The sequence below is a fragment of the Lytechinus pictus genome, chromosome 9 (assembly GCF_037042905.1).
Source record: "Lytechinus pictus isolate F3 Inbred chromosome 9, Lp3.0, whole genome shotgun sequence".
Lineage (NCBI taxonomy): Eukaryota > Metazoa > Echinodermata > Echinoidea > Temnopleuroida > Toxopneustidae > Lytechinus > Lytechinus pictus.
The window spans coordinates 20,219,209-20,291,297 of NC_087253.1; the positions used below are offsets into that span (position 1 = coordinate 20,219,209).

The following is a 72,089-nucleotide window of genomic DNA, read 5'->3' on the forward strand; positions in this document are numbered from 1 at the left end:
TGATGAAGATGATGATGAAGATGATGATGATGACGATGATGATGGTGATGATGATGATGAAGATGATGATGATGACGATGGTAGTGGTGGTGGGGATGATGATGATGATGGTGATGATGATTAAGATTAGAGTGATGGTGGCGATGATGATGATGAGGATGATTACGATGAGGGTGATTGTGATGATGAGGAGGAGGAGAAGAATGGTGATAATAAGGATGATGGTGGGGATGATGGTGATAATGCAGGGTGGTTAAAAAAGCTACACAAAGTTTGTTTTCCATCGGAATGATTATGTTACCGATGTAACTGTTAAAACCGGAAACGCTTCCCTCAAGGATCGGATCAGTATCAGATTTGCTTTTGATATGTGGGATACCTGAAAGGTTGGAAAGTGATTGCGATTCCTGATGTAGCAATGATATTGTGAGACCGTGGCCCAGTAACACATTTTGTTTTGATATGTATATATATATTTTGTTTCGTCATCTCCGTTAAATGCTTACTTATTGAAATTCAGTCACGGAGACTGCCATTCACCTATCCTAGCCATAGCCGCTATTGTTCGCCACAGTTCCTGTTTAACCTTCCTTATAATATTATCATGATTTACATTGACTGTAATATTACTCTGATTATATTTTGGGAACGGAAGTGAATAAATATCGAATTTCAAGGTTTGCGATCAATCGGAAGCTGGCAACCGCTAATGAAATGAATGAACACTAACAAATCAGAATATTCTTCCAACTTTGCAATGGCTCTCAAAATATACAGTGCTGGTGCCCCTAATTTCTTTTTTCTTCAAAAAGAATTCTCCCTTCCTCCTTTACTTCTCTCTCCCTCTCTTTCTCTCGGCCCCTTTATGTGGTGTTTTTTTTTCCAAAGCCCTCCTACCATCTCCACTCTCATCATGCTCATTATCTTCCCTGGTTTCTTTATCTCTTTAAGGACACCAAAACCCAAGGAGAGAAGCAATCTTATTGGAAAGAGTAAAATGAGAGGAACAATTTAAAACAAGTTTCATCAAAATCGGTTATAGAATAAGCGGATTATGGAGGTTTGAAAAGTCCTGTTGTACTTTCTATGGGGATCCTCAATTTGGAAAACATGCTTCAAAATGGCTGATTTTGTGGACAACCCTCCATTTGTTTTATACACATATTTTCAGATTTCCCCCTTTATTTTACATATGTCACATCATCTCCTCCTGACCTTGACATAGTTTATGTGGTGTGAAGTATATTTTCCCGTGATATATATTATGCTCAGAATGAGGCAATATGCAATTTTAAAGATAACAGGGAAATCTGAAAATTTGTGTAGAAAAGAAATGGAGATTTGTCCACAAAATCAGCCATTTCAAAGCATGTTTGCCAAATTGAGGATCCCATAGAAAGTACAACGAGACTTTTAACGTCCATAACTTGCTTATTTCACAACCGATTTTGATGAAACTTGTTTTAAATTGTTCCTCATATTTTACACTTTCCAATAAGATTGCTTCTCATCTTGGGTTTTGGTTTCCTTTAACTACCTATCCCTTCCCATTCCATCCTACCCCCCCCCCCCTCTCTCTCTCTCTCTCTCTCTCACACACACACACACACACACATCTACACATTCATTCTCCATCTCCGCTCCTCTCTAACTCCCCATCTTTTTGGCATTTAATTAAGACCAGTCCCCTTCTTCTAAGTATCATGTTATCACGATAGGCCTGGGAGTATATCAGTGTCTTCCATGCTCACGAAGTCTCGCCAAAAGCTCATTCGATCCTCCCAATGTACCAAGGAATTAATATTTCAGACGCCACCAGACTCGCATTCTCAGAACTAACATTGGTCGATGTTATTGCTCTGGATTTGAATTGTTTGATATATGTTTGCCACAGGAAACTGGCTATCAGACTATTTTCCATCTATAATGTCACGTTCATTATCATATATATATATATTTCTAAAAAAATCAAATATAAAACATATTCACTTTTTCTCAAATATTTGATATTCTATTTTCCCCATTCATGTTTTCCTTCTTTGTCCGTTCTGTTTTAATACTTGAAAATCAAAGAGGGTTTGTCGCCCGTGCCCGTTCCACTGCGTGACGTCGGTGATCTATTGAGAGTCTAAGCTATTAACCATTGTGATTCAGTCTTGTACAGTCTTGTACAGAGAAGTATTGAAACAACACCAGTTTGGAATCAAACCGATGCTGTTTTAATACTAATTGGTGTAATATAAACACCTATCTGGTGTTAGACCGAAACGATACTGGTGTTGTTTAATACTTCTCTGGTGTGGACATATATAGATCCCGGGCTGGTGTTAAATCAACACCAGAGTTTTTGCAGTGTGTGTCTTTTGAACATTTGTTGTTAGATCCCGTTTAGTTTCCGACTGGCAGCATAATCGGCAGTCGACTTGCACTGACTTGGAAAAAAACAAACCGACATGGATTGTTTGATTGTTGTTGCCTGGGAGCGCGAAGTCTCACGATTTTTTTTAAATTTCATTTTTATTCAATAGTGTCAATATGAGAATAATTTGAAAACAACCCGTAAATGTCCCTGCTAATATTATTGTCACGGTCTCTCCCCTTTGTAATAGTAATCGTCTGTATACACACTGTGTAGCACGCTTGTATTGTGGGTTTTAATGAAGTAATTATGTCAACAAGAAAACAAAAAGTGTATTTTTCGAATTAATAAAATCGAGATCAACTGTAATGATAACACTATTCTAATTACATTTATATAGTGCTTAATACAACGTTCGTAAACGCTGCCTACTATTACCCTGGCTTTAGCACGGCTATCCTTATCGGATGCTCGAGTATTCAAGAAATTCCTTCCTACTAGGTACCCATTTACTACACCTGGGTGGAGAGTGGCAAATGTAGATTGATGCATTGCCAAAGGACGCGAGTGTCATGATTGGATTCGAACCACGGACCTTGTGGTTCAAAGTCCGGAGGCTATCCTCTGAGCCACAACACCTCTCATCGCTGATGTTGATTATCATGATTGTGGAATTCATTCGGATCAATCTACATGATTTCGCATCAAAGAATTATCAGAATACATCGTATTGCAATCATACCCAGCTTTCTAAAGTAATTTATCACGAAGAAAACAGCACTAAGTTTTTCTACGACCCGTACTTTGGAGATATACTCCGATAAATCACTCCAAAAAATATGATGGACTCTGTGATTGTGTGCCGGAGGACCATATTCTGTGTCATTCGTCATCGTAAATGGAAATTGTGACAGATTCCATAAGCCCGGATTAATTTGTCATATCCTTTGCACCTTTCTGAATACAAATTGATAAACTTTCCTCCCACTTTACAGGGAATTAATGGATAATACTTGACAATATACTGATAATTAATTCGTTAGAAGTGCATTAATTTCATCTCGAATCTCTGTGCTACGGGCATTTTTTACGTTCCATATTACACGCACTTGAAGGGTTTGCTTTGCATGAAAAATGGTATCTTATGAATATATATTTAATAATAATAATAATAATGATAATAATAATATAATAATACTCCCAGTATGCTTATATACCCCATATAATCATTGCCAAATGCGTACCTATGCGCTAAATTTGGTATTTTTACCCTGGCTTTTGCCCCCGTAGCCTTATATAGCGCCATGGCATTTTTAAGGAATAATTTCTTGCCAGGTCCCCATTTACCTCACCCGGGTCAGGTGCAGCACTATGTGGAAAAAATTCTTGCCGAAGGAAATGACACCAAGGCTGGGATGCGAACTAACGAACCTCTGGACCCTGGAACACAACGATAACAAGGAAATTGTTATTTGTATATTCATCTCTATATTATTGTTATCTCCATAACAGGTTTGTTTGCATACACCCTATACCACCGGTTGGTAACATCAGCCCTGTACACTTTTTATACCCTAGATAAAACATTAGTGTCACCTTTTGGGGCGTAATGTCGCAGCCTAAATGAAAAAAGGGTGCAACAAAAATCCACATTTTATTTTGCACCAAGAAATGCTCGTTTGCATCCTGAAGGGTTCAACTTTATCCCTTACAAGGTTAATAATACTTGACGTTAAAAACGTTTCATGTTTGCACCTTTATTACTTGTTTATCCCTGATGATGATAATAATTCAGATATGCATGTGCTTCGATATGCTTGACTGATTGAGCCTCTATGATTATTACATGATTAATCCCCTTTGAAAGTTTTCGAGAAATATGTTTTTCCTATTTTTAAATCAAATCGACAAGAATTCTTAGTTCTTTTAATGTGCTGGTCATCTTCGTTACTTAAAGCGTTTTGAAACAACTTCTATATTGCGAGCATGGAGCTACTAACGGAGTAGCATCATGTTGTTAGAGAGCCATCTTAATGAATATACACACTAAAATTAACTGGTTAAAATGACTCTTACTATAGTAAAATTAGGTCAACTATGTCCAGCCATCAAAGAGGAAATCACAATTTCTAGGCAGAGATGAGTTCTTCATCTACTAGATTATTAATTTCTATTTATAGTAGGCCTATATTATTGATGAATTTTGTTATCTTGCATGTTTTTATTATATCTTTTCATGAGATATTGAAATAATTCAGTTTTCTCAAACAAAGTGGAGAACATTGTAAACGAAAAATCAAACAAAAGGCCTACTTGTATAAGAAATTATGTAAGTGTACTGAACACTTTTCGACACTTTTAAATTAATTCTTTTGACGCTTAACCCCCCCCCCCCCCTCCCACAAGAAATAAATACTCCCCATCCCGTGAAATATAGGTTTGCTGTAAATAGCAAATATGAAATGACGACAGTGATTTGTTATAGATCAGGGATGGAGAAATACACATGCAACCATGATCGTTATTGCTCGTTGATATCGTGGTCATGGAGGTGCCGTGACCGTGCCTGGCTATACATGGAAAGTCCGGGGTTCGATCCCGGCCGCAACACTTATGCCCGTGGCACTTATGCCCGTGAGCAATGCATTTATTCTACAATGCTATTTTATCCTGCTTTCAAATAAATGGAAATGGTATATGCATTATTGGTAACTAGGTGTGCAGAAAAGAAAAAGAAAAGGAAAAAAAAATAGTGAACGATATCAAACCTTGTGCTACCGAACCCTGGATATGGTGACATTGATGAATCTGTGACGACCAGTTTAATCGAAACAGGTGGGGAATGAATCAATCATACATCACCTTTTCCTTCCCATAAAAGCAAATGAAGCGGTCCTCGGCCCCAGGTAAATAAAGAAACAAGGTTGAAGGTGATGCAAAGAACGAAAAAATTGTGTGTCATTGTGTTTAGGATTTTAGCACTTGATTTTTCATAATTTTCCAATAGATGTTATTGTGAATATATAAAGTTATATTCCGAGCAATTGATGAGCATTGGTATAAGGGAGCGAGAAAAGGAAGAAATGGGGCGTTTGCACCAAGATAATTATCATTCTTATCATTAGTATTGTTGGATTATTTGTTATATTATATTATCATTATTATTATCATTATCATTGAAGTTGTTTCTGTTGTCATTATAATTATAAGTATTAGTTTATCTATATTGATCCCATGGAAATAATTAAAATATGTGAAATCGCCGTGTAGTCTAGTACAGTTTGGAGTACGACAGTGTTCCTTGTTTGGACCTACATTATTCATTCATTAAAACTTTATTTTGTTAAAGATCTTAAGCTCAAAAACAAAAATATTTTATTCCATAGTTGTTCAGATGTATGGTTCTAGTTTAAATTTTTATCTGGCAGATAAAAGTATTATCTACCAGTTATTTAAGCCGTTGTCAGTCAAAGCACTGGTTATTTTGTGATCATGTAATCCAGATGTTTGTGTGATTGCGTAATCAATTATCCCAAGATGGTTTCCATGTATATACTCATATTAATGTGTCAAATTTTTTTAAATTAATTTGAAAAGATTCATAAAAACTGGGATACCAATCTTGCACATCAACACAATTCTCAAATTTGCAGACACAATTAACATTTGACCAATACAATAGCTTTCATAATTTTAATATCTTAGCATCGGTCATGACTTATTGCTATCGCGCTTCTGGTCTCACGTAATTCGAGCATTGAAACAATGAAACCAAGTTGTCCTCATTTATTTCAAAGACACGTGGATCTATATCCACAACAATTGCGGGCAAGCTATCAAATCTCTCATCAACCTGCTCGCAAGAAAATGCTATATACAATGCAAAATCCAATTAACACTAAAACCGATAAGCTCTCGGTAAAATCCCTAATAATGCACTGTGAAAGGTAGTATATAATTATTTCACTTGAATTCCAATTTGAATGAATAATGCAGGCACACGCTTCTTAAGCTAGAACTAAGGATAAAATGCAGAAGTATAATCCCATTGGATAGGTACAAAGCTATCTCCTTGCGAGCTGAGATGGGTACAGTTACAAGGCTTCCTTGTCATTCCTCCTATCGCGTTAAATCACAGCCGGGATTATAAAGCACACACACAGACACGAATTTGTTTAAGAACTTTAGACAGTCATGTTGAACCTGAACTCATACCTACCTTATATCTGCTCAACGCAAGGCACCCTTTTTACGACACTTTTTTACAATTATGTCAGGGATTTTCTTAACTTTCATCTAATTTGGCACGCCTAAACAAACACCAATGATTTTTTTCTTTTTCAGGAGTTCGATTGAGAGATAAAGAAAATAATGGGATATCTTTAAACTATGTTTGATAAATTAAACTAAGTGGAAGGGGGGCATGCAAGCACACGAGAAACAATTCTGGATTGGGAGAGAACGGGAGCAAATATACAGGGGGCTTTGCACTGTTTTGTCGGGAGGGGCTCATGCCACACATTTTGGCCAGCACTTAGCGCTTTACGCACATTTTGGCCGGCACTTAGTTCTTTACGCAAGTTTTGGCCGGCACTTAGCGCTTTACGCAGATTTCTTTCTAGGGGGTCAGACAAGTGATATTAAAAAAAAAAGAACTTAGGGAGCGAGGTGATGCACTTTCACCTTTTAATTTAAAGGTTTGGTGCACAGTTTTTTTTTAAATAAAATGCCCGCAAAAATGTGTAATCCTGCTTCCAAAACCCGCATGAAAATATATTCTTTTTCTGGGACAACTGCCTTTTACTTCCGGGTGCTGTGCTGCGAAGTTATTAGCTTAATTATAACTTTGACCATTTTACATATGTGTTTTTATAACCTTCAGAAAGCAACAAAACTATTCAAGCTTGTGTGGGAAATCCAATTGACGAAATATATTCGCGCGAAGCGCGTGGCTGCAGGGAGCGACAACCTAAGATCCATCCATTAATATAATATGTTTCTTATCCATCCAACAATTGAACGTTTTTTGTAACCATTTTTTTTTCTCGTGATGAGCAAACAGACTTAGGGGAAGGATATTTCAATTAACTAAGAAGTGAAAAGAATTGAAAACTGAACTGATTTACAACTCTTAATAACCTGAGATTTATTTACATTATTACATTCATTTTAGGCCAACGATGAAACATTTATTATGACAATAAATTAAAAGGGAATCATGAACAAAAAATCTTAAGCATCCTGCAAGAGGAAAATAATGCTCATGTTTTGATTAATATTGCTTTATCACTCAAATCTATCAATACGTGATGGTGTGTTGCTTCATTCATCAACCTTTGCCCATCTCTCAGATCACTTTATTTACTAATAAATTACAACCATCAGAGCTAGGAATTGTACTGTAGACTTCGAAAAAGCTGGCGTGAACCAATCATTGGGCAATCACTCTGTTCAAGCATCGTTGCTAAGATGTAGACGCTTCCGTATTCTTAGTCACTTTCGTGACGTGTTTGTTTTTTCTCGGATTTTGGACGGAAAGAATTAATCTTGTTTTCTACTCCCGAAACTGACTTCGCCAAGTTAAAAAAGTTAAGTAAAAGGGTACTAACGTAATAAATTAGTGTAGCCGTCAGAGGTTACAGGGGTGATAAATATGCGTGTATTGGACCGGATGCATGAAGACTAACCACTGTTTGTTTTTGCCACTGGCGTTCAGATAGGGGGCGGGGGGAGGGGGCAAAAAAGTCATAACTAAGAAAAACAAAGGGGGAAAGAAAAGGAAAGGAAACAAGTTTGAAATATACCATTTTCTGAATATTATATATATCAAAATTTTTCACCAAACATTTATTTAATATTAGAAAAGGTCGATTTGTTGGCTCACTCGCTTCGCTCGCTCGCAGCTTTTTAGAAATCTTGCCCGTTACGCCATGTCTGCCCCCCCCCTCAAAATTGTTTTCGCATTACGCTCCTTGTCTTTACTAGTGTTATACAGCCTTATTGTAATCGGAATGTAAAAGCAAATTGATCAATTGAACGTCCATCGTTATACACTTAGCATCGATCGGAACCAAAACTTTTTTCCTTCAATTTGATGTTCAATTTTTCAGCGATATGGACAATCATTTAAATTTTTCTTGTTCACCTAGCGTCCTTTGGCAAGGCGTCAATCCACAATTTGCCACTCTCCACCCAGGTGTTAAATGGGTACCCGGTAGGATGCGAAAGCCTATGTAGTATGCCGAGCAATTGAGTCTTGGAACTCTTGTTGGAATGCTCCCAAGGGAGTGGAGAAGGTGCATACATTGTATGCGGGCGTGCAAGGATCCGATGACCGGGGTAATAATATATATGTAAAGCGCTTAGAGACGTCGTTCCGTTATGTTAAGCGCTATATAAATGCGGAATATTATTATTATTATTATCTTATATTTTCATTTTTGTCACTTACTTTTAATGGGCATGATGGAATACAAAAAAACAGAGATAAGCATTCCATTTCACTATTCGTGAGAAAAGTTCTGATTAAATCCTTACTGTAAGATTACAGTAAGGATTTGCATAACGTCACATGTCGCAACGCATCATTATGTCACAGCGGTATTTTCGTCAGGACTCGAGTTACAGATAAGATATAAAATATGCTTTCACTAAGTATTTTGAGACACGAGTTATTACACTATTTCTTCTTTAAGCGCATAGGAACATGCTATGCTATGTGTGATGCGCTATACAAGAATTGAGTATTATTATTATTACGAGGATTTCGTCTTAATTGTATCTTCATTTGATAGTCAAAACATTATAATTAAAGCACATTTCCCCAATTCACAACGATTATGATATTTGACTTATACCTTGGTCACATTTGCTCTACGGCGGCCGTACGGCGAGTCGAAAAACAGCCGTTTTAATCATTTTTATTCAAACCACCTATATGTAGCTGATACAAACAAATGTTAAAACGGCTCTTTTCGACTCGCCGTACGGCCGCTGTAGAGCAAATGTGACCGATGTTGTAGTTTTAATCAGGGGGAGTCCCCTCGTTCGTTTTATGAGTTGTTTTTAACCTCAAAATCAAGTCCAGGCACAGAGTCAATTTTGAATTAGTATCTTTCTTGTAATAAAAAAGCGTTCTCGACTGCATTAATGCCTTGCTTAGATTTGCTACGATCATCTTACCATATATTAGTCGACGATTTGTTATGTCATTTACCATGCTTACTTTTATCGTTCACTTTCTTGTGTTTTGCATCGTAGTGGGCTGAAAGCAAAACCATGTAGATAACCTACGAAGATCGATGTCCCTAAGCTAATCGTAAAATAACCCTGAGCTGATCTAGGGTGTCCTTACAATATAAAATGCCCTTTCCATGACCGTACGGTGACTCTGCGATCATCATACGATGCATTATTTTATTACGGTCCTACGATTTTGAAAAATTTGTATAACTCCGCGCTGTACGATATTGCAGACACTACGATGATCGTGAATCCATACAAATTTTTACGATCGTTGAAAGACCATTGTACGCCGCCCTACGAAGATCGTATACGATTATCAGGATACAATCACAATACGATGACCGTAGACCAAATGTTAAAGGGCGATAACTAATCAGGCGACACACAAGAACAAAACTGTAGGCCTACTCTTAATGCCACAGGATAGCTATATTGATATAGTTTCAATATCCGGCCTCAAATTGCCAAACAATTAGGGCTTTGCGATATCCTGCCTTTACTCCTATTTTCTTTTTGCTTGTCTAAGTTATCGCCCAGTTTTTTTGCATCGTTTCCATGAACTCATCATTCGTGACAATTTTTATCAGTGCTACTATTTATTATCAAATTAAGGAAACCTAGATTTCAGAAATAAAGGCAATGCTCCTCCTATTCTTTTTCTAAATTTTACAGTTTATCTTCACATACTTTAATTTGTATCTTTTAGGATTGTACTAAATAATTGCTGTGGGTTATAAAATATTGAGCGCTATGTGTTAACATGTCAATACTGTCATTATACAAAATAAATAACCGTCCTTTTACAATTGAAATATATATATATATATATAAATAAATACTAACTATTATCATCATAGTTATTCATTTCCATCAATATATTTTTTTACTATTGTTGTTATTATTATCATCATCAAAATTATCACTGGAGGATCAAGGGGGGGGGGGGCACATCCGGTCCGTTCCCGCTCTCCTTCTGAGAGTCATAATCACAAGTTTAATGTAAATATGCCGTTCTTACGCAAGTGTGCCCCCCCCCTTTGAAAGTATATATTTGTAATAAGAATATGTCGTCCATAAAAAAAGTGATAACCTTTTTTTTTTTATCATTGTTACCATCGTAATCCAGGTTTTATATCCATTCTTATCATTTATAGTTATCGTTGTCACCATTCTTGTGTTTATTATCAAACAAACATAGATACGTATATAAAATATCGATTGTTTCTTATGTTTATAATTCATTCATTTAAATTGTAATATAAATGGATAACCGATATATAACTTTCCATCTATTGTCTCATAAAAAATGTGAATGACGAATCGTGGTACTTAAGCAACTGTTTAGGATAATTATAATTATAATTAAGGAAAATAATGGAAATAAAGGAATAGGCCTGCAATCGAATGGTTCTAGACTTCCACAAAGTTTTATCGACAATTGACCACTTCAAAACTGGTATTCTGTAATATTGGTATTACCATAAAGTACAGTTGGATAATTTTCATTGTAGGAAAACAGCATCTTTTATAGCTATGAGATGTGAAGAATCGCATTGCAAATACACGTCAGATCTCGTGGTCTTTCTCAGTTACTGAACTTCTTGCGCATGCGCGTTTACGACAAAACGCACTTTTGGCGACATCACGAATCGGAGCAGACGATACACTTTTTTTCTGATATAAAAAGCGAATAGCTCCGGTCTGTCGTCCATTTCTATCGCAATACGTTTTGATGCACTTAATCGCACTGGCAAGAAGGCACAAAATACACCAAGATTGTTTTCCCCGCTAAGCGTTCTTCATAGTCCGCGGTATTATTTTTTGCTGTCTTTCCGACTTTTATTTCTGAAGAAGTGACGTGCATTCACACTGCCATAGCCGGCTCCATTCCAGCCAATCACTCTCTTGTGCCACCGGAGCACCTTCCGAATTCAGGTAATGTGAAAGGGTCTTATTTCGAAAAGATAGTTTAGATATATTCTCCGTAGTAAATGTTATTGTTATACCTCTTTATCTCAGCAATGAATAATTTATGTACATACCTCTGTTATCACATTATTTTCCAGTGGAAATCATTCGATAGGGGCTTAACTGAAATATCAATTGATATGCGTTATATGATTCTTTGTTTTCGGTAGGGAATTACTAAAACGATTTAAATGTTTTATGGGCTTCTTTGTTGTCCGTGTAGAATTTTACGAACTTGATGTTTTTGTGTTCCTTAAATCGATTTAGAGGTGACTTTTCGTTAGTTTAGCAAAGACTTGCGTAGTGTTTTGGGCATTATGACAATATGACTGAGCTATGCCAATAAGAAACAATGTTTATATTGCAGTTAACCTATTTTTGTTCATTTATTGCAAAAGTATTTTAATATTCTGACTTTAATTAGGAAACAAGCCATATTGATTTTCTTATACATGTACCTGTTGTTCATAAACTTGTACGTATGACCATGCTTATGAAATACTCAAATTTTTTGTAATAATTTATTGGGAGTTTTCTCTAAAACGAAAAAGACAATTTTTACTTTTCCATCTAAACACATAGATAATACGATTATCCACACTATTTCAGGACTAAAGATTAAATTTACCTCATGAATATCAACTGAATATATGTCAAAAAGTTTGTCGGTATTCACTTATATTTGTTTTATTTAGTAAAATTATGCATCGCTTAAATGGTATATCTTACACATTTTTCTGTCTCAGGTTAAATCAATCTAATGTTTCTATAACACCTTCCCTTTCCTGTATTTATTGTAATAACATGGAATGGTATTTCTTTATGAAAACTAAACCGACACTAAAAGGCATCAACACCATTTTAATTTGGTCTTAATTAGTCATATTAGTCGGACAGTCATTTATATAAAATCTTTGAAAAAAAACTATTACGTAAGATCTTTCATGCTTGTCTTTCAAAGACTGCATTTTTTTAAATCTCTGCCTCATGAAGTTCATTCCCTGTTTCCACAATTTCAACTGAAACAAGTTTATCGCCCTGAGGTACTCCTTCATAAAGTAGCATCTTAACTACAAAGGCTACATCCTTCATCCACATAGACAGATTTAGGGTAGTGAATATTAAGTATTTATTTAATGAACGGTTAGCTAATGTGCCCATCGCTTTAGACTATATTGGAAAATCTCATTAAGTTTCGTAATGGCAACTTATGTGGTGATTGGAGAAACTTTCCGCTATCTAATAACACATCTTCATATCAGTGTGCTTCCGTGATTGAAATCGACAGGGATGTTATTACTTTATCGCATGAACCTACTACTCTGGCGGAGTAGTAGCTCCATGCTTATACCGACGTCTTGCGTTTAATATCTTTAAAATGAATTCGTTGCCTCCAATACCTTCTCTATGAATACAAAAACAGCTAATCTTATCCCTAATTAAACTTATCTCGGAGTGAAACTGTGCATCAATCCATTTGGAGTGAACTGCATATCCTTATTGAGTGCGTTTAGCTCCTTCTGCAGGGAAAGTATACTCAAAAGATGCAAGTCTCACTCGGAAGGGATTGATCCCGCATCCCACTCATAGGAGAGTGGTTTTAGGGACCAGACAAGCTCTTTTCGTATTCAGAAAGACATGGACCTATCCACGGAGGATTATTCTTTTGTTACTGGGGGTGCTGAGCATTGTTACGGCACCCCCAGTAACAATAGATAATCCTCCGTGGATAGGTACATGCAGAAAGATACAGACCACCATTTACCTACCTTATACGATCATGATGGTAGATGACTTTTTACATGATGTTGAATACTGAATAATTTTCATATGGATCAGCTGGTTTCTGAAGTTAATTGTTTAATGAATACCAGGGCCCCGTCTTGCAACGAGTTACAATTGACCCAAATTGAACTTAGATTGCGATCGAGCTAGAATTGCGTATTTAAGAGATGGGAATATTGGGTCAATTACAATTTGATATTGATTCCAATCTTTCGCACCTCTTGCATACATGTGCCTCGCCTGGGTCCCGTTGCATAAGAGTTACTCTTATGCTAATTTTGCCATCCAGTGGTAACTGCCATGGTAACGATGATCAACAGCCACTCAGAATCAAGGATTCCATGCAAGTAACCATTGCATGACAAAGATACCACAATGGTAACTTTTATGCAAGGGCTGATTGTTTATGATACACAATAATCATTGCAATCAATCGTATAATTGAGCCATATGATCAATCGTAAAGCTTTATGTTATGTGGCCAAGGTCAAGAGTCAACATGTTCATATCAGCAGTAGATAAGGGAGATAAAGTAGGCAAACGTTCTCTGTGTGTCTTCTTCTCTTTCTATGGCACTTCTAGTTACCATCACGTTCATGTAGCTTGACAAAAGTGTAATAACTTCTGTGCACTCTAGCGCACACACACATATTCACCCTCACGCACACACACCCGTCAATATCCTCAACCTCTCGTGCTGATTTCTCCCACATTTCGTTACTTAGTCGAATGGGATTTGCCCAAAGTCACACACGCTTAAACCATCGTCACGCACCAATATGTTCAGATGCACACTCTCATACCTCACATATGCACCCACACCCTCAACCTTCCGTGCTGATATCCCACACATATCTCAACTTAATCCAATATCGTTTCCCCCAAAACACTCGCGTCAGAACAATCCCTCATGCACACACACGTGCACCCCACTCCCACACCTACGCCTTATACCCTTCGCCCTTTCACCGCTCACATTTTCATCCAATAATCGCATCGCACATACACACACGCCTTCATTTATTGAGAGGGCATCCCCATTGCCCATTCTTATTCTGTCCTCTTTTTGGTTCTAGGAAAGTGACGTAATAAATTTATAAAATGGACACAATGATGAAGAATTATTGCCAGTTTGTACCCTAAATATTACTAGATTAATATAAGTTTATTGTTAATCACATATTAAAAGTATTATACAGAATAGGTATCCATGCAAGCCTGCATAGTTAAGGGGGAAGGTATTGACCAACTCTTTGTGTTGATTAGAACAAATCTTCTCTATCATGCCTATCTGCTGTACTCGGTTTCATACTCATGATGCCAATTATCCGTCTGTGCTTCTAACTTAAACGATTAGATATTGATTATTCCACTCTTTCTCTTCAAGTTTTTATTGATTAAATCATTAAATATCCTAACAATTCAAAATATTTACCGGAATAGACAGAGTAGCATCTCCATCCATGATGCTCAATTACCATGATCACATAATTATGAAGCAGAAGTATTTCATCGAGCAGCAAAGGCATTTGTACATGTAAATATAAATATCATAGAATTCTCCACTTTTAGAAGTGGAGCTTGGGGGTTTATCTCTTTTCTTTAAAATCAAATTATGTTGTGTTTTTCAGAACATTCCAACGCCTTTCAACTTAAGTTGGCACAGCATGTACAGTGCATATTGAAACCATGGTGGTGTGAGTTTACTCCTTGTTGAGAGTTGTTTCGTTGACATTCTTTACTTATGCTAATCAAGAGGTCTCGTTTAAATCGTTTTTTTTTCCAGTAATGCTCATTGACATGGGGATTGATTATAAATCGTGGCGGGCCGAAGACAAGATAGATGCTACATGAAATAACCTCACACTCGTGAGTTCAAAATACACATAATGCCCTTTCCTATCTCCTCAATTTTCTCTGAAAAAAGGAAACATCGATATTTAAAAATGCTATGTTGGATTGAATAGCGATATCAATCATTCAAATTATTCAAGATATGACCCTGTTATTTAACAATTATGTACATCATTTATATAGAACCATCCGAAATCGAATAGTTCAGCAAATCAATGTATCGCTAGCATCAGTTTTAACCGATATTCTTAAAAGTTACTTTGCAGCAGTATAAGTTATTCATTTATTAGAATTTAAATCACATAAGCCTTTTCCCCTGTTTCCTACAAAACTGATGAAAGCATTTGTTTTTCAAATGAAATATAGTCGTAGATACGACCCTGATAGAATGGATAATTACGTGAGTATCTTGTTTTTAATAAAGATTTATTCTCCAGCCATCTGAGATGGAATTAAATAAATCCCTACAAATGGCAAGAATATTCAATAAATTTCAATTACAAGCAGTTCAAGTACGATATAAGTAAAATATAATCAAAGACATATCTCTGTGTTTCTCACATAGCTTATGTACGTTTTTATGTACACTGCAAAAACTCCGGTGTTGATTTAACACCAGCCCGGAATCTATATATGTCCACACCAGAGAAGTGTTAAACAACACCGGTTTTGGTATTAGTCTAACACCAGATAGGTGTTTATACAACACCGATTAGTTTTAAAACAGCAGCGGTTTGATTCCAAACTGGTGTTGTTTCAATACTCTTCTGATGTGGACATATATAGATTCCGAGCTGGTGTTGACACCGGAGTTTTTGCAGTGTACAACAAAAATGTAAATTGATCAAAAGGCAAAATTATGGTATGTTTATTCATGCCTCTTGGATGAGTTATCTGATCCTGATTGATGTATTGCTAAGGGTAATTGATTACACCCCTTAAAAGCCTACAGACTTTGTATCAATAGTGCTCAACGCCAACATGAAATTGAAGAAACGCGTACTTATAATTGGAACAGAACATTTCGATGTAGAAATGTAGTGACAGAGATGATCTTTCGATCAAAGACGTAATGACTTGCCAATTTCTTTATATGTTAATTCTTGACGAAATATCCAAAATAAAAGACCAGCACTTAGGACCCCATGGCAATCATGACTACTCTAATCGAAGTATCATAATTATTCCAACAAAGACACACTATGTCATCTGTCCAGAAATATATGTAGAGAACGTTATACAGTCATTTATGAAACAACTTTTGATGAAACAATAATCAAAATTTAAAGTTTCAAGAGCCACTGGATTTTCAATATAAGAACAATGACCTATTAGTATGTTATTATCATTCAACCCACCCTCCTCCCAGAAAAAAAATGTGTAAATTTGAACTTTTCAAATGAAACAATGTGAGCGCCTTTGGATGGCAACTTTGCACCCCCAAGAAGCTTTTTATCTACACCTATGAAAGTCCAGTAAGCAAAATTTTGCACCCTTTTAGGATGTGCAGCTATATCCTTCAGAAAGGGTGCAAATTTACATCTTTTGAACGAAAAAAAATGCCTACATTGTATTCATTCCACAACCACGAATCCACAAGGAAAGCCCCGTCGCCAGCAGACATCTCCAATTGTATTTAATGAGAGCAAAAGCGAGAAGTTGTGATTGTTGTATATTTGAAAGTACAAGTCGAAACGTCTTGCTCGCTTCGACGTTTCCTGTCAAGAACTATCCCGATAGACATTAACGGAATTTTTCCGCAGAGGTATTTCCAGGTTGGGGACTCGTGGGTATACTGGCAACACCTAAACCTAAACCTAGCTCATCTGTTGGCAACGTTCTCGGAGGACGCAGTAATTCGGGCAGGTCAGTTCTGTTCAATTCTTTACAAAGCTCTCCGTTAGTAACGAGTGACTTTACAAACGACCGGTGAGCCTTTCTTAGGAGCTTTTTGTACAAGTAAGTGTAACTTTTCGTTCGTAAGGTCACTCATAACCTAGGACCCGCTTTATGAAATACACACCTGTCATGCCTGTTGTATGATCATGGTTCTATGATAGATCTTATAGGATTCCTTGTCGACTCACGGCATGCCTAGGGCAAGTTCACCAGGGTGCTGTTCGTCGCATGTCTAGATCAGACTCTCTCCACCTGTCCACTGGCCACGTTAATGGGTAAAGAATTGGTGCAGCTCTCAGCTATTCTCCAGGGCTGAAAAGTGTCAATGATAAGGACATGTCCTTTGGCCCCAAATAGAGTCTAACAACTTCCGTAACTATCTAATTATCAGATATCAATCTAAATATACTAATGGTAGGAGAATCAATTGCCAAGGTGTAAAAGTTACAGGTCTGAGTCCTTATGAAACGGGCCCTAGATTTCCGTAACGCAAAAGTTTATAATCAATCACTAGATTGCAATGGCCAATCAAAGCCATTGTTGACTAATGATGTTGTTCAAAACACTGAAAATGGACCATTTAGAATTGTTCATTCATATTTGCAGTCCATGATAACAAGCAATAGTTCAAACAAATAGACAAACAAAATGATTGAAGCAATCTTGCATGCGTTATGTGTTGCAACGGCACCCTCTGCAAATACTCTTTGGACCATCTGTCACAAGATACATTAATGCACGTAGATTATGAGTGTGGATTTTGTTCAATACAGTACGATATATAGGGTAAGATTTGAATCTTAAAATCTTGAGTTTACGGCTCACAAAGAATGCACAGTTCACCAACTTCCAATCAACATACAAGCAACGAACCTTATTTTCGCTCTGTGCCTTCTCTCTTAATTTACAGATTATTTCTCCCCTTCTGTTTGCTGCTTCTCTTGAAGAGAGAAGGTTTATTTTTTATAAAGATGTGACATTCAAAATATTGAAAGGCGATACGATTTTTTCTTGTGAGAAAGCAACAAAATACTGAAGTTTCGCTGAAATGGAATTGGATATGACTATTTTTTTACGAGGAGTATTTCATGAAACATATAATAAGCGATGTTTACCAACAAATATGATTTCAACCAATCAGATGCAAGGATATCGGTAGCTTATAAGAGTAATAAGTGAAAATCACAGGTTGTTTGTTTCATGAAATGCTCTGTAGGAATGCAACCTGAAAATTACTTTCTTCTTGCGAAGACAAACTTAAGCACGTAGTAGTGACAGTGTTGTGTGCAAAAAGAAACCGAATGCAACTTGCATGATATGATTCTATAGTAGACATTGCAGAGGGTTATTTGTAAATTTTGTTTCACTAGCAACTGTTATAAATACTGAAATACGTGCATATGATTGGATGAACAGTCTAAAAAAAGGTTTATCCAATATTGGGTAAAATGGAAACATAGATGTTGGTTGGGTAATAAGATACCAAATGTTTTGTAAATTTTACCCAATGTTGCGTTGAAATCTACCTTTAAAACATGCATTTTGCCCAATATGGGTTTAAAAAATACCCAACCAGCATGCACATTCCCTTCTACCTAATATTGGGTGAAATTTTACTGAGTGTTCTTAGAGCGAAGGCAAATCCTAAAGCGAAAATCACTGACAATACGTTTAGACATGACGTCCATGAAAAGCCCCCTTAAGCTCTCGCGGATAGGTCCGTTTCATTCGATGAATAGATGAAGACGAGAAAATGGTGTCAAGAATGATAAATAAAACATTGAGTCGGTCCTTTGTGCATTCCAACGACACGGTCAACAGTCCATCATGTCCATTCGGGAAGTTCCTTCATGATCTTTTCGTTTACTTGAAACGAACCATGCGTGTTTCAGGGAATTTCCCCTGTACAACAGGTCATTAGTTTGTACTTGAACATCATTTGTCACCTCGGATTCAGACCTGGTTGCATTCTCGTACGATGCACAAAATATTCAAATCTGCAGATTTTCTTCAATGACTTTACTTTCTAGTCAGTTGTCCTATTCTGGTATCGAAAAAAATGATATATATTTGTTTAAATCATGTTAAAACAAATTTGGGCAAGGGCAAAATGGGAATCACGATATTTGCGGATTGCACTGATACCGGAAAAGTTTTTTTTTTAACGAGCAGGCAGATTAGGGGAATAATTCACGTTTACTCAAATAACTCAAATATGAGTGCTAACAAGTCAACTACGAGTGCAGGAAGTCAATACACTCGTACGCACGAGTGCCGAAATCATTATATGATATTCATATGGTTTTCCAACCCCTTACCGCTTATTCCACGCATTCCTTAACGTCGTTTTGCAGATGCAAAATTGGAACAGAATATTCCAGAGACAAATTCACATATTGGTTTCTCGCAGCTTATTGTGGCAGAGTGTCTAAATTGGTGTGTTAAATTATCAAACATCAACAGTATGGTATAGCGTCACGCTGACAAACCGGAATCGAGACCGATCAAATCTATTGCTTAAGTCCGAATGACATATCATCGGTCGGTTTGGAGTCGGTTTCGGTTACCGTCACACCAACAAAACCGACTCCAGACCGATCAAAGCTATTACGTTATTTCCAATGACATTACATCGGTCGGTTTGGAGTCGGTTTCGGTTACAGTCACACCAACGAAATCGACTCCAGACCGATCAAATCTATCACATTATTACCAATTGCATATCATCGGTCGGTTTGGAGTCGGTTTCGGTTACAGTCACACCAACAAAACCGACTCCAGACCGATCAAAGCTATTACGTTATTTCCAATGACATTACATCGGTCGGTTTGGAGTCGGTTTCGGTTACAGTCACACCAACGAAATCGACTCCAAACCGATCAAAGCTATTACGTTATCTCCAATGACATTACATCGGTCGGTTTGGAGTCGGTTTCTTTGGTGTGACTGTAGCTTCATTATTGGTGGTAATATAGGGAGGATCGGCGCTAATGATCCTGCACCGAATTATAAATTAGTGAGAGATCAAAACAAGGATGATTGGAAAGGATCCAGAGGAATTACAGAGGGGGCGTGTCAGAGCACAAAACCGAGGAAACTAATTCAAGCTTAATGATGGAATATCGATTGATCAAGTGTCATTTCACGTGGTTTGCATCTCGAATTTCTTTAACTAGATAAATGTGAATCTGTATTGTGGTTACATTTCTGATAACCCTCGGGGTGAGACGACATTTGCTCTGGCGACGATTGCTCCGGGCTTTGTTTCGTCTAAGATATTGGGTAAGGGCTGCGATAGGGTTTTATGTTAGGTTTTCGATAGGGTATAGTATTAAATCTCCCATTAATGTGTGGAATTTGCAGAGGAGCAATTGTCGCCGGAGCAAATATCATGGAACTGATCTCGGTGATATGAATGGAGAAAAATATTGTTTTGACAAGCAGTATTAAAGTGATGATTGTTTTTTATGATGTGACCGTATCTGGCATGCCGTGTTATCATTTCAAGCCGGATAATGCTTTTTAGTTTATTTTGATATGAACAGATGAACGAGCAAGAGTTTTGATGTAAATGAAAACAGCCATGTTCCGCGACTTGCCCGAGGCTGTTTTAACTCGTATTCCTGAAATAAAAGTCCCTCCATAGACCCCCCCCCCTTTCACGAGGATAGATCCAGCCGCGAACTTCATCTCTTTCTGTGATTTTATTACCCTTTTTTAAAATAAAGATAGCGCCCCCCCTCCCCTCCCCTGCCTCAAGAATCAAGGCCTCTTGTGGAAACCCCCGCCTGCTCGCTGGTCCATTTCCGCCTGTATTTATGCGTATATCTCTCTTTTATCTTTTGTTTCTTCTCGCTCGTCACTTCTCTTTGCTTCCTGTTCGCTCTCTGCCTCCTTTTAATACTGTTTTTGACATACTTATCGTGTCACCTTCCTTAAATCTGAACGGCAATCGTCAATTATACATATTGCACACAATATTTGGGGCACCCACTTAAATCTGCTGATCATACCGCGCTTTGGTTACAAATACCAAACGAATCCCTGTCTCCGGCTTTCAAAACAAGAAAAAGAGGGACTTGTTTAAGCAGAGAGGGGCGTGTTCCAACGATTCTAGATGTAGTGTTAGATGGATTAACCTATACTGGGGATTTAGCAGGAGAGAAAACGGTGTCTCTACAGGCCTTTCTGGGGGTTTTCTGACCGCTTGGCCATTCGATAAGGCAATAATTCTACGGCGGACCCAATTTCCTTTTCGGTGAGAATTCACCGGCGTTTAGTGTCATAGGGCGGACACTCCGAACTTAAGTTGAACCTCCAACGCGTTAATCCGCGTATTTTCACCGTCGTCTTAATAGTAAGTTGCGAGCCGTAATACTATAGCATCTCCTATCGTCAGAGGTCTTGCTCTCTCTCTCTGTTTCTCCACCTCTCCCTCTCTTTCTTTGGTTGGAAGAATTTATCTGTTTGAAAGGTTACCAGACTGAGTATTTTATGTGTGCTTACCACCCTCTATCGTTATTGAATGCCACACCGAAATCAAGAGGTGGGAGGGAAAAGGGTTAATTACGTGAATGCAATCCGAATTTCCCAAGCCCTGGAGAGTGCAATACTGCCACGGGCAGATAAATGACACAGAGGTTAAAACAAAGTATCGCTTGGGGAGATTGAGAGCAGGAATCTTTGAAAATAATTTGAGCAACGAATGAAAATATGAGAGGAAAATAAAAAATAACCAGAAAATATTATGATTATAAGAGAGACATTTCAGTGGGCCAGTCTTAAAAAGGCCGATAACACTTATTTCCAAATCAGCCATTTTTTTTTCAACTGGAAAAAAGATATTAACATGCATAGACCTATTATTTTTTTATTTAAACTTATTTGTATAAGACAAACAGAGTTGGTCATTTGTTACTTTAGAAAAAAAAAGCCAGATATCAATATGCATTTGCACATGGGTTTATAAGCAACTTCTTTACCTATTTACTTTCAAAATCAAAACTCTTAGTTTCAATTTCAGGTTTTGATGGCATATGTGGATTCAATAGTCTGTTCGAGACACATCTGGGGGACGATGTGGATTGTAGCAGGAACAGAGCGAGCGGTATGTGTGTGTGTGGGGGGGGGGGGGGGGGTGGTGATTGATTTTTTTCTCGGTTGAATGTCGTGGCCTTCTCCCCTCCTACCCCCGCATATATTTAATTTGATGGCTGTATGTATCAGATGTTCTGTCAAATCATCAATTAAGGATAAGAAAAAAAATGTTCAATCACCATCACGCTGTTACATTCGGGTGTTTGACAATCATATTTTCACATCGTCTCAGATTTTCTTCGTAGGCGAAATGTTCATATTTGGCATGATCGGTATTACTTAAAATGTTTCCGAATACAAATTTGATATCCATATCTATTTTCATGTATATTGCCTTGAAAAATGGCATCTTGTAGTGTCAGAGGATAACTGACAATTCATGTGAGTTCACGAATGCGAGGGGTGTGGGCGTAGAAACGAGAGAAAATAAAGTAAATGTCTTGTGTTTACACTGTATGAAATACACACCCTGTCCCGTTAAGGCATTTCAATCGCACGGGTTACAGACGTGATCATGTATCGCACTTCTCGACAAATAGCATTAAAACACCCGAATCATAAAGCCTCCCACTTCCAGAAAATATTCCAGGATTATTCACAACTTTTGTTTAACCTGCGCAATTTCGAGCCCTTCGCAAATATCTTCCAATGTACCTCTCATAACGTCATTACGTTAAGGGTGGATGCGTGACGCCGTGGTCCAGATTAACCCCATGATTGCACGTCCATTTAACTTTCGTTGATCTTCCACGTATCCCGAAGTATAAAACAAGGGTTTAGTTAAGTAAGGGTTAAACCTTCGTGCTACGTAGATGGTAGGAAATTTAAGATTCAAGGGCCAGGTGTGTGTTAATGTTGTATGCGTCACGCGAAACTGATTTTTTTTATGTACTTTAACATCGAGCATGATAGGGGGTAAGAGTGCATCCTATTCAGTGTGATCTGTTCATCAGTGTGTAAGTCGAAAAACTTTATAGGGACCTTTTGAAAGAGGTTGGAAACCTATGACATTTTTTCTTAAATCCTTTCTTAAGCTTTGATAATTTTCTTGATGGGAATTATATTGGAGTTTCATCAAACATTTTACACTAACCATGCTAACAGAAGTATAATGATTATATGTTTTTCATACGTTGATTTTTTTTCTTTGCGAAAAAGTCGAATTTTACATTTTATGATATTTTAGCGCCCTCTATGAATAATGTTTTTATTCTTGATAGTTTGAGTGCTGCAAACAATAAGTTTACACTGCATTCCATGCTTGAAAGATATTTATTTATTTTCGTGTTTTTGTTTTCCTATCCACACCATAACAGTTTTAGGACATCCAAATTAATATAATGTAGACATGCACTGGAACAATGACCAACACATTTGCGGGACCAAACCGTAAGAGAGACGTTGATAATGTCAATTTGATAGAGTTCTTATGTGCATGGGAAGATTGATTATTATGTATATATATTTTGTTTTCCTAATTTGTTAAGCCACTGTCACGATGGTTTTAGTAAAAAATAAAACAAATGAAGTATCGAGTTTCCGATGTTAGTACATCAATACCCATAATTTGTATGAGTGGTTTTTTTTTTCTTTCTCTTTTTTCTTTCTTTCTTTATCTCTCTCTCTCTCTTTCTTTCTTTATCTCTTTCTTTCTCTCTCTTTCTTTCTTTCTTTCTGGGGGATCTTTTTGTTTAACTGTGTTATATCAATGCTGAAACGGAATTCACACAATGGCAATTGACTTTATCCAGGTTCAATTAACACTAAGAAAATACATTTTGAACCACCTTTCGTACAATTTTAATATGTTCTTTCTTTTTGATTTTGTGTAACGTTTGATTGAAAATGGTTTTTTTGAGCTAGTAATTAAGTCAACTCTAGATTCATTATTAAAAAACGACTGTGTCAGTTTTGACAAAAATTATTTTGAGAGGAATCGTTTGACATGATATCTTCCTGCAAGAGACGAGTTCAAAATCAATTTGTAATTTCTATTATGCTTCATCCCACTTTCACACTTAAGTAAATTTCACCAAAATAGTATTGAAGATTGCTGATGAGCCATAATCACTTAAAATTTGTTTAAATCTGTGAAATTTCAAATTGTATGATTATGATATTCCGGACTGTCTAGGTATGTTCCTATTCGGCATGAACATCACGATTGCACTATTAGAAACATTCATACGATTATAAATCACATGATCATGGGTCATTTATCATTCACGTGTTTTCATCCATCGTCCCCACTCCTGCGGCAACAGTCACATCAACAAAAACCGAACGGAGTCTGAACTAAACGATTGCGTTATTACCAAATTAAAAGACTAGATTAAGACGGTGGTGATGGAGGCGTTGGTCTGAGTGCGGCGCTATTGAACCGTAATATGGCGGTCACACACATGAATCGATGCAGATTAATCGATATTATGCCATTCGATTGATCGGATTAGAGTTTGGGTTCGATTGTGTGGCTGCAGCATAGCGCTGTAGGAAAGTTCGAATCCCATCGCATTCAATCTATCTCATAATCTAAAATACTAAAAACAGAATTGATACTTACGGATATAAATTGAGACGTTATTCCTAAATTAGGATGCAGTTTGTGCTCACTCCCCATGCTTAATGCTAATTTGAATGCTCTTCAAGTAGAGATTAATAATAGTTAAGATACTCTAGGTACTCTAGAAAAAGTGGAAACGGAGCAGCAAATTGAGGTTTAAGGGGAAATTGTAATTAACCCCGCTGACGTCTGGCATACGCCGTTCGGAAATGTATTTGGGCACACGATAGTTCAGGGTTTGATTTGCCATATAGGTTTGTTTCCTTTTTTTAAATTCTTTTCTTCGTACTCACTCCACCTATGCTTCCTTATTATGCTTTTCCTTCTTCTTCTTTCTTTGTTCTTCTTCTTTTTCTTCTTTCTTCTTCTTCTTCTTCTTCTTTCTTCTTCTTCTTCCTTCTTATTATTCTGCTTCTTCTTCCTCTTTCAGGTATTTTGCTTCATCCTATCTCCCCCTTTTCGTTATCAACTCTTTCTTCTCACCTTTCTTCTTCACTCCTTCATTTTCTCCTCTCCATCTACTCCATCTTTGTCATATTCCATGTCCATTCTTTATGGCCGGAAAGCGGGGATCAAGCGCTGTAACCCTCTCCCCTCCCCTTCTACCCCCGCTATTGTATTCATAAATGGAAGAAGGGGCGATTAGGCAAGGAAGAGGTTGACATCGTCATAACATGAGGCACAAGGCCAGGGGCAAAATGGCTTTCGGATTTGCATGTGACTTCAACTGCATTACATATCCACCCACACACCTAGTCACCAACTGTAAAAAAAAAATGAAATGAATAGCTAGCTCTGGTGATATACGATAAATAACATGAATACTAAATGCGACATTAGATCTACACTGACATGTAGTGAGATAATTTGATTAAAATTTGTATCAGGGGCCGCGGAAATGGGGGGGGGGGGGCTGTGGGGGCTTCAGCCCCCGCACTTTCCACCAAAACCGTTTACAAAACGTAAAAATGAATGACCATCTGATTATGTTTTTTTTTTTATGTTAGCCCCCCCCCCCCACACTTTCGGCTCAGCCCTCTCTTTTTCAAAACCGTTCCCGCGGCCCCTGTGTATTCATAATCACTTCCATTCACTTGTGTACCAACTCCAGGACTCAAATAGATGTTATTTGTAAATTGTAATTGATCTTATATCTTTAATTCTTCGTTCGAAATAGACGTCCATATCGTTATAAGGGTGTTTTTGCATTTACGACGGAGCCGACGCATCCGTTCCTTTGAAAATGCAAATCAAATCACAATGGAGAGCTGAGAAGCTTTTGTCGAAAGTTGGTGGACTGAGACAGCTGCAGATCATCCGAAGATTTGCACCGGACGAACAGTCGCAAATATGTCGTTGTCCTGAGTCAAGAGATTCCGCTGCTGTCCCAGTCCACCAACTTTCGACAAAAGCCTCTCAGTTCGCCCTTGTGATTTGACTTCAATTTCAAAGGAATTGGTTGTTTTAGGTCCATGGTTGTAGAGAGCAGCTCCGTACTAAATGTGAAAACTAACGTCATGTCGCAATCGAAAATCAGTTGATGATTATCCATACAATAACATGAATAATAGTATTTTTAATGCTACTTTTAGAACGAAGTCGGTGATTAATTTTTTTGAAAGTCCGTGATTTATTTGAAATAATCTTTGGTCGGCTTGCTTGCTTCGCCTCCTCGTGAGTGCTCAAAAAATCCGATTGTTCATAAACCCAATTTCAGTATTTTCCCTTATACGACATCGAATGAATTGACAAGCCCTTGTTGAGCGCGCGCAGTTACAATTACAGGGAACGACACCGAACGACCAAATCTATTACGTTATTACCAATGACCTACAATCGGTCGGTTTGGAGTCGGTTTCGTTGGTGTGGCTGTAGCCTCGCTCTCAATCCAATTTGTTATTCATGCAATGTTTCCTCTGACAGATCACATACATACGAAACTCAAGCTATTACTTTTAAAACATGCTAAATGTAGTTAACTAATCCTTCCCACTTTAGCTGTTTTAGTGCGTACTTTCATTCGATTTCCCGGTAATTTGAACGTACAGTATGTAGATGGCGTCGGTACGTGAATAAGATTACCCCCCCCCCCCTTCCTCCTCCCCTGCCTTTCTGAGCTTGCTTCTAGCTGCTTTTCAGGGATCAACCATTTGATTATTTTATTTGTTTGATATTGTAAGTAGTCTTATGAACATATTATACAGTACATCTAGCGTACAATGTGCAACTACTTATTTTAATATATATACATTGAATTCATACAACAGTTTAATACTCAAATCGTTTAAAATGCTTAATGTGGAATGTGTCGATTAGTTCATGCAAATTATTGGGTATTTATAATGTATTTATTATTAAAGGGGTAGCTTCTATTCATGAATATACAAACATAATTCCATTGGACGGTATTCCATCTTAACCATGCTAAGATAAAGATAAAAGATAGATGGGGATCTAAAACCTCCACCTCCAATTCTTTATAATCACAATCATATTTTGAGTGAATTATATTTTGTAGGGTTTTTTTTTCTTTCAATCCTTGAATTTCGTTATCTAACTTGTAATAATAAAAAAAAGCTGAATATTTGCTTTAAATTTCAACAATCGTTGCAAACATACTTATTTCTAGTTCATATCATCAAAAAGCTTACATGTGTATATTATAGAAACATTGTTCTTTTGTATTGCTGTTGATTATATTCATGGGAAGATATCTAAATTTAATCTTCAATCTTTTCTCGAACATGAAGCGTTCAATCATCCCATTTTATCTTTGGCGACGAAGAATTCGTCTCATTTTTACGGATCATAAGAGATGAAATAGATCGTGAATCTAAAGCCGTTATTGCATACAGTTTTGCTCATTCACGTACATGTAATTAAGTACCATTGTTCTATAACCGGATCATGTACCGCCCTTTTACACGGTAAAACCGTAATTTGAATAATTCCAGTGAAAAATAAGGCTAATGACGAATTTTTAGCACGTTTGAAACCAAACTAGAACATGATTAGAATCGAGAACACTAATCACGACCACGAATTCAAATTCTAGTCTGGAGGTGAATTCTAGTTGGGTTTCGCACCAATTACGGTATGGATTTTGCGTGTGAAAATCTTGACCTCCAAAACATCAAACTCAAATCACAGTTTTCGAGTGAACGTGTGTGAAGGGAAGATGATTCTTATGACAAATTGCAATAATTACAATAAATATTCAAGATTCACGTGTGTAAAGGCCCGTAGATTGTTCGTATGAATACTAGACATGTAATCTGTACGAACTATACTTTCAAAGGAAATCATTTCAATACAATTCTATAATTTCGGTAGCTTAAAATTGTTTTTGCAAATTTGTTATTCTAACAAGTTTTATGAAATGGCCCCCTGGTCAAAATAAAATAGTAAGATGTCTATTTAGATTTCTCTAAAAATGGAAACGGATGTAGAAGAAATTTAGCTCGACAAAACTGTATTTATCTAAATGTCATGATTATAGAACTACACTTGGTTTCACCGGAAATTAAAAGGAACATTTTTTAATAAGTCGGCACAAAGTTGGGGCTCACATTTCTAAATATGATTTTGAATTATGAATTTTTTAAATGATGACTTTCGAACGTGAATTGTGATTTTGTTTAATATTTTCATTGTGGATGTTCTTTATTTCGATGCTTTTGGGCCACACAACGTTCTCAATATTTTCAACAAGGTAGATTAGCCTCTAATAAATACTGATTCCTCGACCTGTCTTCACCGTAGGGCCAAAATGTATACCCACAGAAAATCTCACCCCCTCCTTACATTTCACATTATTTAAAGGTAGGATAAAAAAGCACAATTGATTAAGTGCTCTGCTCAAAGGTTAAGGCCTTGGGTACTTTGACCGAGGTTCGAACCCCGACATTGCATGTGTCTAGTCATGCATATAGACCACTCGACCACTGTACCTTACGACTATACCGATCTTTACTGAAACTTACACCTCAGTCACATTTCCCCTAAGGCAGCCGCACGGCGAGTCGAAGACAGCCGTCAAACCACCTATTTCAGTCGCTGGTACTCATGGTAGCTCGACGGAAGACCGATGAATGCGGATATATGGACTGAAAATGTATCATGTTTGAGGGCTGATTTCTGCAAGCCTCATGCCCTATTTGGAAAAGGAAAGTATTTATGTGATCAGTATTTAATAGTTCTTCTTTCCAGTGATGAAAGAAAATAATCATCTAGAAATACTTTTGAATCGTCTGTGTCATTCTTCAAACGAATGTTTCGTTACGGCCGCCGTAGGGAAAATGAAGTATTAATGTTAGGATAGCGAGGAAGACAATGTGAGCAAGTATAACGAAAGTAGCACTCTAGTGCAAGGTCTTTCATATAGCGCCAAAGAATGAATACAGAAAATTCGAGGAATATATTCGAGAAGAAATGCACGTATCATTGCACGACGTGTCGCCGTCTTGATAAGTGCATTACAGTGTTGTTTAAATGAGGACAAAGATTTATTTGAACAAGGGCAAGAATTTAATCTTGTTGAATTCCTTTAGGGGAAGAGGAGTTAAAGGCCAACATAATAACCCTTTGCCTTTCAGAGAACGCTACTTGAATTTGAATTGATTTTTTTGTAGGAACTACCTACGCGTCGGATATTATTTTGTTATTTTCAGTAAAGTTAGAGTTTCGCTGACCACGGCGCTCCTGGTCTGTTAGCCGTTTCTCAGAAAGCAAAAGGTAAATGACATCAGCGAAATGGCTTTGCCGTAACCTTTCGTTGATCTGTTATCAGAATCAGCCCGTTCTTGCAGTAACGGAAAAAATTGATTCTGTCGACATGTTATGAATTCACTTTTCGCATACTGTTATTAAACATAAATCGCTTATTACATTCTTATTTTTTGATATTCCATAACGCCATTCAAAAAGCTTGTAAAAATTATTTTGATACAAATAGTAAAAAAAGAATCATATGTGACAACTATAACATCGAAATGTTATCAGAGGACAAAGTGTAATAATAATTGGAGACTGGGTGTTTTATTATTAAAATACATCAATTACAATTTCAACCTGTTATATCGAATGTACTTATGGTACAAGTTCCCGCTCCGTTCTTTTCCCGTAGGAAAATAGGGAATAGTGTCCTAGACTCCTACTGATGTTGACTTATTTCACTTACTAGCCAGGGCCCCATCATACAAAGAGTTACAATTGATCCGATCAATCATAACTCTATGGAAATCCATCAGTGCCATATTTTTTTCCTACGAAAAACTTGCACAGTGTCCTCTGTATGCAAAGAGAAGCGCAGTGAATTTTCTAGAAAACGATGAATGAATGAATAATGGCTAGAAAATATTTTGAATAAACATGCACAATAGATGTTGACTTCGCTAGCCGTCCATAGTTACGATTGATCAGATCAATCGTAACTCTTTGTAAGACGGGGCCCAGGTTTTAGTTCATCATTATTATGTTTATGATTATTTTGATGATAGTTGTTATTATTATTGTTATTATAAATATCATTAAATATTATCATCAGTATTATCATCACCATCATTATCACTATTAATATCATACAGTTTACACATGCATTATTTGTACACTTTGCATTATCAACAATGTCAAATGATAATAGTCGAATAAAAAAAAATAATCACCTGGCTATCATAAAATCTAAGTCATTTTGCATCATATAAAAGAAAAAAAGTGAAGCCTTTGTTTCTATTCTAGTTGCAAATTGTGATCAGTAATGCATGGATGATCGTAATGCACATACCTTCCTGTGCAAATTGAAGCGTAGCGCGCAACGCTTTAATGATCATAACTTATTTCTTTTTTTTTGTAGAGACAAGATGATATTCTTTCATCTCATATAAAATTCTGATCCTTTTCATTTGTTTTATTTATTTTGACAGGAAATTAAATGAAATTGAATCTAATTACACCCCTGTACAATAGTCAGTGCGGCAACATCAGTCAGATATCAATTTCCTTAAAATCGTTTCCGAAATGAAATGTATATTGAATTGTGTATTAAATGGAGGCAAATAATCTCAACCCTCAGAAAAATACAAAATAAGTTATGATCATTCATGCATTGCGCGCTGCGCTTTAGTGATCACAACAAGATCTGAAAATATGCATTGTGGCATATAATGAATCATAATTTTTCATGCGTGACTGATTACAATTTGCCACTGGATGATAAGCAAAGGCTTTAGGCCTCGTGTTCTCTTTTATTAATTTAATTTTATAAAAGCCAAGCTTATTTCATCTTTTCCTTTATCATTGTAGAATGAAGTGTACAAATATTTTGGGGAATAATTTGTACGGGTGTATAGAATGACCGAATTCTTCATGTTCCATTTCCGAAGCCGTCAGTCCGGACTTTTCGCATTTAAAACGGAGACACTCCCTATACAACGCACAAATTCCTTTGAAAACTCAAATCAAATCGCAATGGAGAGATGAGAGGCTTTTGTCGAAAATTAGTGGACCGGGACAGCATCGGAAGCTCTTGACTAATGACACCGACATATTTGCAATCGTTCGACATATTTGCAATTGTTCGTCCGGTGCAAATCTTCGGACGATCTGCTGACCCAGTCCACCAACTTTCGAAAAAAAACCTCTTAGCTCTCCATTGTGATTTCAGTTACATTTACAACGGAATCGATGCGTTGTAGAGAGTTTCCCAGTTTTAAATGGGAAAACTAACCTTTGTTAAAAAAACATTGAACTATGGTCAATTACGGACCACTAGGAGCCCCCCCTTCCATGTCGACATGAAATGAATTCGATAGAGGAAATGTCATTTTGTAATACATGCTTTGTTCTAATTCACCCCCCCCCCCCCCACACACACACGTGCACGCGGAGGGGAGGGGGTCCTCACACATATAAAACAAGGATCAATGCTAACTGTCCATGCTAACTTCTTGACTTTATTCGATTGGCTTTGGGGGCGAAATTCTTGCACATGTACGAGGCAAGTTGATCAAATAAGGTTGATGAAAAGAGAATGATATATGACATTGCCTTTTTTTATAAAGTGTGTTTTCCAATCTAGCATTAATAGCAACAGAACAATGATCCATTCCACAACCCATGTATATAATTTGACATAAAGCGCAAGAAATTAATTGAGTATTTAGTCTAAAATGCATACTTCAATTCAGGTTAACTTTACTTTAAAAAAAAACACGCACACAAATTATAAGTTAATATACAAAAGTAAAAGCGAAACGTTAAAAAACATTGGTAAAAACCTAAGCATCGTAAAGACTTGGATCACGTCAATCATATTTGTTTAACATACAATGGAACTTATATCACCGATACCCCCTACCTCTCCCCACTCACAAACACTCACTCTCTATCCTAATTCAAATGATACAGTCACACCAACGAAACCGACTCCTAACCGATCAAATCTATTACGTTATTACCAATGACATATCATCGATCGGTTTGAGTCGGTTTCGGTTACAGTCACACCAACGAAACCGACTCCAGACCGATCAAATCTATTACGTTATTACCAATGACATATCATCGATCGGTTTGAGTCGGTTTCGGTTACAGTCACACCAACGAAACCGACTCCAGACCGATCAAAGCTATTACGTTATTACTAATGACATACAATCGGTCGGTTTGGAGTCGGTTTCGGTTACAGTCACACCAACGAAACCGATTCCAGACCGATCAAAGCTATTACGTTATTACTAATGACATACAATCGGTCGGTTTGGAGTCGGTTTCGGTTAAGATGATAGATAAGCATCTGTGAACATCATAATAATAATGATAATAATTATGATAAAAATAACAATAATAATAGTGGATTCATCGACGTATTATTTGATACAGGATTCGTTTCGTTGTGTAAATACGACCTTCTATCAACGAATGAACACAAAATAAATGAATTTTGGTCATTTGTATTTCACGCGCGCGCGCGTGTGTGTGGGTGTGTGATGAACACTTACGGGGACATTTTATGATGTTTTACCTACCAACCGGGGACGTCATCTACCAGAAACCATACGTGAGCCTTCAAATGAACGAATTGGGCTTTCAAGAAGCAAACATAATTTCCGACATGTTTTTTTATCAGATCAAAACCGAGCAAAATTAATACAATATTTCAATCAATTTGGAGGTAGTTTTGTTAGTGTAACTTCAGCATGAAAGGAAACAAATAAAAGGTCTCCCATAATTCCAATGTGTTTCGATGGACACCATGTAGCGACCTAAACATAGCATGCTCTAGTAGTTGATATTTTTTCCTAGTTATTTGTTCAGTAGCTGGTGGTTAAACACAAGCACGAAAGAGTTTTAAGAGAAATAAAAGACGGGAATGTTTCCAGTCACGTAACGGGATAGCTCGATCGTGATGTCCAGAAATGTAGCGACTTATCGCCAAATCAGTAGCACCTTAAGTTTCTCTGGGGGTACGGATAAATACCCATGGAATCTATAAAGCATTCTAATAAAAAATTAGTAACATTAGAGCGGCGTAATTAATATCAATTGAACACTGATTTTTTTTTATTCTGATGAACTTTTTTATTTGCATGTTTGAGGGTCTCGTAGTTCACAATATGGATTTAGAATTTGAAAATCTGTTATCGATCAAATCAATTGAATGGCGATTCGAAGGGAAAAAAAGGGCAGTCGTCGTCTTAGTAGATGCCATTAAGCTTATAGAGACAGTGATTTTCAAACAATTTTATTCATTTCCCCGAGGGAAGGTAAAACGCTGACCTCAAGAATAAGTATTAATGACAATCAAAAATAGTTGAAAGTTCTGTAAAAAAAGTATATATACATATATATCAATAAATTGTGGTGCACTCTCATAAAGATATTTAAATCTTCGAATTAAAAAAAGCGTCTCTTAGGCAACTGACGTCCTCGTTTGATAGGGTTAATTATATGTAATATCTAAAGATAAGATAAATTTTAAAGGGGTGGGATTAGGAAGGATATTCTATTCCAAGAATAAAGAGACAGAGGATTTTCTTGAGCTCTATACGTCAGAATTGCATCCGCTATTGATTTTTTTTTTGAAAAAAAAAAGGAAATTAAAAAAGGAATAAAGTAAAAAAAATATATATAATCATGATATTAGCATTTTGGACTTCGGCTCGCTTAAAAAACGCCACTCAAAGCGTGGCTTCTACACATCTCATAACTCTTTTTTTACGAAAATTTTTTTATCACTTCCAAAGGGTCACCATTGGTCACGATCATAATTATTTTCTATTCATGGAGACGATGACGTCATAATTGTGTTCCTTAAACAAATTATTCCTGTTTGAGTTGGCTTCGCAGCGTTGATTTAAATGGCCCGGTATCTTTCCCGCTCAAACGAACGGTGATTCACCGCGTTCACGTTTCCTAGATTTGATTAGAAACCTCACGGCACAGCCTGATATTTGGTTATTATGATTTCCTTTTCTGACGTTTCTATCAAAGTAACCTTTACCTATGTTAAAAATACGATATTTTATTTCCTTCAGATTTGATTGGCATCAAACATGATCGTTTGTGAAGCCGATGTAGATGTAAATGATACACACATGTCCTTACCATGGTCTTTATTTGGTGGACGGTAATAGATGCCAGTCAATAAAATATGTTTTCACTTAAGTTTTGGGAATCACTAATGTTTAGCCATGCATCTTAACAATATCATTATATGAATACAATGTGGTAGATAACACGAATACTCATGATATATAGAAGTATATAACACGAGGAAATACATAATAAACATAATGGACATAATGTAAAAATATGCTGCAACATAATCTTTAAAATTAAAGCTTGATTAGTTGATAGGATCATGTATGCCAGTTACATCCGGAGAGATGATGGAATGTTTTATTCATTTTTTTTTCATTCTTCTTCATATTTCTACAGGTTTGCCTTCGACATTATCATGCAGTCATCCATAGTTGTATTTTCAGCCGTCTTCGCGGCGGTGCTATTAGGCTTGGCTTCAGCCGCAGATGTGCTTCCGTAAGTAGACTACTCCGAGATGAAAATGTCAAAGTTCTTCCAATTGAAAATGACAATTTTTTTACTGAACGTTTTTTTTTATACAGAATTCCCTGGGCAAGGTGTTCGAACACTGAGTGATTGATTAAATAACGTCGCCATCTTTCAAAAACCACAACATTCTATTTCTAAATTAATTTTATTATTTTTGATGAAGACAATTTGATGAAAATGTCTAGGGTATAGCTGTCTTAAATTTAGAATCGTTGCATCCATCTACCTTACTTCGAAATAATTGTTAGGACGACATGAATTTACGCAATAGTAGCATGGCTCCCTCCTGGCAATAAACACTGCGTCCCACAGTGTGTGCCACAGTGTATTCACAGTGTGGAACACAATGTGAATTCCCCTTCACATTGTTATATATGAGCATTTCAGCAGTGCAAATCACGTATCCACCATAGTCTACTATGCCAACACACTGTGAAATCCACACCACAGTTGTAGCCACAGTGTGAAATTTGCCTCATTTAAACCTATATATTCCGCACCATCAAACGCAAGTCGTTTTCTCGCGTAGAATTTTAAACTGAGGATCATTTGTCACTATACTAATAGCTCTTATGATTATAGGCAACTAAAATTATTGCATGTGATCGGTTCAGAATGAATTACTGGCTAGATATTTCATGGGGCGCTTCCTTGATCTTCTTTTTCCTCTTTTAAGACGGTATCGAGGGATCTTGAAAAAAAGGTTCCGACTCGAATTTCCGTAACAATATTTTTTAGATCAAATGTTTCCCTCATCGGATTCCAAAAATCCAAAATTATTCAATTTTTCTGTTACGTATGTCCACTTTGTCCATATAAAGTTTATTCATGACGAATCTGTGTATAACATGCTTAACGACTTTAGATGAGGTAGTAGCAGTTTATTTTGAGAAACGTTCTTTTCAGAAAAATTGTTTTTATATTCTGAGTGCACTATTTACTTTCATCTGAAAGTAAAGCTTTTTGAAAAGGAAAGAAGAAATGTGATGGGTTGGAAATCCTTATAAGCATCCGTATAGAAAAATCGAAATTCTCGTTGAATTTAAATCAGCTTTCTGCACTCGAAGATATAAAAAGCTGTTTTAAAGGAAAAACCCAACTTCACAAAGCTTAGAATTGGGATTTGCAATTTACCCCCAAATCCTTGATTCTAAGAAGGTATACAGCAAAGTATTGGCCTCCAAATATAATTTCTTTGAAAATATTGCTCCATATCAGAAAGTTCTAAATGAACCATTATTTGACAAGAAAGCAAAAATATGTATATATTCCTTGCACTTCATACTCCCTTGATTTTATTTCTTTTATTTTTAAAGAGTGCTTATTTTTATCTATATATGCGCAAAATAATGAACGTATCCGTGTGATTTTTTAAATAGTATTAAGCTATTAATTTTAGACATTCTTAACAACCTTTATATCCATCTTAACAATTTATTGAGAAAGGTTTTTGGCTGTTTTTCATACACTTTTTTGTGTGTGAACTGAGTTAAAATATGTTAGATTAAGATCGTAAAACTAATCTAGAGTTTGTAGCTAACTAGGATTCAAGGAATACAAATTCTCATAGGCGCCGACGCGATATCTTGAAGCTAAAGCATTTCATTTCTATTCTTATATGTCTTAACCATGTTAACCCACCTTTACTACGTCTCTTGATGTTAAGTGGGTTATTTAATAATATTGCATTTCGTCGCTATTTCTGCATGTATCATCCCATCTTTCTTGTGTCTTTTGAATGGGGTTATAAAACATTCCATTTTTATGAAACCATGTTTTATTCAAATTCATTGATACCAAACACCCAATATAGACATTCGTCTCAAGGTTTTAGCATGTCAGTGTAAATTAGTGGCTCGTTTCGTCTTTTGTCTATATTTGTTTTGTTTCATCAGACAATTGTAGGTAGGATTTGAAGAAAATTAATCATAATCGTTATCCCACACACGTCATCATATCATAACAATTACACCCCCAAACTCGCCTAACCGGCGCTGGAGGAGTCGCAACCTTTGTGCTAAATTGGTAACATTTGAGAGGGTTCGTTGGAAATTGGGATACACGTCTGTTTGTTTTTGCTATGATTCCAATGATAGTAACAGGGATTTGTACTTTGGTAGATTTTAACATCATCGGAAAGAAAGAAGGAAACACTAAATATCCCTTCTTTCTTCCTCGTCGCTTCCAATGTCCAAAAGCAAAAAAAGTAAATAAATATACGTGTAGTACAATAAAAACCTTTTTACGAAAAAACGCGGTTGTGGGTGCGAAATAATGAAATGTATTTCAAATGTGACGTCACTGCGTTTATTTCAACGTTGTAGTAAAAATCAAGATGAATAAACAAGTATGGCTAAATCACTATTTTAACCTAAATGATTTTGGTAGGAATAATTTCTTATTGGATAATCAAACATAAGATTTTTATGACTTTTAGACTGGCCTTTTCTCCGTGGTATTTTTCTTATCTTCATCCATGTATCACCTCATGTCCATCTCTACCCTATACCCTCTAATGTTATCGGTTTCGTGTTTTTTTTTTTTTGGGGGGGGGGGGTAGCGAGCTTTGTGTTAGCCATTTTTAACGGTATTACATATTGGGGTTTGTTAATAATTATACTACGACTGTAATGATCATAACGACAATCTTTACGCGGAGACTTTAGAGAGTTTTCCTGAAAAAAAAATATCTGTCGATAGATACTTGCTCAATCGCCAATATTCAAGACGTTAATACAGTTAGATTAAGATTTGCTCTGTAGTTTCGTTAATAAACTTATTTAAAAAAGTATTGTTGCGTACATCAAAATCGGGGGAGGATGCTGCAAGCATGTTGCAGAATTTTATTTTTGAAAATAGAAACATGACCAATTTTCAGGCCAGCAGTCCAAGATGTCTGCTTAAAAGCAATAGTCATGGTCATGTATAAAATATATATTGATAATCAGTGTTCCTGGTACTTCTTCATCAATCTTGGCTGTTGTTTTTTCTAATCATATGGTTTAGACAACAACGAGAGAGAAGAGCCCCATCAAATGATCTAGAGGGATTCGAACCGGCAACCTGGGATGGTACAGATGACGTAGATGACTTCAGACCAAATGAATAGTGAGTTACTATCATACATTAGGTACAGCAGCAACAGCAGAAGCGGCAACAATAGTAGTAGTTGTAGTAGTAGTAGTATAGTAGTAGTAGTAGTAGTAGTAGTAGTAGTAGTAGTAGTAGTAGTAGTAGTAGTAGTAGTAGTAGTAGATAACAATACTTTTAGTTTACTTTATTCATTCCGGTAAATTCCTGGCAACTTGCCGCACGACTTTCCAGCGTAACGTTTACGGTCACTGTATAGCCTTTAATTTATTTGGTGTTTTTGGTTTACCGTAAGAATAAAGTATTAATATCCGTTATTATTTTGATGGTTCGTCAAAAAAAATGACAGATTGGGAGTAAGTGTCTCGTTTCTGTGATACTTCTCTTTTTGTCATTTGTCTTCTTCTTTTTCTTCTTCTTCTTCCTTCTCCTTACCCTTCCTCATTCTTTCTTGCCACGGTTCTTTTTTATTGTTTCTACCATCACTTCCTTCTTCTTTCCTCTTTGTTGTCCTTGATTTCTTGACTGTATCCCATTACCACCCTAATGAACTTGATTTTAACAGACCGAAGGCGGGTTGTGGCGGTGGCATATACCTATTGCCTACACACACGTAAATAAAGAATGAATTTGCATATTTGGGGATTTTAGTCAAAACCCGTTAACCTGAAAAAAAGGAAAACTCTCCCACACACCCACGCACTAACATAGGACTACATAAACTGGAAAGCAAGTGTGTTCGGCGCAAATGATTTCTGTAGATCTTGGTTTGATAATGCTTTATATAAATAGACTTGCAGTGTGTAAATAATACCTTCATACTTCGAAATAATGGATTTTCTTTAATCTAAACGTACGTTGCTTAATCACAAAATAGCAGACGAGTTACTCGTTAATTACCATAATTTAAAATCAGCCTAAGGACATGAGCATATATTTTCCAAATAATGTCAGTCGAGAATGACATTTTACATTTTGTTGATTTGTTTGAATGACTTACCGTACAAAATATTTGACAATTAGACATTCTAGATCATTTGGAACATTACAAAAAAGTTAGATCCATATTTTTATGAATTAAACCAAATTTAAACTAAGTGAAATGGCGTCTCTCTCTCTCTCTCCCCCCTCTCTCTCCCTCTTCATTATTCGATCGGACACAAAATATTTCAGTACACTGTAAATAATATTGGGTAAACATTTTACCACCATGAGGGTAATTATGTGTCCAACCAATTTAGGGGAGTATTTTACCGAATGCGGGAAGCATATTGTCCACTAAGGTTAAACAATAAGCAGCAATTAATTGGGAATGTGCACAATATTCATCACACTGGATAAATAAAAATGCCCCAAACAAAATGCCCAACGTTGGTTGGACACATAAAAATTACACTCATGGAGCACTTTTTACCCATTATTTTTTAGAGTGTAGTGAAACTCGACTGTCTGAAACGAAATCCGGTGTTCTTGACCTAACAATACTTTTTGAGGGTGGAATTCACGTCACTGCTAGATCGGAAGACATGCAATTTCCCCGGCTCCTTCAAACTGGTGGGGAAGTATCAAAATACATGTTTATGTATGAAACAATTGAATTAATGTTTTCGATTTACGCTACAAAAATTTGAATGAAAATTTTAGATCATAATTTGATTATGCAAAGAAAGAAATGAACGTTTTTATCAAGCCTCGGTAGACTTAAATGAAAGATGAATTAGAGGAGAATTTCGTATCCTGTTCAATCAAGTTTAATCCACTACGACTTTGAGCTACGTCAATTGAGGGAAATTGACTTCAGAAACGATTTACTGGATACCCCATGCTGGCCAATATATTATGCCACTTTTCCGAATATCATATGTAATTGGAAATTCATTGTGCATAGCAAAGCGTTTATGGCGTCATTCATTTGCTCTGTAATGTATACGTCGTACATTAAACGAGTCTTCAGACAGATTAACATTAATTTGGCGTGATTGATTTAATTAATCGGGCTCCTCGTATTAATCCTCTTTGCAGAAAAATAACTTTAATGAATTTTATTACGGTTTAAGGTTTCTAACATAAGCACTGATGTTTATTGACAATGTAAAGGATGAATAAGCACTGGATGATCATGATTAGTATGTCGTACTGTATAAGCCTTGCCCCATAATGAGCGTCAACGTGTTCAAATTAATTACTTTTGATCAGTCATCAGTTACTACAAAGAAAAACTTGAATGATAAAACAAATACTTGTGGGTTTTCTAGGTATTACTGATCGTTCTCGCATTTTGTAAGTTTATTGCCGCCCAATATGATTCTCTAAGTGGATCATGTATATGTAAAGTCAGGTTCCCTCTTATTTCGTTTAAAGGTCAAGTCCATCCCAGGAAAATGCTGACTTGAATAAATAGAGAAAAATCAAACTAGCATAGTGCTGAAAATTTCTTCAAAATCGGATGTAAAATAAGAAAGTTATGGCATTTTAAAGTTTCGCTTATTTTTCACAAAGCAGTGATAATGCACAACTAGGTGAGTCAGTCGATGATGTCCATCACTCACTATTTCTTTTGTTTTTTATTGTTTGAATTATACAATATTTCATTTTTTACAGATTTGACAATAATGACCAACTTCACTGAACCACCTAGTATTAAACAATGCTCATTCCACATGTTCAGGGAGGAATTAATCGTTGTATCACTTGACAATGAGGAGAAAATAAGAATATTTCATATTTCATATATTAAATAAAATACAAAATAAATAGTGAGATGATGACGTCATAGTCTCCTCATTTGCATACCAGCCAGGATGTGCATATAACTGTTTTGTGAAATTAAGCGAAACTTTAGAATATCATAACTTTCTTATTTTACATCCGATTTTGATGAAATTTTCAGTGTTATGCTTGTAGGATTTTTCTCTTTTTATTCAAATCAACTTTTTGTTGGGGTGGACTTGTCCTTTATGTATTTCCTTTGCTCTTTGCCATTGTGGTAACTGGAACTATTTAAGTGCGTGGTATATGTTATGCGGAAGCACTCTGTTAGTTAAGTGTCCTTGAAATTTGATAGTGGAGAGTGTTAAAGTAATAATACTTTAGCCTTCTTTTGAATATTTTCTTTTATTTATTTATTTTTCTGTACCCTTTATATAATTTTCATCTCTCTCTCTCTCCCTATCTGTACATTATGTCTAACTGTCTTTTTCTTTATCTTTCCCCTACACACACACACACACTCTCTCTCTCTCTCTCCCTCTCTCTCCCTGTTTTTGTTTGCGTAGGTGTGTCTGTCCCTCTCTCTCCTCCCCTCCTCCTCTCTCCCTCTTTATCTCCCTTTCTCTCTCTCACACACGCACACACACGCACACATTTTTCGCATCGAATCTCCCCCCCCCCCACATTCTAGGCATCTACATTTTTCTCATCTGACATTCTATCTGGAAGTCAAATCATCCTCCCCCTCCCCATCCCTCTCGCTTTATTTCTTCCTTGCCCCCCCCCCCCTCTTTCCGTCTGTCTCTCTCTCCATCTCACTTCCTCTTGGAACTATTCCTTTCCTCCATCATGATAAACAAGATGGGTCAATCTAAATGTGTTGTTAATAGACTGTGACTGCAGCGACACCAACCGCCGCTTTATTATCGGCCCAAATTGCATGCCACGTTATCCCAACACGCATGGGCGCCTCCACGCAAATCGTTTTCACACGGCGGTACACCCACGTGACCAACTGGCCGTGACCAATCAGAAATCGAGTAGCATACCACCTGTGCCTGACCAAAACAAGTTAACGATAACACGATGATGGCCATTGAAACATAAGGAATGTGACAAAACACGCTTCATTGACACGTCATACATAACACCCAGTCACAAAAGCGAAAAGAGCCCCTAACTGACCGATAGAATGCCGTTGGTAATAGCGTAAAAGCTCATGTTGTTCTGGGTTTGGTTGCGCCGGTCAGACCGTAGCAATATACGTTCGTGTGAGACGGGATCGGGAAGGTAGGGAACGGGGGGGGGGGCACGGGAAAGTTACGTAATGGGAGGGGATAAATACAATGATCATTGAGATCATGAGAAAAGAGTGCTATTTTATACTAGCCACAATGGTTAAAACACACAATTTGTATTTCTTTTAAAGTTAGGGAGACTTTAGCTTCCCCAAACCTGTCATCACTCAGTTGCATAAAAGGGCATGGCCGAGGTTAAAAACCAAATGCCTTGCTTTATGGAATCGCATCCTGCTAAGACCGGAAATTCTAGCGAATTATTTCAGTATTTATTATTTCACACTTTGATTATAATTAAAAATGGCATACTGACTAAAATTGAAAATTGGAGCGGGCCTATAAGCGATTATTATTATATTTGTTGACGGAATTTGTTGGGAATTGCATTTATTATGGGCACAAACTTGACAAGATGATCATATTCATTCAATAGTAAAGAGGTGTAGTAAGCAGTCAGAGCTATAGCGAGAAGTGATCGCTTGACTGAGAATGTAAGGTTCATTACCATTCGATATAATAACTTGCCTGAGGAACTTTCACATTCAATGAACTGATTATGGCCAAAATGACCATTCCCCTCCCTTTAATAGACCCCCCCTTCATATCCAATATGAATTCTAAATCAATCCATGAACGAAGGAGATTTCAATATATAAAGATCGACCATTCTGATCAAGGGTATCACGCCATTAACTCACAGAAAAAATATTTATCGGAAGCTGATTTTAGTCCCTGACTTTTCTGTAGATCCTTGCAAACTTTATCTTTACAGTATGTTAACCCTAAGATGACTGGGGGCATGATGCCCCCCCCCCCCGACGCTTAGCGCGATATTTCCAAAACGCAAAAAGGTAGCGCCGCTAAATTGTATGACTCTTCGCTAATCTGCTAAAGTCATGGATATGTTTTGACGAAATACCAGTGTTCTTTATTCTTAAGAATTTTCATGAAGTGTACCTTTTTTCTCTTCCATTTTTTATGCACGTCATTGGGTTTCAATTTTTGGTCGTATTATATTCCTTTCTGGGGTCTTTACTTGGATTTCCTCTTTTGGTCTTACCTTTTTTACTTCCTTTTTCGTATCTTCTTCATCTTAATTTTATGTGTGCATTCTCCGTGAAGTTTATTAACCTTTCCTTCCCCCCCCTTTTTTTTTTTTTTACATCATTGAACATTGCCCACCACGAAGCGTAAAAACATGAAAAGCAATTATTGTTCTCATTTGAAACTCAACCTATTACTAATATCATTATTTTTTTGTTTTCTTTCTCGGGATTGTGTTAACTTAGTTATTACACATTCATATTTGATATTCCACTGAATATTTGAAAAGATGATATCAAGTTAAAAGTAACACTTTGAGTACGAAGACGGAATAAAAACTCATGAGCGAAGTTAGAAAATGTTATAATAGGGAAACATAATGGGAAATGGACGGTCTAAATATTTTGTTTCTTGTTCTTTTTCTCCTTCTTCTTCTTCTTCTTCTTCTCCTTCTTCTTCTTCTTCTTCTTCTTCTTCTTCTTCTTCTTCTTCTTATTATTATTATTATTATAATAATTATTGTTATTATATAATTATTATCGTTGTTGTCATCATTATAACTATTATTATTACTATCATTACTTACCCTCTTCTTACTCTTCTCCTTCTTTCTTTTATTATTTATATTTATCCATTTAGTACGAGTTGGACTGGCTTCGAACCCACAACCTCCCTTTCATGAGATGATGCTGTTTACGAAGACCATGATATATTTTATCTAATATTATTTTGCACTGAACGATTAAAGATATTTGTAAGCAATTTCTTTTGATATCATTCATTTTTACAGTGCGAAAAGGATAGCTGATAACGACTTTGCCGCCATGCGACACGAGCAACGAACGAATTCCTTAAGGCGAAACCGGGTACTCCAGGCGATGAACGAAATGTTTGCTAAAGCAGGAAAACGCTCGTAGTAAGTATACAGGAATTTAGCCTTTAAGCCCAAGAGGGAAAGGCCCCCACCCCTTGACGTCAATTTGATCTAGATCTAGATAAAATGGAATCTAGTGAAGATTATTTATCTATTAATAAAAAGAAACGTCAGAAATTGCAAAATTAAAGGAAATGATATCCGTAATATTTATTTTTGATGCCCCCCAAATCCAAGAAAAAAAATGAACCCACCCCCTCTCTCTCCCCCTCTCGATATGTGTGTACCTCCTCACTCCCACCTTTCTCTCTCTCTCTCTCTCTCTCTCTCTCTCTCTCTCTATCTCCCTTTCTTCTTCACACACCCCCTTTCCTGCCCATTCTCCCTATTTATCTACCCTCCCCATCTTCCCTCCCTCCCCGTCGCCCCCCCCCTTTTTTTTTGGGGGGGGGGGGGGTTACGTATTGGTGTAAAATGTCTTTGTTCTATATTTTCCTTAATCTAAGCTTTCTTATTTTTCTCCTGAAGGCTAACTGTCTGTACGTCTTCGGCTTTGTTATAACATGTATCAGGACCCTGGGAATGATTTTTCATTGAGGGTGCTGAAGTAAATTTGAAAAGCCAAAAAGAAAAAAAGGTTTTCACTACAAAATGCAGGTCATTTTGATAACATTCTTCATTTTTTACACATCTTCCAGAATAACTGGGGGTTGCCTATGGAGAATAACACACGCAGCACCCCCAAGAATATATGGGGGTGCTTGACACGACATTTGCTCCGGTCTTAGTATATTAGAGGACATAGGGTTAAAGTTAGGATTTTTAGTTTAAAGGAGAATATAACGATAATGAATAGGATTTATTTAGTTTTGGAAGTTAGATTTTATTTGTGGCTTATCATGCAGATTTCCCATCGGAGCAATTTTCGTCAGTGCAAATGTCTTGGGACCCTATTTCATTACCAAAAAACAAGCTTTAAAGGACAAGTCCACCCCAACAAAAACTTAATTTGAATAAAAAGAGAAAAATTCAATAAGCATAACACTGAAAATTTCATCCAAATCGGATGTAAAATAAGAAAGTTATGATATTTTAAAGTTTCGCTTCATTTTACAAAAAAGTTATATGCACATCTCGGTCGGTATGCAAATGAGGAACTGATGACATCACTCACTCACTATTTCTTTTGTATTTTATTATATGAAATATGAAATATTATTATTTTCTCGTCATCGTCATGTGAAATGAAGTTTCATTCCTCCCTGAACACGTGGAATTCCATTATTTTAACATTTTGTGCTTCAGGCAAGCAAGTCCTAATCTTCCAATTCGTAAAAATTGAAATATTGTATAATTGAAACAATAGAAAACAAAAGAAATAGTGAGTGAGCGACATCATCGACTCTCTCATTTGGATGTAACTGGTTCGTTCATATAACTATTTTGTAAAAAATAAGCGAAACTTTGAAATGTCCTAACTTTCTTATTTTACATCCGATTTTGATGATATTTTCAGCATTGTGCTTGTCTGATTTTTCTCTATTGATTAAAATCAGCATATTTCTGAAGTGGACTTGACCTTTAAATTATACATAGTGTAGGTTGAGTTATGTCCATCGGCATGGATGACACAAGTTGTGAACGGATATATATATATATGCCTAAATATTATCGTCATGTTCTCCGTATAAATTGATGAATATCATTAGTTTTCTAATCATTTTACGAAATCTAAACCTCTTATTTTCAATCTAATTTCTTTCATTTTCTTTTCCAGCAATGATAAGAGATCACTAGCACAGAATGACTATATGATGGTTAGACAGGATCTAGCCGAAGGAAGGCTTTATCGATCACTACTCGATAGGATGTTATCGGAAGCCGGGAAACGCTAGGCTTCATCATCAGTCGTCAGGACCAAGATAGTTTAAAAAATAACTTCTTCAATCCTTCCAAACACGTCCATGGTATTATAACCCTTAACTGTCATGTTATGTGAGAAACTCTCCTCGAAGTTGCATCGGGCATATTTTTATTAAAATATCACTCTTTCAAACCGGAAAGAGGATTACCGGAAAACTTTCGCAAATACTCATGATGAGAATGAACAACGGTTTATTCTGAGAATACTTTTCTCTGTTATTTAACATATTTTTGCTTCATGTACCAGCTTCCTTTAACTTTCTTCGAATAAGCGTGAAGTGTACTAATTATGCCCATATAAGAGAAATAAAGAGATGGCACTAACACGTGAATATAAAGAATTATGCAATGAAATGTTAAAAAACACTTGATATTGTATGAGTCAATTATTGTTTATCATAAATTCCTGTTATAAAGTACACTCTTCTACTGACACTAGTGAGACACGAATATCATGAAGAGGTCGTGAAATATATCAGGTTTAAATGTTTAAATGAAAGTACAAAAGTTTAAGTGGTTGCAAATCATAAATGGCTTGTTGAAATTGCTCTCAACCGTACTAAATTTAATGTATTAAAATGCAATAGCAAATTAAAACAGTCATTACTCTCTCCGTTTGCAGTATATTACCTCGATATTTCGCTCAACGTTTAAGACCCTCTGGCACATGTCAAGTGCCATCTTAGTTGATGATTTACTTTAAATAACACCTTTTTCTACTTCAGTTATCACAGCGTATCATGAAGTGTATTGTGAATAAAATGGATAACTATTAAGAAATATTTATGGAAGAGAAAACAATTCTCTTTTCATCATAAAAGATGTCTTTATAAGGATAATGATTATGTTATAGCACTTTGGGGTATATCCTATAGTACACGAATAGAGCTATATTCCTTTTTTATTGAAACCACGTAATGTATAGATTCGTGGATACCAACATGAAATTATTCGGCGACAATTTCTATCCAAACAGGAAAGAAATATGTATACATCTACATGAAGAATGTAAAGTCTACATCCACTATCATTGTTTATTTAAATTCTTAATGCTGTGTGTACGCTGTTTTTTTTTTGTTAATTCAACAATGTATTTGATGTTAAAGTCTATTAAGTGCTTATATGAAATATAAGTAATGGAAATATATTAGTATAATTTAACATTTCATGCCCTTTTTCATCTGACTGCAAATTAAAGATATTTGGGCAAACGTTTTGATTTTAGCTTCAAACTGCCATTTTAACATTTATATTACAAATTCACTAAACGCATATCAATAAACAGCAGAAACATTTAATAAGCATTTTCAGTCTAACCCATGGTTGATATATTGTCTTGTACCAACCAAGGAAAATGCATTTTTTTTTAATCATTCCGGTCAGAATTCGAAGTGTTGAGAAAACATCATATTTTATTTTATGTGAATATAAATAGCTTTATCTTTTTCTTTTTCAATATCTCTCACCATCTTGTTTTCCCATGTATTTTATTCATATCCTTAAATTTACCTACTTTTTTGAACCGTTAATATCAATATAGAAAAAGTATATAGCATTAAAGTAATTGTTTTCTTTACGTTAACTAATATTGAGGAAGATTTGATACACAGAAACAAACGTTATACTCGTTATGCTGGTATATAACTAGTTCATATGTTTCTTGTGTTTTTTTTTCAAATGATAGACGCAGTATTGTGAGATATATAATTAGGTACCCGCGCCTCCACACTATACTACGCATCGGAATTCAGTTATTGATTAGGATGTATTTTTAAGCAGATTGGACCCTGCCAAACACCAAGATAGTGATAGTTTATCCTGAAGTATGAGTTAAAATTTCGAGTTTTAGTTTTGAAATATTTATCACTGAAAGTTTTCTTAAATGTTTTGATGTGCAGGAATAACAATCCCACCATGAATTTAACATGAATCCTTAGTCCGTTTCATTCTTGTGAGGGTGTGGAATGAGGGTGAGGGAGTGTGTGGGTGTGAGAGGGGAGATAGGAAATGTGTGCGTCTATTTTGTGTATGTGTGTATATGTGTGGTCAACTGTTATATGCCGATGGATAAACCAGAACGAAGATTGTACGTCGCAATGTTTTAGTAGGAGTGTGTGGGTATGTGTGTGTGTGCGTAGGGTATGAAAGTGCGTGAGGGTGTGTGTGCGTAGGTGTATCGTTTCACATTATTTTTGATGCGTGAGATTAAGACCGTGGAAGATTAAGGTAGGATGTCTAAGGTGTGCGCAGATGAGGTATGTGGGGTTATGTGTCTGTGTGCGCCTGTATCATGGACAATAAATTTTTTCGAGGTATTAGAATGAGGTAAGATGGTGTCATTTTACCTATCGTCTTCATCGTCATAATTTTTTTGGTCATACAAATGATATATAACAAACTATAAAATTGTCATCGTGTTGTTTCAGTTTATATCATAGACTATACCAATATGACATGGCAACAATCTTATTGCGTCATCTCCCCCCCCCCCTCCCTCTCCCCCCTCTTTCTCTCTCTCAAACACTCTTTCTATATCTCTCCCACACACTCAAATGCACACCCACGCGCTCATAGACCATAGACAGGGATACGTCTAATGGGAGTCTGGTACTTGCTTTACTATGATGATTAAAGTTAAATGCCACTGGGTTTGTTTTAATCGTTTTTGTTTTGTTTTGTTTTCTTTCTTTCGAAAGTTAATTCATCCCTAAACTCCTTTTTTATTATGCTTTCATGACAAACGCATTATCTCCATTGAATAGTAAATGCAATCATCACTATAATTGATACAGTTAACTCTTGAAACTTGTCTAATGTAATTTTTTTGTCTTAATCTGTTTGTTTGCAATTCAAATTCTTCAAATGTCTCTGATATGTCTCCTCCGTACTTCGCCCATAATCTTTCTCCCCTCCCCCCCCCTCTCTCTCTCTCTCCCCCTCCCTCACTCTCTCACCCCCTCTCTTTCTCTCTCTATACCTCCTTCTCTTTCTCTCCCTCTATTTTATTCTATCTCTTTGAACATTCCCTGGTATCATCATGTACAAGTAGTTGAGCTTATCGTTTAACTCTCAGTATACTGTAAGATTGAGACTCAAACTGTCAAATGTATATATTTTTTTCGTTGCGAGGCATTACAAGATATTCCTGGGACAAATTGTATCATTGGCGTATGAATAAAGGCTGATGAGCTGCGGCCGAGTGGTCTATGGCGCCTGACTGATACATGCAAGTCTGGGGTTGGATTCCCGGCCACGGAACCTATGCCTGAAAGCAAGACAATTCATCATTAGCGGCTTGTTTTTTGTATGTGTGTGAGGTTAAACTTTCAAATGGTCTTTGTATATTGGTTTTTCGTTGTTGTTGTTTTATTATTTATTTGGTGGGGGGGGGGGGGCTTTCAATTTTCTGCATTTCATCCCGCCATCTTCTCCCCCCCCCCCCCTGAGCCCCCTCAAGCTGGCTCCAATGTCCCAAAGATAGATTACAGGTTGCCATGGATGGTATTATTTTATTAATTCATAAAAATGATTAAGGAAACTACCCTGCTAGCTGGCCTTTGAAGGAAAAAGAAATTGAAAAAAAAATCCGCCACGGTGCCCGATTATCAGCGATGTTATCACAATCGTACGCGCTAATTTTAGGACAAGGTCCCTGGACATAACAGAGTCTGTCTATCGAACAAAAATAATTGCAATAGAGTTATCATAATGAATATGACAAAGAATATCCTTAATGGACTGTAATTGCTTTTTTTCAGATGACTATCAGACGTCCATTTATCTTGAAGTAATCATTTTCTAAAGAAATTAATTACCAGTTTGTTTGCCGGGAGGCAATTTGTTCATCTTCCGTGACGAATTCAGTAAGAAATTATATTTGATAGGCAAAAAGTGCGTTCAGAGTGCATAGATTTGTCTATCATCCTCATTAAGTAGGCACACTGTAAAAACTGTGGTGTTAAAACTGACACCAGTGGGTGTTAATAGAGGACCACACCCTCTGGTGTTAAAATTACACCCTAGATATTGAATATAACACCAAAGAGTGTACATGTAACAACCAAAGGTGTTGCAATAACACCTATAGGTGCTAAACTAACATTGTCAATTTAACACCGGTGTAAAATCACTGGTGTGGTCCTCTATGTACACCGGTTAACACCGCAGTTGTTGCTGTACACTATTTCAAAAAACGTCCTACTTTCCTATCACCTGAATTCGCCGGAACTGTATCTTTTCTTTAATACTACAGCTATTAAAACATTAAAAAATGATTCAAAGTGATTATTTTATATGGTTTATCTTGTTTTTTATTAAAAAAACATCCGATTGAACTATGAAAACCCTTCGTGGATACAATTTCTTTAGAAATACTTTGATGTATGATTTGATTTATTTCCACATTCCAATAACAAAAGTATATACAAGAGTAATAATTTTGTATGGAACGTGTATGTAAACTTTGTGGATGTGTATCGCTTTTTTCATATATTTAATTAATATATGTGTACCACCCCCCCCCCCTCCCTAAAAATAATATTTCATATTACTGATATGGACAAGTACATAAATTATCAACACTTTCACTAAAAGATTGCCACCCCTGTGTTGTAAAAGAAAGTACGGAGCACAGTGATTTCATATGCAATAATTATAAGCGCATATCAAAATATTTTTGCCACTTTAAGAATTTTCCCAAGAATCTATCAAAAGATGAAGGGAATTCGTCCAAATATTGCTAATAATGCGAATTCAGAGGAATTGAGAGGAATACCGTTTTGAAGGCTGGAAAAACTTGACGACCGACACAAGAGGACGCTAGATAAATATGTTCACTTTCTTCAATTTTTGTTCCGGCCATGCTAGCTGACGTCGTGCACACTGAAATAAAGGGAGAAATAAAATTATTTATTTTTAATAAATGATATTTGCATGTCATTATGTGATCTGCAACCCAGGACTAGTGTATCATTATTTGGTGTTTTGCATGGCTTCTAACTTTATCTAATCCATCAAACCTTCGCCAATATGTATTATTTTTTCTTCTGTTTTCAACATAAACGTTTTGTCATGGTGAATTTAAGTGGGCCCCATAAACACAGAATATGCAAATGTGTACAGTAGGATTAGGATCATGAAAATAAATAGCGAAGGTTCATGAAAAGGATAATTTCCGAAATCGGCGTTTCTTAATCAATTGACCTAGATAAAGCCCAGAAAGTTCATAATAATAAAGAGGATAATTATTGATAGCAAAACCAATTGATCATTCCCAATTCGACCAAACTGAAAGCGTGTAGTGGAATTATACTAATTATTTTTAGATTTATAGACTTTTCCCTTTTCGACGAATATTAATTTGTTGTCTTTTCAAGGCCTCGACATTTGCTTTTGTGGAAAGAAATAATGATTTAAAGCATTGTATTGCAGCGGGAAATAATGATGATGGTGATGATGATGAGAAGGATGATGATGATGATGATTATGGTGATGATAATGGTGAGGAGGGTGATGATGATGCTGATGATGAAGATGATGATGGTGATGATGATGATGATATTGGTGATGATAATGACGAAAATGATAATGATGATGAGGATAATGATGATGGCGTTGATGATGATGATGATGATGATAGTGGTGATGTTAATGACGAGAATGATAATGATGATGAGGAGGAGGATAATGATGATGGTGATAATGATGATGATGATGATGTGATGGTGATGATGATGAGAAGGATGATGATGATGAGAATGATGATGATGATGATGATGGTTATGATGATAATGGTGATGATATTGATGATGATGATGATGATTAGGATGATGATGATAGCGGTGATGATAATGACGAGAATGATAATGATGATGATGAGGAGGATAATGATGATGATGATGATGATAATGATGGTGGTGGTGATGATGATGTTGATGATGATAGTGGTGATGATAATGACGAGAATGATAATGATGATGAGGAGGAGGATAATGATGATGGTGATAATGATGATGATGATGATGATGATGTGATGGTGATGATGATGATGATGTGATGGTGATGATGATGAGAAGGATGATGATGATGAGAATGATGATGATGATGATGGTTATGATGACGATGATGGTGATGATATTGAAGATGATGATGATGATGATGATGATATTGGTGATGATAATGACGAGAATGATAATGATGATGATGAGGAGGATAATGATGATGGTAATGATGACGATGATGATGGTGGTGGTGATGATGTTGATGATAATGATGATGATACGACCTATATACCTGCATTTTTTTACGAGTCTGTTGAAATTTGTATAACGCAAAGTTTGAGTGGCTATAGACGCGCCTGTGCTTGAGTGTTGGTGGCTGTTTCTTTGTGGATAAGTGTTTTAGAGAGGGGAGAGTGTTAATGAGAGAGGGAGAGAGAGAGATGGGAGGGGAAATGAGGGAGAGGAGAAGAAAGAAAAGACAGGGAGAGGGGAGAAAGAAGAGAGATGTTATTTATTCACGTTATAATATTTTTTAGAGATTTGTATCCGCTTACAATGGTTACCAATACTACATACACCACATCATTGTAATAATTTCATCGAAACAGGAGTTTCTGTAATTTGATTTAATATTTTTCATTCTATGCAAATTTTATGTTTTGAAGACACCATATAATGTGTCGCGGTACGGCGGTAGCCATTTTCTTGCTCATTCTGAAGCCGAGTCAGAAATTAAGACCAAAGGTACAGAATGATGACCCAAAAGTACATTCTCGTCGAGTATTTACGCTGCCAAAAGAGTAAGTCTAGATTATAAGATATTCGTTTTTCATACTCTGAAGTATTAATGTGTGTAGTTAAGTAAATGTTGAGATATGAGTGCAAAACTTTGTGCCATGTGTGACCAGTACATTTTGATTTTTTGAATTGACCGCAATCAAATTTCAGTAGTTGCGTGTATACATCTCTATGGTCTGCATCTGCTACATTCGTTGAGGGCAGCGTTTCTAAAGAGTTATATTTTCTGTGTCGCAATATTTTTAAACATTCTTTTCGAAGTAAAAGAGATCGAAGCTGTAATTCCAGTTGAATATGTAATACACAGACGAAAACACAAAGTAATGCATAGATGTATAAGACGAAATGATTATAGGATATTAATCTAGATATCTAACTGTTTATGTCTTTTACCAACAATTTTATAAGTATGTTTTTGAATTGATAAGTCGGAGTGATTTCCACCCCCCCCCCCAAAAAAAAATGGCTAACATGACTAGGCCACTAAGTTTATGACCGTGCAATAAATCAAAGTGATTTGACAATTGAGGATATGATTATTATGACTTAATGCAATAATTATGCATTATTTGCATTATTTAGTTAAGCTTGTAGATTAACCCTAATACGACAAAGGGGCTGATCCAGCCCCGATACTTCTCGAAATAAATCCCCCGCGCAAAATCTGTTGACTGCGCAGCTCGCTGACTATTTATCTAAATTAAGTTTCAACTTTCGAGACCAAAATCGCGACCCCGGGTACGACGCGATTCCGAAATTACGCAAAATTTCGTAAGTGCATGTATATAGACCCAAAATTGCTAAAAAAAGTTAATTCATGTACTGTGGTGATGGGGGGGGGGGGGGGTCAGTTTGCACAGTACTAGTAGCAGACGAGAATGTATTAAGTTAACAATGAGTTCACGTACCTGACAGCATGCTCGCGGGAACTCCAGCAGCACGCAATGTAGACATTTTCCACTTCACAGAAGTGCTTGCGAGATTGAGATCTGTGAACAAGTGTGTCAGATCACGGAACACACCTATCCCTGTATATATTGTGTATAATGTTGGTGACTGTATGATTGCATGCGTGTTTAGAATTTCTGGCCCCTACACATAGAGGCGGATTCAGAATATTCCAAAAGGGGAGGGTGACATGTTTTTCGATGAAATGTGACAAGCAAAAAAAAAAAAAGGGGGGGGGGAAGGTTTTCGTCTGAAAATGAAGGTCATTTGGTCCGCGAGAAATTTGACAAGCAAAAAAAAGTTACTCACTTTAAGGGGGGGGGGGGCACACTGGTAAAAATGGTATAGTTAAATTACACATTTTGATTATGGCTCTCAAAAGGTCTTTTTCAGCGATAAGGGAGAGTTTTGTTATAAAAAAAACTTAAGGGCAAGCATGTTAGTGGTAAATATTAAAAGCCATCGTTTTTATTTCAAGTCCACAATATATACTAGACTGAAAAATTCACTGTTTGGGAGGAATGTTTTAACGTCTGATTTTTCAGTCCTCCTTTGCCCAAAATAGACTGATTTTTCGGTCCAAAAATAAACAAAAGAATGTCATAATTGAGAAACATTCACATATTCTGTTAAGTATTAAAAAATAATAAAGTCAAAAAGGGGCCTAAGCTTTCGATCCTAGCAGAATCTTCGTCGGAGGCAAAATGACAAACATATAAAGTGGAACAACCATAATATAGACCACAAACAAGCTACAGCAACACTAGAAACAACGAGACAAAAGGGGCATTAGTGAGTAGAGAAGACCAATCAGGTTAGTGAAGGGGATGAAAGAAAAGGAGTAGGCAGACACAAAGGGAAGTTAGTGTAAGTAAGGACAGTAAAAGACCTCAAGCCAAGAGGGATTAAAATAATGAGGCAGGCAACATCAAACAGGATCTGGAACAAAACAGTGATAATGGGATGAAAAACAAGAGAATTAGTGAGAGGTGGGTCAAACAGGTTACAAAGAAAGGCTTAATAAACTGGTGCATAAGAGTGGGGGAAAAAAAGGAAGAAAAAGAATGGGGAACAACTGATAATGTGCAAAAGACATATAAGTATATATGATAAAGCATTAAACGAACTAAGAGAAGAAGGTAAGTGTAAATATGTATCTATAAGTGATATGTATATAAATATATCCAAAAAAGAAATGTATATGAAAAAATATATAAATATATACACATATGGTGTAACTGATATGGTAATCCGCTAGGTGTGACGGGAAAAAACATAAGACTATATAGTAGGAAAGAAAGAAAGAAAAAAAAAAAAAAAAAAAAAAAAATGTATATGTGAAAAAGAGGAAGCAAATTGCCTAAAAAGGTAAAAGCAAATATAGAAGAGAGGGAGTGTATTATGAAGAAACCATAGTATACATGTAAATAAGCAAATGTGGTAAATCTAAAAGAGGTGAGTGGAGAAAAAACAAATATATATATATATATATAATAATTATTATATCGCCTGAATAAGGAAGGAAAAATTGGAGCTGAGCTTGTATGAGATATGGGAGGAAAGTAGAGTAAGAAACTATAATGTAACTATTCAAAAGAGCTGAGGGGAAAAATTATATATATATATAAATTGAAGGTGGATAGGAAAGAAAATCAGTCGTTCCCCTCTTGGATGTTCAGGCCATGAGGTTGGGTGGTGCGAAGTCGTCTCATCCAGAGCTTCTCCCTGCTAGTACGGACTGAGTCAGGACGGGTACCTAAAGATTCGATGCCCTGTAGCATCATGTCAGTGATGGAGTGGTTGGGGAGGTTAAAATGGCGGCCAACTGGAGTGTCCAGCTTTGCTGTGTTGACGGTGGATCTGTGCCCGTAGAATCGTTTCTTGAGTGTGGTCTTGGTTTCCCCTATGTATTGTACCCTACAAACTCTGCAAGTGATGAGATATACAACATTAGTGGTAGTGCATGTGATGTTTCCCTTGATTTGGTGAGACAGGCTGGTAGAGTTGCTGGTGAAAGTATCGCCCTCGTGAAGGTGTATTTCACATATGATGCACCTGTTGCTGGTGCATTTGAAGGTGCCATGCTGTATGGGAGAAGAATGGTTAGTGAGGGAGGGCACTTCAGCACGAACAATGAGGTCCCTGAGATTCGGTGGGCGTCGGTATGCTAGAAGGGGAGTATCGGGAACGGCCTGTTGGAGACGATCAGAAGTGTGTAAAATGTGGTGGTTATCAAACAGGATTTTGCGGAGAGGGGGTAGATTGGGATGGAAGGTGGTCACAAGCGGTATTCTGTCGGTGGTCTCCTTGTCACTTTTTGGTTTGAGAACTTCAGATCTGGGGAGAGAACGAACTTTGTTAATTGCCAGTTGGACTGCCCTGGCCCCGTGGCCCCTGGCACAGAGATGTTTCTGCATATTCCTGGCATGGAAGGAAAAATCAGGGTCCTCGGAGCATGCAGATACGGCGAAGTCTGAGGGCTTGACTGTAAGCGATGCCGGTTTTGCAGTGACGGGGGTGGCAGCTGGATGAGTGGAGGTACTGGTGGGTATCTGTGGGTTTAGAGTATAGGGTAGTGGTGATACCATTAGACTTTTTCTGGACTGTAACATCAAGGAAGTGGGTTTCCTGTTGGGAGAAATCAGAAGTGAATTGGATGGTCCTGTGGAAGGAATTGATGTGGTCAATGAATGTATGTAGGCTGTCTTCATCCCTGGTCCAGATGAAGAAAATGTCGTCTATGTAACGCCACCAAATCCATGGGCGACAGGAGTTGTATACAAATTTCAGCTTTTATGACTTAAAAAACAGTCATGAAAAGTATTTGAAATAAAACGATAAATCATAAATTAATTTGTATTAATTTCTGGAGAAATATTTTATATTATGTTATTTGTGACATTGAAATGAAAAGGAGTCTTATTTGAAGCGATAACTAAAACCATTAGCCATAAAGGTGAAGTAATAATCTTGTGCATTTATGCATTTGCTCATAAGTGTACATGGTGTAGATTTAAACCCTGACCACGTTGGTGGGGAAACTCGAACTCGGAGTTTATCATCGACGCATTGTCGCCCTCTCTAGAGCGGCTCGGATTTTTGTTTGTGGGGGGGGGGGGGGTCTCATTGGGAAGTGTTTTGTTTTACATCAGTGCTAAGGGGTATTTTAGTTATTACAACGCAATATTTTGCTGTCAATTTTCAGTGCACCGGCGCCTTTCCTGTTTTTGTATATATATACCAGACCTTCAAACAGATTTCACAATTGATTCTTATTGTCCATATCTCATTCCCTTGTCACCTTTTATGCTACAGTCACACCAAGGAAACCGACTCCAAACCGATCGATGGTATGTCATTGGTAATAACGTGATAGATTTGATCGGTCTTGAGTCGGTTTCGTTGGTGTGACTGTAACAGAAACCGACTCCAAACCGATCGATGGTATTCCATTGGTAATAATGTGATAGATTTGATTGGTCTGGAGTCGGTTTCGTTGGTGTGACTGTAACCGAAACCGATTCCAAACCGACCGATCGTATTCCATTGGTAATAATGTGATAGCTTTGATCGGTCTGGAGTCGGTTTCGTTGGTGTGACTGTAACCGAAACCGATTCCAAACCGATCGATGGTATGTCATTGGTAATAACGTGATAGCTTTGATCGGTCTGGAGTCGGGTTTTACCGGTGTGAATGAGCCCCCCCCCCCTCCAAAAAAAAAAGGGGGGCCAGCCAAGTCGTTTGGGGCAGGATTTCAAAGAAGTTACTTGCGTGCGAATCGAGAGAGCCCCCCAAAAAGAGAATTGTTAATACAAAAATTGAAATTCGTGGTATATTTTTGTCATAATTTTTGAAACATGGTCCATGGCCCCCCACTCCCCCTCCTCAATCTGTATGCCAGTGTACTGTACCATGATGTATTCCTTCTGCAAGAAATTTATCCACACTGTGTTCCACTCGACCCAGGTGAGGTAAATGGGTACCCGGTAGGAAGAAATTCCTTGAATGCTCGAGTGCCCGATTAAGGTGGCCGTGCTAAAGACGGGGTAATAATAACATTATCATGTTAAGCAGGGCCCGCTGGGAGAGCAGTTTTCGGAACTGAATTGGCTACCCTGGATAGAATATGACTTTATTATTATTATTATCATTATTATCATTATTATTATTATTATTATATTTTTTCTCATAAATATGATAATCTATAAAATAAGTCACAATTTGTTTCACGAATATTTAAACAAATTAAAATGTTAGAAAGGAAAACTTATTCATCTGTTTCCAATGCAGAACAACCGACCCATCAGAGATGCAAAACAAAACCCAGTCACTGATTTGAACAAGTCAATGCGCATTGAATAAAGGGATTTTAATTAGAAAAAAAAGAGAAAGTAGAAAAGTAGGGGAAGGGAAAGAAAGTAAATGAATGATAGTTCGATTTGGTTGTCAATAATTTCAGCCTGGATGTAATGTATCACTCTAGCCATAGTCCGATAAAGGGACAACATGTTCCGCTATGATATAAACTTTACCCAATGTTGAATAAAAAAAAATGTCCATGATACATGCTTTTATCTAACAATTTACCCAAGAAACCTGCAAGCTTTTGTATCGCTGTACTTAACCTTCATCTCTTGAGGGTGGTTTCACTACATTTTAACGAAATGTTGCGTAAAAAATGCCTTTTATTTAATAATTTACTCAAGAAACGTAAAATTTCCTCTTATCGGTTAACCATGGAGCTATTACTTTGTTTAATAGCTCCATGGGTTAACTTACCCTTTCTTACAACGTAGATAAAATACGTCGGGATGGGTCGGGGGGGGGGGGACTTAAAGCAGGGAAAACCAATTTATTCACCACGGTTATCGCTCATAATGATGACATCCTGCCTGAGTCTCTCCCAATAATCTTTCACATTCTTTTCTAGTCAGAGCGTAATTTACCCGAAGAGTTCATATCAGCCTGAAATGGCCAAAAAATTGTACAAAAATGTTTCGCTGATGGGTTTACCAGTTGGCGTGGTCAAACTTCATTTAAATTTCATTAGCGTCGTCCGATTAAAATCCAAAGTTAGATTGAAAGAAGCGTGACGGTTTAATTTCATCGGCCTATTTACAAGAGTGAATTTGAAAGGCTTACTCTAGGAAGATGGTTTTGCCTATAAATAGAAGATAGTGTTTTTAATATTGGTAAACTTCATTCACGTAGCATAATTATTTTGTCTTCTTATGCACACACCAGCGTATAAAGGGAGAATGGGCTGGGGGCACCAGAATGAAAAATAGTTAAAGAGGGAAAAGAAACTGAACAGGCTCAAATATAGAAATGGAATTTTATCAAAGATTATTTCAGAATCTATCACAAAATTACTTTAAGTAGAAATATGTAGGTTACAGATACTATTCATGAATTTCTGCAAATATTCTTAAATTGTCCCATTTCTTCAGATAGGTGTCTAAAAAAATCGGCTCTCGCTTCAAACTTGCATTATGTTTTAGTAAAGAACCTATCACGTTTATGGATTTTTACAAACAATCGAAAATCTACCCCCCCCCCCCCGGTCCGAATACTGGTCATTCGCGATTCTGTTTCCTCCACCCAATGGTAACTTTTCCCCATACTTTCCCACTGATCGCGCGAGTGTGGATGAAAACGGGATCTCGAAGAACCCTCATCTGGACTACCGCCACCCCCCATAACCCCCGTCCCGCAAATTGTCAGGTGTACAGATTGTCTGTCACTATTTAAATTGGAACGAACATATACGCCATATAATAACTTCTATTTCTAGGAATGTTGGTATACTATATAAATTAAAGAAATGTATTCCTTGCAAAACACTTGCGTTGCTTTATAATTCATTGATTTTACCGTATATAACGTATAGCAATTTAGTATGGGCCACAACAAACAAAACAAAAATAAATTCTATTCACTTATTGCAAAAGAAAGCGCTTCGCATTTGTACCGGTTCACAATATTTATCTCACTCCAAACCATTATTTTACCAATTAAAAACTCTGACAGTATTTGACATTAATACACTACAAAGTTTATTGTTCATTTTCAAGTATTTAAATGGGATGCTACCAAATTCATTTCAAAATTTTTATACTTTGAATAAAACCATTCATGATTACCCCACCCGTAATTCCTCTAATTTACATTTAGTCAATCCAAAACTACGTATTGCCCAGAGATCCGTAAGACATCATGGTCCTGACCTTTGGAATCCTCTCCCAGACTCAATTAAATCCTCTTGCTCCCTACAATCATTCAAAGCTAAAGTTAAGGTCATGTTACTATCGGAATATGTAAAATAAACTTTCTTGTGTCATAATCATGTTCCAATATTCCGTTTCCATCATCATTAACATTATTTCCACCACCACCACCGTCACCACTATCATCATCATCATCATCATCATCATCTTCATCATCTTCATTTGTCATTATCATTATTATTATTATTTTTTTTTTACTTGATTATATATATTATAGCAAGTTTTGGCTTGTTAGATTTTGTTCTTCTCTTTTTTATATTATACTTAATTGATACTTTAATAATTTGTTATTGTCCATTCTGCTCATAATATGATTATATGGTTAAAATATGTTTCGGTTTGTCATATTTTTCAAGCATTTTTTTGCTTACTATGGCAATCCATCTTCTGCTATTAATTTTATGCTAAATGATTTATTGTCAATATATGTTTGTTACATTTATGTTATATTATATTGTTATGTAGAAGAAAAATAAATTCAAATCAAATCAAATCTACCGCTGCTAATAAATTGTGATATAGTGGGCAAATTAATGTTTTTTTTTTTTTTTTTTTTTTTGGGGGGGGGGTGTCCGTTTGCATAAATTTCGCCAAACAGTTTTTATGTAATGTTAAGGTATGAGTATTTCTGTAAAAAAAAAAAGATTTTGAAATGGGGGAAAACAGCATTTAGGATAGCACACGCATGCGGAGATGTGTGCAGTGCAACGCTAACGTGTAGTGGTATAATGAACAAAATATTTTCAGAGGGCGCATGACATGCATGGTGACGTAATGGGGCAACATTTAAAGAAAAAAAAGTCGCGAACTAGCAAGAATTTGGGCCTCTTATTGGAATGAAAATCTATAGTTTTTCAAACATTTTGATATGATCTAAAAATGATGTCATATTTCGCATGTTTCACCCGTTTACATGTACATTTTCTTTCCTCTCTTGTTTTCCATCTTATTCTTTTTATTTATTTACCAATGTATTTCTTTATGTTCTTTGTGTGGGAGTGAGGGGGGGGGGGGGGGTAAGATCACCCCTCTTCTACACTGAGTTATATAATCTAGAGAAACCATTTACAATCATCCTTTCATAATACATCTATATATACGTCACGATAAAAGCGGTGTTAAATGATTACCGATGACATCATCCCGAGGAGTTAATTGAGTGGAAGTTTATGACGTCATTCGCAACTTTGCAACTGTCTTCGTCGGTATTTAGTCAACACCTAAAGTAATATTAAAGAGTTGGGACTAGATCCTGTTTGGTTTGTCGACCAAAGCTAGAGGTTGCCAGAAGACAATATCCTCTTTTCTTGACGCGGGGAATGAGTAGGCGTGGTATATTATGAGGCGCATTGTACTGTTCTTCTGTAAGTTACAAGTCACGGTTCTCATTTCTTTTACATCTACCCCCCCCCCTTTCACAAAGTTTCTTCTTTTACATTCCATCTTCACCTCTCCATCTCCTGTCACCTCTTCATCCCTCCCCATCCCCTCCCCTTCTTGACCTTTTTCATAGTCACCGTGATTATTGTCACCACCATCATCATCACCAATGCCACGACAAATTTGCCCACCTCTTATTCCTCTTGCTCCTTCTCTTTCTCCTCCTCCTCATCACCACCTCCACCACCACTATCTTTATCATATCCTAATGATCACCATTATCACAATTTTTATTATCAGCATCACCATCCATCATCATAATCTATCATTACTATCTTCATCACATCGTCATCAATACCCTTATCGTCACCATCATCCTCATTATCATCACCATCATCATCATCATCACCATCATTATTATCATCATCACCCTCATCATCACCATCATCACCATCATCATCATCATAATCTATCATTACTATCTTCATCACATCGTCATCAATACCCTTATCGTCGCCATCATCCTCATTATCATCACCATCATCATCATGACCATCATTATTATCATCATCACCATCATCATCATCACCATCATCACCATCATCATCACTATCATCATCATCATCATCATCTATCATTACTATCTTCATCACATCGTCATCAATACCCTTATCGTCACCATCTTCCTCATTATCATCACCATCATCATCATCATCATCACCATCATTATTATCATCACAATCATCATCATCACCATCATCACCATCATCATCACCATCATCATCATCATCGTCATCATCATCATCATCATCACCACCATCATCATCACCATCATCATCACCCCCACCATCGGCATCACTGCCATCGTCAACATCATCTCCGGTATTCCATCACCATCAAGCTTATTCCAAAGAATTGGCCAAAGCACGACAAATCAAAGAACTCGACTCACACATAAAAAAAATCAAATTTTTAATTAATAATTTAATTTATTAATCTAACTCTGAGTCTCTCCATGTTCATAAAATTTCAACCCAATTTTATAATATTTTTAATAATTTACAAAGTAATACCAATCTACATTTCACGAGTAAAATTTTCAATTTTAATATACACATGTATCGCAATAGCATGCGAATGGCTTAACAATATCAACAATTGTTTTTTACTAACACAAAATTTTAATGATGGATTTATTCAATACCACATTGATCTTTAGATATCGTTCATGCGTATTGTTAAAGTACGTGTTATCATTTTATAAGTTTTTAAATTACCCCACTTTATCTAGCAAATATCACCTGTATGAACTGTTACCAATGTTAGGATTATCCTAAATTAACTTATGCAGTACACGTAGTTACGAAATTTCGCCTACTTTTCTAAAGAAATTTGACACATTTTGACAAGAATTCATCATGGTTTCTTTAAAAGGTTTGTTTATACATAGAGTAATATGTATTTATTTTTGTCAGTATTCGTATAATAGCGCCATCACTCGACTGTAGTGATGCAATCGGATGATCTGACACTATCAGGTATCCGAATCAAATCGCATATGTCGGTTTGTATGTCAGTTATAGGACACTCGTGTATAAACCGGGTTTTAGGAAAAAAGATTTAAAAAATAACAATGAAAATTTTCAAATATTAGTGATAGATCTTTAACATACACAAGGTGACACATGAACGGAAGAATGGAAAGCAAAGATCTTTATTTACGTAAGCATTTACCATTAATCTACAATAATATTGCACATGTTGTTTGTATTTTGACTAGCCTCCCTACGAGGCATCGATACGTAATGATGTATCCAGTCCCGCTAAGTGACTGTAAAGAGACTAGGGGGCGATAGAGAAATATTTAGAAACAATGGGAGTTTGCCCCAAGTTTCGAACTTACTTTAAATTCAGTCAGGTAGCATCTTTTAATCATCGTATCGGACACAGTGCCTCGTCTCAAGACGGATCTTTGACAAGCTGGTAAATTACAGTTTGACAATGAACAAAATTTATACCAGTGATTGACTGATTGAAATTTATGTACTTTGGCCCGTATTCTGAAGTCGGGTTTAATTTAAACTCTGGTCTGAAGTTGTGGTTTAACTATGGAAAGCCAACTGTGACATTAATATCTAAAAGTAGAGGTTCATAGTATCAGCTCATTTGACTTTCAAATCATTCTTAACTCTTTCTGAAGGATAAATAAGATATATTGCTTCACCATTTACAAGTTGGCAGAGCACGTCATTAGAAACATACAATGTAAGGAAAGTTTTGAAATTTTTGGCTTTCCATAATGTTGACACAGAGTTAGACCATAGTAAAGTTAAACCTGACTTCGGAATACGGGACTTAGAGAATATCATAGCACAGTACGCGCACCACAGTGCAGGAATGCGCGTACCTCTCTCGCATCGAATGGTCATTCGAATAGATTACATGACCAAGTAACAATCAGACGACCGATATTTAAAATAATAAAATGTTTGGAATTCCAAGGAAATCACATCACAGATCTAGTTGAGTTGAAAGTTCAGTGTGGGGGATCTTGGTGAAATTCCAATAATCAATATATAAAAGGTGGTGTCGTGATTTTAGATAATTAAAGGGGACTGAATATAGCAGATGATTGTGACGCCATCTACGTTTTACCGACAATATGGAGTAGGGAGTTTTCGTAATCTCTACGCAGACGCTTTCTATAACACATAGAATCTATTGTCAAATGCTATTCAATGACACAACAGTCTTTGTCGAAAATCGGTGAATCATAGCAGCAGTGTCGTCCTGGAATCCTGAACTCTTGAAAAACACGACATATTTGCAATTTTTCGTCTGGTCCGAATCACCCGGCGATCTGCTGTCCCGGTCCACCAACCATTGGAAAAAAAACCTAAGCTGCATGCATTTTCAAATGAATTGGTGTGTTTTGTAGAAATTGCCTGCGTAGTGATTACGAAAAATGCTAATGAATAATGGCGACCGCACACCTTACGACTGGTCTGCGACCCGATTTCAGAATAAAATGTAGTAGAATTTGATGCTTATATTGAGACTTGGAATATCTTACTGTGTAATGTTCTAAATCATCGTTCGAATACCTATGATCAATTTTGTGACTATGCTATCATCCTTAGAATAAAAGCGAATTTAATATCTAGTCGTAATGACGTCATACCAGTCGTACGATTTGCTACGATTTGAAACTAATTTGGTCTTTACTCCAAAATAAGGGCTTGCAATCTTTCAAAATGGTTATAATATTATTATTTAAATTAATTTTAACCTCAAATAAAATGATATGTTCCATTCACATCTTCAGAAAATGAGCAAAATGCGATTTGTTCCAAAATCGGGTCGCAGACCAGTCGTAAGGTGTGCGGTCGCCTTCAGATACACAGAATTTGTGAACGTAGGAACAGGCGTAGGGATAACAGACTATAGTTGGCGCTAACAAGCATTTGCCAAATTTGACTTCTTTTAATGGCCGAAATTTCAGTCTTGTTGTACATTACATAATAATGCCCATGTTATTCTTCTAATTATTCTTCTATTATTTTTCTAAATCAATTTAATCAATTCTGGACGGTATACCATTATCTATATGACATTACATCAGCAATGTTCTGTTATCCTTTATATTCTGTTTGTTTCCTAATTTGTTTTCCTGTGTATTTTGTCTTTGCCTCAAGCAAGAAACAATGAGAAAACATTTGATCACTTATTCCTTCAAAAGTGAATATTCACAAAATACTGCTAGAACCGATGATTTCATTCACAATATATTTCATTTATTGATATCAAGTTTATAAGAACAAAACGTCTTGGAAACAATTTTAAGCGATGTATAGATTAACGTATAATATTAACTGTTTGTATCATTGGAAAAGTATACCGAAACCATAGGAAAATATGGTAAAAAATCGTTAAATGTATATAATTAGATGATACATCTATTTTTAAACGAAGTTTTACGATTTTAGGAGTATACTTGGAATACGATACTATCTTCATTCTGATTGTGGAAATATACATAACAGTTGACGAAACAATAACTAAGAGAAAAGGAAAAAGAACAACAATGGAATTGTATAAGGTCTTTGCTCACCAACCATTTTTTTTCTTCATATTTTTTTTCTTCATTTTGTTTCTCTTCTGTTCTAAGCGTTTGGTGTCATATGTACTTATAATTAAGATATTTCACATTTTCTTGGTGTATTCATGTTTAAAGAATAGGAATACGAATTTTAGCATGACAAAGTTTCGTATTGATACAGCATTTGCATAAAGATCCGTGTAATTGGCAGACCGGTCAAAGGGGTTAAAACCGGGTTCGGTGTTGGTTGATCCGGTTCTGCTAAGCAAACGTATGTTCTTATGGTGTGTAAGGAATGCAAGCGGTTATCCGGTGTGGATTGCTGGCCCCCTGGTTCCTATCTGCGTCTTCTATCCGGAATTATCTCCTTGATTCTTCCTCTGTAGAATGTGGGTTGGGGAATTATAAGAGAGAGAGAGAGGGTAGAGGGAGGAGGAGAAGGTAAAAAAAGAGGGGAGGGGAGAGGAGAAGATGAAAAAAAGGATTTTTAATTACATAAATGATAGCAAAATGTTTTTAATAACACGTAATTATTATTACCCTATTTATTAAATTCAAAAGCTGTTCTACATGCAAAGTGCACAAACCTCCAGGGCTCCGTTGCATAACAAGTTCCCATCATGGTAACTTTGCCATACATTGGTAACTTGCATGGAATCCTTGATTCTGATTGGCTGTTGATTATCGTTGCCATCGTAGTTCCCACTGGATGGCAAAGTTACTCTAATAGTATTTTTTATGAAACGGGACCTTGGAATATTTTCCACAGGCATGATCTTCAAAAAGCACACTTTCTAATCAAATCAGAATACTTCGAATTGTATCAGTTCAACACAGGTTGAGATTTATAAAAGTGGACAAGTGTCTTGGCAAAGGATTATATTATCATAAAGTGGATTTTTCCAATCCCAAAACCTTTAGATGAAGAGTTAATTGACCAGACCATTTCACAACAGCTAAGAAACATAAATACACATTTGGATAGCTAAAAAATAAAAAAAAAACATATATTTTGGACAACTCTTACACTCTAAATACAAGAGTGTCAATCTTGACTCTAATCACTCTTTTTGAGAGTGAGCCGATGGACCATTCCTTTCTGAGTGAGTTCTGTATCTTTAGAGGATAGATTGTGCATCCTTTGGACATGTTGGAGTGAAAGTATCTAAAGATAAAAAGATGCACAATTCACTCCAGAAAGAGTAATAAAGCACTCTATACGGATGTACACTTCACTCTTAAGAAATTAGTTCCATTACAACAGGAGAGTGACTTGGGATTTGTTAGCCCTTCTGCAGTTAGAGAGCTCGCTATTTCTCTTCTTGATAATTAGAAGTTTTAAAATGAGAACACGTTGTTTGTCATGTTTACGACGTGTCAATCCAGCGAGTGTGGTGAAACTGTAGGCAGCCTGTGAGGTTATTAGCGTGCCTTGCCATTCTGATAAATAGATGGCCTAGCTAATTGTTTTGTCACCTTCCACCAACGTGGCAGTCACACATGTGATACGATACCAGACCGAACATAGATGTAACGTTATATCGAATGAAATGAAATCGATGAATTCACAGTCAGTTTCATCGGTGTAACTACCACGCGAGAGACCACTGTGATGTTGTTTACGTGGGCGGAGAGTGCGCACTGGAGTAAGCAGAGACGGCGAAGGGTACACGGAAACCCTTCCATGTGTCCAACATTATATGAGTTATAAGGGTCAGAGTGCCCCACCCCGAAATACTCTTTAAGACCTTTTTAAAGTTTGTCAGAAATGGAGGTGTTTTTTAAAGGGAAAATGCTTCTGAAAATGATGACCTTTGGCTTCATTTCTTCATTGTCTGAAGTACTTTGTCAATTTTGACAATGTTTTACCTCACTGATTTCACCCTTTCTTGAATAAAAAAACCTGAATATAATTAACCTCTCGCCCGAATATCTTCATCGCACCTTGTCCCCTGACATCATGGTGCTGGTTAGGACACATACAATCATTGGTTAGCTACTTCCTCCAAATATTACCCCAGTATATTTTTTTTATATCGAGATACCTGCTAAATGATATATCTTCCATAGTTAACTGAATTTTGTTGAGGTTTAAATTGATTTGGCTCTGTCCACAGAGGCAATGATGAAAATCATCATAAAGCCGGAAGTCAGGCTGACTGAATGATTGATTACCGATCGATCACCCTTGTTTTGGCAAAGAATAGAAGTCAATGCCAGCATTGAAAAGGTCTCAACAATTGGAAAGGTGTCACAAATCATTATTATTAATGTACGGCGCTTGAAAACACTGTTATATTCGCTCTACAGTCAGGTACTCTCTCTGTTAGTGCATTTGGTATTATAATCATTTGACCGACTCTAATTGTTTTTGCTCTTACTTTGTTTAGGGGTATCCTTTTTTATTGAAGTGGTGGGATCAATTCTTAGGAAAGCTGAAGCGCCAACAACAATTTGAAGATGATGAAATAAAGGATTATTTTTATTGCATTAAGCACCAGATCTATCGTAGTATTATTATAAGCTTGATGCTAGTGACAAAAATGGCAATCATGATGACAACTTCTAGCATTTAATGATTATTTTGATTTTTTATTGTATTGATTGAAATGATGGTAATGATGATATTGATGATCGTGGAGTTGGTGGAGATGATGACGATGATGGTGATGGTGGTTGTGGTGGCGGTGATGATGGTGATGGCTGTTTTAAAATGACTACTCTCCCACCCCTAACCTTCCCAAGTTAATCTTTCTAAAGAAGATAGATAAAAAATGTACATGAAATTGTCGAGAAAAAAGTCATCCCCAAGCCCCAACGAAAAGGTATTATACTATCAGTAACTCTATTCTGTTCTCAGTATAAATAATTCATACAGGCATTTATGTTATAATGTGCAGAACTATACCATGATATGTTGGGAGCCTTGTTAGTCACAGATGGCTAATAACTCGATGAAAATGGCTGTTCCATGGCGACCCACTGGGGGCACCAGACCGGCAACTCTTGAATGGTGACGCAAATATATCATCACTTGTTTATTATCACTGAGAATAACTTATGAGTCAATGATATCTCAATCATGGTTTGGGGGTTATTAGAATGATGATAAATGTGATCTCTGGCAAACACGGTTCGTTGATTTTATTCTGGAAATCCAAGTTTAGAGTTGCTGAAACCGTTTATTCTAATGTTTAATAAATCTACCATAGTTGATCCATCTCTAATCATATTATCTTAATAGTAGTAGTTATGATTAGTGGTGGTGGTAGTAGTCGTCGTCGAAGTAGTAGTAGTATTAGTACATGTAGTAGTAGTATTAGTAGTAGTAGTACTACTACTACTACTGCTAGTAGTATTAGTAGAAGTAGTAGTAGAAGAAGTAGTAGTAGCAGAAGTAGAATAAGTCGCAATAGCAGCAGCAACAATAGTAGTAGTAGTAGTGGTGGCATTAATAATATAAATTGCAACATGTCGCTATCTACTCTAGATATTAAGTTACCTTTAAGAAGGTTAAAGAAATAATAACAAAATTATGAGTTAATTGTGATGGTACTTGTAGGTATAGCATAGTAGTAGTTGTAGCAGCAGCAGCAGCAGTAGTACGATAGTAGTAATGTTGGTGGTAGTGGTAATTGTATAACATGTATAGTTATCTACTTAAGATATTAAGCTATTATAAAGAAACTTGAATAAATAATGAAAGTATTGGTTTTTAGGGTAATTGGTATTAAAATGGTAGTAGTAGTAATAGTAGTTGTAGTAGTAGTAGTAGTAGTAGTAGTAGTAGTAGTAGTAGACTGGTGTTGTAGTGGTAGTGATGGTGGCAGTGGAAATTGTATAAAATGTATAGCTATCTACTTTAGATATTAAGCTATTTATAAAGAAATTTGAAGAATAAAAAATAATGAAAATAATGGATTCATGGTGATGGGTATTAAAGTACTAGTAGAGTAATAATAGAAGTAGTAGTAGTTGCATTAGTAGTTGTAGTGGTAGAAGTAGTGATGGCCGTAGTGACAATTGTATAAAATGTATAGTTATCTGCTTTAGAAATCAAGCTACTTATAAAGAAAATTGAAGAAATAATGAAAATGATGGTTTTATGATGATGGGTATTTTAGTAGTAGTAGTAGTAGTAGTAGTTTGAGGTAGTCGTATAAGTAGCACCACTAGTAGTGGTGATAGTAGTAGTGGTGGTGGTGGTGGTGGTGGTGGTAGTAGTAGTAGTAGTAGTAATAGTGGTAGCAGTAGTAGTAGTTAGTAGTAGTAGTAGTAGTAGTAGTAGTACTACAGGAACTATTAGTAGCAACACTAGTGGCCGTAGTAGTAGTAGTAGTACTTGTTGTTGTTGTAGTAGTAGTAGAGGACGTATCAGTTGTAGCAGCATTAATAGTTGTAGCAGCATTAATAGTGGTAGTAGTAGTAGTAGTAGTAGAAGTAGTAGTAGTAACAGCATCAGAGTAGTAAAATTATCATTGTTTTTTTTATATTGGATCATAATCTTCAGAGCGATCATTAATATACACATATTCTATTGATTCAAATATTCAATATCAATTTGACTTTAATTGGTTTATTTTTTATATCATGAATATTCTTATATCGGATAATCATATCAGATTTCCCTCTCTTACACTTATTAATAAATAGTGGAATAATCACCAAATTAAAGAGGAGGATCCAGTGAGGCTGCTACCATCTATACCAAAAGCCCCACCCCTGGAAGACTCCCCAAAGTATTTATTATGCATGAGAAGGTACTAGGTTCATGTCCCCGGAACAGGGATTACATTATTTTTTTTATATTTTGTTGGCTTTTTAGATTTATAGGAGAAAGTCGCAACCCGGTTGGGTGTTGGCACAATTTCATTATTTCATTTTAGTATTTCATTTTTTTATTATTATTATTTTTTTTTTGATTGTCAGATATTTTGGATGAACGCGTAAATTGGTTTGGAGTTGGCAGCATTTTGTTTCATTATTGTTTGTTAACTGTTTGTGTGAGGAAAATGTCGATCAATTCTAAATCCATGGTCGGTCATTTTACTGCCCCCCCCCCCCCGCCCTTGCTTCGGGCCCCGTATTTGTGATATCTTGTATCCGCCATATGCTAACATATCTGTTTACGTTAATGAGCGTCGGTCAAACTATTAGGAGGCACTAGTCTTGATCGATTATATAGTGAACGATAAATCAAGAGGAACCGGAAATTAAGCTAGGAAAACCTCTTAATTGACAATTAATTAATCACCTTAGCGCAGGGAAGTTGACGTGTCTCGGGAAGCGGTGCCCGACGAATATTTAAACTGCGTTGAAGGTATATGTGACGTTTATTCCGAAGTGAACGTTTTCATACCCCCTATACACTAAGAGATTCGGGTTCAATTTTACACCCCTAGGGGTGCACAGGCTTGTCCCTATACGAGTACCCCTAGCGGTGCACACGTACACCCCTAATTAAGGATGTACAGTGTGCAACCCTATTTGGGGTGTCCATCTGCACCTTAGAGGGCGTTCACGTCTACCCCTAAGGGTGCAAACACGGTGACAATCAGAAATTAAGAAAGGAAATAATTATTAGAAAGTCAGGAAAGAGCCAGCTATAATTACAATCAGGGTGGTAAACTGGGTTACTTTTACAGGGCACGGTTTATTGGGTCAATCCATCAGACCTTCCTTAAAAGCACATTTTAAATGGAAGCAAACTTTATAAACCGTGATTAAAATAAGTTGCAAAGAAAACCTTTAAAAAATATTTGCTATTGTGTGTGCGTTTGTAGAGAATTGTATTAAATCAAAGCTTACTTATCACATGTATTGAATACAATTTTTTACATGTGTTTTTTTTTATTATGATGAACACCAGTGGCTTTTGGTGATTATTATTGATAAGTTTGATTAATATTGTGCAATTAGTGTAACTACGCGGTAAAGAGTGTTTGATTTAATCCGAATCAACTATACTAACAATTCAGCTGAGCCGTGATATGGGCATTTAAAATTCAACAATAAACCCGTGAAAATGTTCTTGTTATAATCATATGCGATTTAGGGGATACTTTTGAAGATACCATCTGATCGGGAATGCCGAAGTGTTTGACACAACACAAAAAACTGTGCCAACATTTATGGAAAACATTTTTGGGGAAAATGATAATAAAACGAAGGATAAATTATTGACATAATTCAGCAATACCACTAAAAAAGAACAATTTAAAGTAAATAAGAACCAGCAGCCTTGTATTAGCACCACCTCAAGTCCTCGATATTCAAATCTGGCCATGCTTCTAACCCATAATGCAACATTCCAAGCAGTGTAGTTTTGCAATACAGACTCACTTGAATGATGATACAAAATTTCACTACTCAACACTTCTTTACCATATGCAGATATGTTACCAAGTAGTTTACCAGGTTCTTTCCCTCTCAAAATTGTTGGCTTTTCTGTATAGATGAATAAGCTGATATATTCTCTGTTTTAGTAATACCCATCCTAAAATGTGCATTTTTACCACTGGCTGTTTTTAACACACTGTAAATGGAAGACCAGAACCGTATTGATCAGCCCTCACCTCCCCCTTCCTTAATCCACAACATGGAATATGGAACTTTGAATGATTATTGGATATCTGTTCTTTATATTATTTGATAGTAACCAATCGTTCACATTCACCTTCGTGTAAATCTATTGAAGGCATAGCCTATTCGCCAGTCATCCCCTCCCTAATGTGGTATTTCGGCACCCCTTTGATCCATAATGCTATACTTCTATCAGTATATTGGTATTTGATTATTTA

At 36.4% G+C, this 72,089-nt stretch overlaps 1 protein-coding gene across 1 annotated transcript; it reads left to right on the forward strand.

The window, feature by feature from the left end:
- The first annotated feature begins 29,450 nt into the window (after positions 1 to 29,450).
- LOC129268695 (uncharacterized) lies at positions 29,451 to 47,701 on the forward strand. Its single transcript, XM_054906218.2, has 5 exons — positions 29,451 to 29,505; positions 34,708 to 34,806; positions 37,846 to 37,947; positions 43,771 to 43,896; positions 45,632 to 47,701. Exons 2-5 carry the CDS (start codon positions 34,727 to 34,729, stop codon positions 45,747 to 45,749), a joined length of 426 nt encoding a protein of 141 aa, XP_054762193.1. The 5' UTR covers positions 29,451 to 29,505; positions 34,708 to 34,726; the 3' UTR covers positions 45,750 to 47,701.
- Positions 47,702 to 72,089: the final 24,388 nt, after the last annotated feature.

Bases quoted from the DNA above. Each gene is read 5' to 3' on its own strand.
- LOC129268695 (XM_054906218.2), top strand. From the start codon at position 34,727: ATGCAGTCATCCATAGTTGTATTTTCAGCCGTCTTCGCGGCGGTGCTA. The intron at 34,807-37,845 runs GTAAGTAGACTA...CATATGGTTTAG, and splicing joins TCAGCCGCAGATGTGCTTCC to ACAACAACGAGAGAGAAGAG. The intron at 43,897-45,631 runs GTAAGTATACAG...TTTCTTTTCCAG, and splicing joins AAAGCAGGAAAACGCTCGTA to CAATGATAAGAGATCACTAG.